The sequence below is a fragment of the Aythya marila genome, assembly GCF_965140915.1.
Source record: "Aythya marila genome assembly, chromosome: 3".
Classification (NCBI taxonomy): domain Eukaryota; kingdom Metazoa; phylum Chordata; class Aves; order Anseriformes; family Anatidae; genus Aythya; species Aythya marila.
The window spans coordinates 24,264,240-24,335,695 of NC_139044.1; the positions used below are offsets into that span (position 1 = coordinate 24,264,240).

Here is a 71,456-nt window from a genome sequence, read left to right on the forward strand (position 1 = left end):
TTCACTGTAACAGAGATGGTGAAGAGAGGAGTCCTCTGCCCTGCAGGAGAGCTGCTGCCTGGGGCAGGGATGGATTGCTATCCTGTACCTGCTCCCACACCCCTATCTCTCTGCACAGCCTCCTCTTACCTCCACCGTATGTTCTATCATGGAGGAGCTTTCTGAAAACCCTCCTGCAAAACAAGCTGTTTCCTCAGCCAAACTTGGCTACCAAGTCCAAATAAAAAATCCCCTGGAGAGGAACTCCTGGCGCTGAGGCAACAAGAGCATGACTAACACAAAGCTCAGAAACCCTGGCAGCGTGTGACAGCACAACTGTAAAGTAATTGCTAATTCTCCTGTTGTTAACAAGAATGCTCCAGTTTCTATCTCACATGATTTGTCCCGTGTCTCCCAATGACTGCTACAAAGCTAACAATCTGCCTCCTTACAGTTTCTCAACTCCACAGACAGCATCCTTAAGTCACCTTTCCCTCCCTCCTCTGCATTAATACAGTCATGAGCAGAAGGCTGGCTCCTATCCTGTGATCACATTTTCATTAAAAAAAAAAAAAATAGATTGCCTTTTTGTCATCTTTGAAGGGAGCAACAAAACATAGCAAACCTATTACCCTAATTAAGTTTTGTTAGTGAAAAAGGGATCCATTATAACATTAGCTCATCTACTGAAAGAATAATCCTAAAATCACAGAATCATTACAGTTGGAAGAGACCTCCAAGGTCATCTGGTCCAACCATCTCCCTACCACCAATGTCACCCACTAAGCCATGTCCCCAAGCACCACATCCAACCTCTCCTTGAACACCTGCAGGGACGGTGACTCCACCACCTCCCTGGGCAACCCGTCCCAGTGCCTGACTGCTCTGAGGAGAAATGTCTCCTCATTGCCAACCTGAATCTCCCCTGGCGCAACTTGAGGCCATTCCCTCTGGTCCTGTCACTGGTTACCTGTGAGAAGAGGTAGATATGCCTTTCTCTTGGTCATCAACTAGGTTTTTTTGAGACAGAAACTGCTGAAAAGTTCTTGTTAAACATCTTAATCCCAGTATATTCTTACTCTTGAGTTTGAATTCCCAGGAGCTAGCTAACGCTTCAGCACTCCTGCATTAGCAGCTGGCATCTGGCAAGCCTTCTGCCTGATGCCAGTCAACTCTCACATTGTGATACAACGCATTTCACGAATAAAAAGAACTCAGAATTAGTTTTCAGTGCTCAGAGATTCTCTTGAAACACAACTAAAGAGGGTTTTTAAGAAACATCACCGCCCTCTTAGAAGTACAGTGCCAAAGCCAAAATGAACAAAATTTTGTTTTAGATTTGTCTTTCCTCAAGAGAATTAATTACTCAACATTGGTGAATTCTTGGAAAAATTTGCAATGCTAAGACTACATGCTGTCAAGGAAGAAAAAAAGGTAAAATATTGTATTTGATAGCATCTTTTCTTATTCTATGTATGTCAATCTTTAATAAGCACTGAATAATTAAAAAAAAGATTTAACCTTTGAATAATTAAAAACAAAAAAGAAACCAGTATGTAGGTACTCCATTTCTAAAACTACGAGTGTCCACAGTAATGAATGAGGCTCGGGGGCTGGCTCACCATCACCAGTTCTATTGGGTTTCAGAAGCCACCTCTCTGAAAGCCACGTTGTCATGAGGAAAATGTGCTATAAGACAAGCTCTTAAGCACCTCATTTAGAGCCAATCCTCTATTCCAGCAAATGAAGCATGGTTATCAGTGAACACGCATCCAGGAGGGGCCAGACTCTGACCTCAGGGCTTGCCCTTTCACGGTAACTCACCGTATTTGGAGCCACTCTGGGATGAACTACTTTGCAGAGCCTTGCTGTGAGCTGCACCACGGAATTATTTTAAATAAAATAAAAAGGGGGCAGAGGAGATGTTTTAAGTAAGACCAAATCCTACACCCAGTTCACCACTGCTCTACTAACAGCTGAGCCATGGGAACATCATGGCAGAAGGGTAGGGAGGAAACTCCTCCACATCATCGCCAAGACAGGAGCCCCCTGTACCACCAGACCTGTCTGATCTGCTGGTGCTGCTTCCCAGGCAGCCCGAGCCTGTAAGACTCCCTGCTAACGCCAGTAGGATTGTCAGCGCAGAAAAATCTCAAGCATGAGCACTCTGAGGACAATCACGTATCTAATCTGTGATTGCATCTAGGGGCACTGAAAGAAGACAGTAAAGAGGCATTTGTATGTTACTTCGGAGATCAGTGAATTGTAATTGGTAATCAACATTTTAAAAAAATGCACAGCTGGACTACACACCTCAATATCAAAGTACACTTGTTTTAGGAATAAAACAGGTAGTCACTAGAAAAAATATGAGTCTCAAACTACAGTTTGGCCCCACGCCCACCAAGGCACTTTGCTATTAGCTTCAGCAAGAACAGAAAAATCCTCGCGTAGGCTCTGGAACAATACTCTTGCTGTTTCTTTAAGCAGTAGGTGCACTGCATCATTTTATCTCCCTAAGTAGCTATCCCACTTTAGCTTTCTCAGAGGTCAGCTATTCATCTGTGCTAAGCACATCCGGTGTAGGAAGAAAATGCCTTAATCCTGTTTTGTGTGCCTGCTTTTATATGCACATCCACAATTCTCCCACATAAAGCCTACGCCATACAAGAAGCATCCTCAGTGCTGCTCTGGCTGTCTCTGCTCCACAGCAGACAGATGTTCCCAGGAGCTCTGCTTTGGCTGGCTCTTAACTCTTGTGTGCTATGGCAGAGGTACTTAAAGTTAACAGAAACCATCACTTCAAATGAAAAGCAAGAAACTGCATGGGTTGGTGTGTCTGCTAAATGATTTCAGGACGTCAATTAACTACTTATGTTCACAGCCTCTGAGAAATACAGGAATAAAAAATACGATAAAAAATTGGCTAAAATAATATGCCTGTGCAGTCACTGACGGAGTTTATTTCACTAGTATACTTATTTAAGCCTCCTTGACGAGAATTCCTTCAAGTCTCATCTCAGCATGGATGTTTTCCTTCTGCGTTTGGGCTTGCACAGGACTCACCTGCCCCTCTACAGAACAGTCTTCCCACAGTCTTAACACAGGCTTACAAAACCCAATCTCTCTACATTTAGCTCCTTTTACATTACACTTAGCTTCCTAGAAGTAGAAGAAAAGCAGCAGCACCGTGACACTTCCATAAGCAACCGTTAAGAGCAGCAGACTAAAAGAAAACAAAAAACAAAACCCACCCACGGTGCGAGATGAGAGAACACAGGTATTTGCAACTGCACCACAGGGTTTTGTACTCCACAAGACTGCTTTGGTGGTCACGGGGCTTAGCTTGGCTTTTCTGCCTGACAAATTCAACTCTGATTTTTCCTTCAGAAAAAATAAAAATAAAAAAATATCTGGTAAAACTGACAGGCCAGGGTGCTGAAGGGAGGGTTGTAAATAGCAGACATAAATATTTAGGTCACTCTGGAAAAAATACAGAACCTCAGCTTGTACCCCAGCAAGTTCAGCTCTCATTCAGTGTCTTTGTGCTGAAGAGGCTTTGCCTGCACCTCTCTTACCCAGGCTTACAAAATAATGACTGCCTTCATACTTGGGCACAGTTTTTTTACCTACATTAAATGAAAAAGTTGCCTTTGATAAAAGAAGGAGTTTGCACCAGAAAATTAAGTGAAACAATCCAATCCAAAGGTATTTATCACACCACCAATTTTTACTGAAGAGTGAGTTTTCCTCTATACAAGAATAGTGATAACTCTGGATTGATTTTTGTTTTTATACAGAAAAAAACCTTGAATGACATTCTTTGTTTCTTGTTGGACAGAGAACTGAAACATAAAATTTCATACTGCATGAACAATTTCAGCAGAACTTAGTAAAAGGGACTAAAAAATTTAAAACATTTCTAAAATGCAACATCAAAAAGTGCATTAGGAGTAAAAACCAGGTCCATTGATTTGTCTTGCCTGCAGTATCACTTAATCATTTTCTCCTGTAACAAAGAGGTGCACATTTTTCTTGGACTGGAGCATTTGAGCTGTGCGATCTATGCCAACCACTGCAGCCAATTTCTGAGCATCATACTTGGAGTACAGCACAGTACAGGTCCACGTAGCATCCACTCCACTGTCTGTGGCCTTCATCATATTGCAAATCTCACTGTAGAAGTGGGAGTAGGTTGGTAACTCATAGAAAATGAGGTTCCTAATACCTTTTATTGTATACCTGTAGGAGAAAAAAAAAAAAAAAGTAAAGTAACTTTGTCAGAATTTTGTACAAAGTGTGCATGTTACCAATCCCATCTCCCTTCCTCCAATTTCCACTATCTTCAATGCACTTCAGCTCAACTCTGCAAACCCTGTATCACAGACTAACGACTAAACTTGCCATGGGTGTGGAATTAAGGGAGGTCTAATGCTGCCAGGCACTGTGACTTCCTCTAAAGTACAGCCCACTACCAATTTTGCAGTATTCAGCCTCTTTGGCTTAGATTCTAACATAGTAAAGTCTGATCGCACTGACACTCATGATTTTTTTTTTTTTTTTTTTTTTTTTAATATATTTGCCAAAACATCTTCTGCTAATAGCAAAATCTGTTCCATCAGGAACTTCCGACCAGCTCCAGTCAGGATGCAGCAGATTTTTCCTTTGGCCTCAGCCTGCTATATTGAATTATTGAACTAATTGCATAACCTTTTCCAGAATTTTTTGTAGTTACAGTGGCTCAGATGAGCACTAATAAAAGGCACAGAGAACCTCATTTTGCACGATGTATCATCCTCTCCCGACATCAGTGGAACTTGGCAGCACGCACCTTACTGAATAAAGTCCTGTGCATACCAAAGCATTAGAAGCTCTGCAAGGGACCATGGCAGCATGCAGAAAATTTTCAAGTAAACTGAGAAGCTCTCATATCACTCAAAGAACTCCTTAGGAAGATCAAACAAGTTCAAAAAGCACTACAGCCCATCTATGACTAAGGTCACTACACTTCCAAAACAGTACACATGCAACCCACAGGAAGACTCAGGCCTCTTTTGTAAAAGTGGAATTCCCAATTCACCTTTTATAAAAGTGGAAGCGCTCAGTGAGCAGTAAGAACTGCTTCTCTCCCTCGAGAAAGAAGCGCCGTGCTCTGCAGATGCCACCCTTTTTAGTGTATTCACAAATGTGAGCAAAATTCAGGTCCTCTTTCTTGAAGTAATTTCGAAGACGCACGTAGTCAAAATACGACGGAACATAAATGAGCGTGTGTGACATGATGGCATCGCGGTACTCGGGCAAAACCTTGTCGATGAAAAACTGAAACCTAAGTTAAGAAAGCATGCGTGTTTTAATCAGAGTTAACACCTGTTTTCCAATGCTGATATAACCTCAGACAGGAATACCATCAGACACAACAGGCTACTGAACATTTTAACTATGTATTTCCTTCTTTAAACTTAGGATATCTACACTTGTAGAAGATAATGGTCTAAAGCTTCATCAGCTCTGTACAGGTACGGTAGAGACCGGTATTGCTTTCCAATGTTTTATTCTCCAGTGCCTTAGACAAGAACTTCCACATTCCCTTAAAGCTGTGCAGAGTCCAGCCCATGTCAGAAGGCCCACGAAGGCACATTTCTATTGAGAAATCCCCCTGGCCCTACGCTCTGCAGGAAGCAATATGCTCAACTAAATCTGAAGTTGTGGTCATGAGGGCACAGCAAAACGGTTTGGAACACAGAGTACCTTGTATCTATCACGGAAGTTAAGTTTTCAGCTTCTATCCTCCGAAAAACATGAGGGAGCTGGACCACAACACGGCTAATGGAGCCAATGAGCGGTACGTTGCGGACAGCCACCTGTGGGAACAAAGCAGGATGCTCAGGGAAGCAGCATCTCAATGCAGCCACACCCCAGCCAGCCTTCTGCTAGCATCTCACATCTGTGAGCAGTGCACAAGGCTGATTTTAAGAAAGCTCCAATACCAAAATACATTCACATATACTTAACCAAGCTGCTAAAGATGCACAACAGCTGCTTATGTCCTGCCTTTCAATAATTTGAGATGGACAACTCAGATTTTTACTTTTTCTTTCAAATAGCTGCTTGTGCTTCAGACATAGCAGGAATCATAAAAACAAAAGATGTTGAACCCTTGGTTTGACAACAGATTCAATAGAACAAGATAATCTGCATCAGATTAAGAAAAAATAAAACCTAATTTCAAACATGAAACAAAAGGATCAAGTACTGCTGCAAGAAGAGTGTATTTTTATGGCTTTGGCACAGCATTAGATATTGTCATGTAGCATCATGCAGACTCAGACTGAAACACTTTGATAATGGAATTACTGGCACACAGACTTTTACAACTAAAATACAGTTTTTCCACACATTGGGTTTTCCTCTTCTACTCCCCCTCCGTTATGCCTAAAGAAGTCTTGAGCTCATCTGTGAACTCACCTGCCCTGTATAATTGAAGCAGTGTTTGTTGAAGATGGAGTTAATCTGGGGATCTTGAAGAGCACTGAACAGCAGCGTCTGACGGTAGTACTTCGACCAGTTGTTGAGACTCAGCATTCGCACTCGGGAGAAGTCTACCCCATGGGATTCCAAAGGCAGCAGGTTAATGTGCTTCATCAGGTGCTACACAGAGACAGAAACACATCATTGCAGACTGATATCACTGCACCCAGACTGCACGAGCCTTAACTGCAGCAAAAAGTGGGCAGGGATGAGCAAGAAAGCACAGAATTTAACAGTAGTGATCTCCCAAGACACAGCTGTTTGGAGTTTATTGACCATATCAAGAGTACTTTAAAAATTTCATTCCACAGAACTTAGAAATGCCATCTCTTAAGTCATCAGTAACAGCAGCCTTTGCTGCTTCTCCCACAGGGCATATCTAATGGATCTGTCTGTTTGTACCAACGTCAATGGGCCCACGGTTTCTGAGCCAGAAGCAGCCCAACTGCAGTCCCTGCTGCATTCAGCACCAGGCTGGGTTCCAGCCACGAAATTCACCCCAATTTGGCCTCACTAAATGATGCTTCGGACCAGTATTGCTGCTGCTGCATGGCAGGCAGCTGCACTCAAAAGCAAAAGAGAGAACAGGCTCCAGCACACATTCTGTGAGCATCGTGTAGGCTCCTGGGCCTCACCAGGAAGCAAGATGCCTTCTGGGCTCATTCCAAACGTACAGTAACATCACGCTGTTGCAATGTCAGGCCAAAAAACCTCTAAGGTGTTTCCGTGTGAAACAAACAAACAAACAAAAACAATCCTCAACCTTTCAATCTTGAAAACTTTTATTAACCTAAAGCCATATCGTATGGGTACTAGCACAAACTAACCACAATCCTACAGCTATATTTTTGCTATCCATACATGAAAAGCTTTAGACTGCTTAACTTAGGACATGACTACTGGTTAATATTTCTGCAGTCAGCGGAGACAAGCACCAGTACCCATTGCTTTCTGGGGGAACCTCAAATAGATTGCACAAATTCCTCACACGGCTGCAGTCTGACAGACACCGGGCAGTCAGACAACTGGCAGACTTTCTCCCAGATGTGATTAAAGGAATCATCATTATTGCATCCTGCAAGACAATTAAAACTCCCCAAAACAACAAGCAAAAAACTTTTGATGACACACACCACTAAAGCACCAAATACTAAGGTTTACTCAGAACAATTACTGAATACTACCAAAAGCTGTAGGAAAATCTTTCATAGCGTAAGAAAAATAAACAGCAGGGTGAAGGAGAGAAAAGGAACAAGCATATGTGTCTAGTTAGAAAAAAAAAAAGTAAAACTGTTCATTGTTAAAAATAAGTTGTAATCAGACTAACAAGACACAGTGCAGCTGAAAAAAATTATGGAAAACGCACCAGAACATGTTCCCAATTTTGCATCAGATAAATATCTGCTTGATCAATTATGAGCATTTCTATCGACGACAGAAAATCGAAATCTCTCTTCTTCTCCCCCTCTGCGCCAATGACAGTCCTCATGCCCAGGGGAGAGGCAATGATGATGTCCGATGAGTAAAATGGTGCATACAATCTCATACTCTTCTGCAGAATCGCAACCCCTGTCCGACAGCAAACAGCATTTTCTTAGTCAAGGTCAATTATCAACCGTTTTCTTCCCGAAGGCTCTGTAACAGTAACTCCTGTGTTCCTTCTCCCTTAGCACATGCTAGTGATTAGAGCTGGGCAAATCAATCTGGCTGAAACTCTTTCCTGAAAATGTGCTTATCCACCCCACCCCCATTCCACAGCCTTCGGCAGATTTTCATGAAGTTCTGCAAACTCTTTTGGAAGTTGTGTTTTTTTTTTCCCCAGATTTTTCTTAGCTTGAACAACATTTTTGAACTGAAACACATTTCTCCTGATTTTCTGTTAAAAAAAAAAAAAAGGGAAGGCTAAAAAGATTCAGGAACACAAAAGCAGAAATGATTAACTGTTCCCTTTACCCTAATCTCTGGGCTTCAGTCTCTGCCATTACGTGCTGTAATGAGTTACCTTAATCTGTCATGCAAGATTCAGTGTGGACCTCTTGACTATAGACTGCTTTCATTCACAGGACCGCTTCAGTTGCTACTAAAATGCCAAGGACAAGGCTTAGCACCTTACAGAGGCTGCAAGCACCAACAGTGCTGCACTACTGCCAGGCACCTGGCTTCTCAAGATGCACGCTGCAGTGTGCAGGACAGATTAGCTCATGCATCACCTCTCGTGCTACAGAGGGGAAAAGGAAGGAATCAAAGGAGTCTATTACTTGTGCCATAGCTACTGGGCGACATACAGTTTTCTGATCTTAAAATCCAGATCTGAACCGTGTTCAAATGGTTCAACCAGAGGCTGCCCAGCAGAGGGGTCTCTTCAGCTTCTCTCCCTATCTGTGTGATGACAGCGACCACAGCTACAGCTGAAGGCTCTTTAAGATGCTTTCAAGAATTCCAGGGACCTCTCCTGCTATCTATTTTAACCTGATGATAAAATGAAATAAAAGGCACAACTGGTTGAATTTCCAGGAAGAAAGCACCACTTTCCCCCAAAACATGTCATCACATACACAGTTTAACAACTGTAAGTCATCTTTGGTTTAAAGATGTGAAAGGGTGGGTTTTAGTAAGGCATAACAAACACAATTTAAATTACATCTTAGCACTGAAGTAACAGGGTGTGAAGCACACTAAGAAAGAATAATTATGCTGCTTCTCTGACTTGCTTCTGCAAGTAACAGCACTGAAAGTTTCTTCAAGCATTTCTTCACACCTAGTAAGTGGATCAAACAGGCTGTAGTACAGGAGAGGGTTGAAAGGAAAATTATTTTGCTACAAAAAGTAAGATGTTCTCAGCAAGATAGATATTCACTGGGGAAGCAAGTAGTTCCCACTCAGTCTTTCTTGCATCTTCCACTGTATCGTTAAATCTCTTGGGATGCCAATTTATCTTTCAAGGGGCAATAATTTCAAGAGCCTCTTATCTGTCAAGCTAAGTTAGAAACACTGCCTACTCACTGTGGCAGCTCCAGGAACTGAGCTAATTCCCTGCACACTGAGTTACTACAACAGCATGACATTACGTTACGAAATAGTCTTAAATTTGCTGCTTGTCCAACAGTCCTACCTGCTGGCCATCCCTTTGCATTCATGAAGGCCATGTGCAATACAGCAGAGAACTGCTTTGCTTAGTACTGAGCTTTAATTTTGTTCCCACTGTTACTGATTTATAGATAAATTGTGAATAACTGCTAACTTGAGATGATTTTTTTTTTAATAAAATGAAAGATTTTGCTGCATAAATCAAGATGGTTGCCCACACCTCTATAATGAGGTGTGGGCAACCCTGCCACAATAAAGCACTCAGTGTATTTTAAGCGACTCTGAACTTTATGTGAAAATCATTACCTCTGCATTTTCTCTTCCTTTTTTGTGGTAAGGCACAGAATATTTTCAGAAATATTCAAGTTGCTGATACAAAAACCAGCATAAATACCTCAGAATCTAAAGTCCCACCAGCCCTGATGGCTCCCAGACATTTAGCAAACACTTGTTAGATTACCTCCCCCTGCTTTACAAGCTAAAGTCATCTGTTCTGTAGGTCATTACCAATTCTGAAATGGTCATCAATGTTGCCAGCGAAGACAGCTTCATAATCTTCAGGTCTTTTCAGATTGGGGGGCCTCTCTTCTGGGTCAGAGCCAAACTCTCCCTTGAAGCGCTTTTTATTACTTACATCTATTTTTCTTTTGTCATTCACTTCAAGAAGACTGATGAGAATGTGCACAATTCTCAAAGCACATTCCCGGAAGGGCACTATCATCAGCACCTGCACAGATCAACAGTTACAACAGAACAACTCATAAAATATGTAATGATTTTGACTTGGATCTGCCCCCACTGGGCTTCCCAACAGTCAAAACAAAACCTCAGCCCCCTTCCCCAGTACAATCACCAACCATCTCTGCCTACGTGACAAAACCTGATCTGACAGATAGGCCTGTGCCCTAAGTCAAGGCACACACATCTACACTGGAGGAGGCCCCTAGCTTGTGACTTCCTTATGGCATGTCACCAGTTAGCTTCTCTGAGGAAAGGCAGGCCCAGATGGGTCCACACGGAAGCAGAACAAGCCAGATTCTGACATGCAGCAAGGAGAGAGGATGTGCTGGGACACAGCGTGCTTGTGGACACGGACTGGCCAGCAGAGCAGTGCGGTCCTCCATCTCACACAGAGGGTATGATTACAGGGCATGGTTAAACACATTTTTCTGTTCTCCCAACCCCTCTTTGGGTTTTGAATCCAGCTCTGTAGACTGCAACGGGCACAGGAACAGGCTGGCTGAAACTTGTGCTCGCTGCTTCTCCCAAGGTATCTGCCCTGCAGATGACTCCCAGGCATGGCCAAGGGCTGCAGAAAGGCACATGCCTAGGATTCCGTCACGTAACAGGGCAGAAGGATGTTTACACAGCCTGACCAAGCACCCAGGGTGGGCAGGGGAATCACGTCTATGAAGCTCTCTTACCTTAGGCCTGGTGAGCCCCTGGTCCCTGTAGTCATCGCTGTCCGTCCCTGGCTTCTGGTCTCTCTTCTTGGCGTTGTTGCTGAGCACCTGGGCATTCGCCTTCAGGACATGGTTCAAGGCGTGCAAGCAGTACGCGTGCCGGATTTCCTCTCCATTCGTTAAAGCATTTCTTTCTGGATAGAACAAGTCCTTGTAGGCACTCATGATAGAGAGGAGCTCTCTTTGTAAGGGGGTAAAAGAGGGATCACTTGGTTTGGTGGTTGGCGACAGGAACTGCTTATTCACTTTTGGCCATGTGGATTCTAAAGGCTTATGAAGATGAAGCTGCTTCACATCAAATTCTTTGTCTGGTTTTAATATTGTATTTTTCTCCGAAGCGGAAGAAAAAGTTAACTGACCCAGCCTCGGCCACTGAAGGAAAAAATATATATATATATATATAACACATTGATACATAAAAGGAAGAGCCAAATATACGAAATTTGGTACAGCTAAAAGCACAAAAGTACACCACCACAACTGATAGTTTAATCAGGTTCATGAAATTTGAGAAACTACCTTTTCCTTAGTATTTACCCCAGAAAATAACAATAAACTTGAACTCACTAGACCTGGATGTATTTTGCAGTGACGTGGCTACAACTGTCCTCATTTTGCCAATGAGAAAACTGAGGAAGAAGAAGGATGTCATTTCTGCCAGCCCTGGAGCTTAACCACGTTTACAGATCAGCCACACTGAGGTGTGCACTGCTTTTGAAAGGTGAAACCTTTCAGTGCATCGGGAAAACTGTAAGCCTCCTGCCACACAAGTTGTCCCATTCTGTTTCCATAATGTTGCTCCACCCAATTAAGTAAAGATGTATCATACATTGCTTTAGGTGGCACTGGTATTTTTGGCCACCATATTTAAAAAAAAAACAAAAACAACTACAAAAAGTCACAGCTTGCTCCCTGACTGACTGTTGGATCTCTTCCAACAAATGTCACCCAGCATATGGCTGACCAGAATGCAGGGCAACCCTCCAAAACGAAATCAGATGTGAAAAAGTTAAGAAGCAAAGGTTCGTCTAAAAATGACTATTTTGAAAACCAGTATTCTGCTTCAAGCACTGAGGTGTTTTTCTGGTACTGTAATTCACACATTACTTCCAGTATTAACAAATGGGTTAAAACCCACCTTTACCTGCTTGTGAACGTGTACGGAGATACAAGTGTCTTGAACAAAAACATGAGGGGGCATCACAACTACTTGTAAGACTGCAAAGGGTCACCTGACAAATTCAGTTGCAGAGCGTGTCTCTGGCATCCTCCTGTTACTACGCAGAGACCAGTCCTGTTCCCACCCAGCGCCACGAGCACACACCTCTTATCTCAGGATTATAAACTAAACTCTAAAACTTTTTTTCAGGCATGTCACCATGCACTGATGTAACAGCAGACTTTACATTTCAACTCTTGCTCAGCATTAAGCTAAGAAGAAAACACTTCAGCAACAATGCAGTGACAAAACCTTGACAATTCCGGAGCCAACAATAATACGAACCTACTGCACTTGTATACAATACGTTATTTTTATCTCAGCATCTTTTGGAGCTTTGAATTGCTACAGGACAACGTTACCTTGATTTGACTTGAAGTTTTAGAAAGCGTAGACATTTTTTCTACTTCTTTTTCTTCAAGTTCTTTGTCCATGTGCTGTTTAAATGGATCTATGTGTAACAACAACAACAAAGAGTCCTGAGAACTGTTGTAGCTAATACCAGAATCAAGTTTCAGAACGGATTTGCAAATGACACGAACAGTTTCTGTGCTGGCCAACACCACAGCTAAAACTAGTTATTTCAAAGCACCAGAGATGCGAAAAAGGATGTCAAATTCTCTCTACAAAAACACAGAGAACAGATTTGACAGATTGCCTAAAAAAAAAAAAAAAAAAAAAAAAGGGAGGGAAGCAGAGAAAGAAAACGAAGCACTTATGGAAGCGCTAGGACTTTCAGTCACAAAACAAATGTTGGACAGGAAAGCAATATGTAGTAGAAAAGACTGGCAGTTTTCTGCTTGAAGCTCTGACACTGATAAACATCAGTTAGCATTTCTGCTCCTTGCAGGTGAAATAGGCTGTCAACAGCAAAGACCCAAGTGAGCTTACTGCCGAGGGCTCTGCATCATGGACGTCACTAGTGGCGTCCCCCAGGGCTCGGTGCTGGGGCCGGTCCTCTTTAATACCTTCATCGATGATCTGGACGAGGGCATCGAGTGCACCCTCAGTAAGTTCGCAGATGACACCAAGTTAGGTGCGTGTGTCGATCTGCTTGAGGGTAGGAAAGCTCTGCAGGAGGATCTGGATAGGCTGCACCGATGGGCTGAGGTCAACTGCATGAAGTTCAACAAGGCCAAGTGCCGGGTCCTGCAGCTGGGGCGCAATAACCCCAAGCAGAGCTACAGGCTGGGAGAGGAATGGTTGGAGAGCTGCCAGGCAGAGAAGGACCTGGGAGTAATGGTGGATAGTCGGCTGAATATGAGCCAGCAGTGTGCTCAGGTGGCCAAGAAGGCCAACGGCATCCTGGCTTGTATCAGGAACAGTGTGACCAGCAGGGCTAGGGAGGTGATCGTCCCCCTGTACTCAGCTCTGGTGAGGCCGCACCTCGAGTACTGTGTTCAGTTTTGGGCCCCTCGCTACAAGAAGGACATCGAGGTGCTTGAGCGGGTGCAGAGAAGGGCGACGAAGCTGGTGAGGGGCCTGGAGAACAAGTCCTACGAGGAGCGGCTGAGGGAGCTGGGCTTGTTCAGCCTGGAGAAGAGGAGGCTCAGGGGCGACCTTATCGCTCTCTATAGGTACCTCAAGGGAGGCTGTAGCGAGGTGGGGGTTGGTCTGTTCTCCCACGTGCCTGGTGACAGGATGAGGGGGAATGGGCTTAAGTTGAGCCAGGGGAGTTTTAGGTTAGATGTTAGGAAGAACTTCTTCACTGAAAGGGTTGTGAGGCACTGGAACAGGCTGCCCAGGGAAGTGGTGGAGTCACCATCCCTGGAGGTCTTTAAAAGACGTTTAGATGTAGAGCTTAGGGAAATGGTTTAGTGGGGACTGTTAGCGTTAGGTCAGAGGTTGGACTCGATGACCTTGAGGTCTCTTCCAACCTAGAAGTTCTGTGATTCTGTGATCTCCGGGCACTGATAGGAACACACTGATAAAGCAGATAAAGAGAAGGAGATCTGGGTGAAGGAAGGCAAAAATTGCCAAAAGTGAACAAAAGTACAATTTATCTAATCAGCATTTCTTTTCAGAAAACAGAGGGAGGCAGGAAACTGTAACATCGTATTATATGCAAAGACTCAGGGATGCACAATTAGCAATTAATATGCAAAGCTTATTTTGAAAACCAAACCCCACATACTGCTTGCAGCACAGTAGCACTCACTGCATGAGGAAGAGCAATTAGAGGACACTAGTGCTTGCCAGAGGATATCTAGCCCAAGTTATCCAGCAAAAGTCAAGGCATTTGCTAATCAGGACACACTGCCATCTAATCTATGTTCCCAGCAATGCAATCGAAGGGCTATAATTTAATTGTAGCAGGTGCTCTCTCTTCAGTAAGTCCTACCAATTCCCCAAGTTGTCAAATTAAGAGGAGGAAAGACAACAAAGCATTTTCAGAAATTCTAGTCATCCCAGGACCCGAGGAGAGATTCATTCACTTTCTGGTATCTTAGGCATATAAGATCTTCTGTAACAGATTACAAAGCCACTCCCGAGCTACAGCAACCCACTGAAAAGTAGTGCATCATTTATAGGTTGAATAAAGCTGTTAGGATACTTGGCATGCAGTTGGAGAGCTGTGGTTCTCATTAAAACGCAACGCCAACAGCCTAAGTAATATTCTCATGGTAACAAGAAGGAGCTCTTTCTTCTATCACATGGCCCTTTGATGCTTCCCCACATTTCATGTATCAGCTAGGCTGCCTCCCAGATCTAATGTCAGCTGCTGCTCTAAGATGACAAGCCAGCATCACTAGGGATGCTACAAACATATTCCCCTCTCGCAAACTACGCCATCTGATATTAAAACCACAGAGCATGAAATATGAATAGGAGCTCTGCGAGTGCCAGCGTGTGGCATATCACTGAAAGATCACAAACCTGTGCACACGGCTATTGGTATTACACGTGGTGGGATGACTCCAGCACCAGGGCGCAGCCTTCACCCATGGGCGCACTGCGGCACCGAGACGCTGGGCGGCTCCCTCAGCAGACACCGCACAGACTGCTCTGCACAACCTTCAAAATCCAAGAGCCCTGAGCAGTTTTCTAGATTACTGTACCTGCCTCGGCTCCTCTCCTCTAACTCCACCCAGCTGTGAAGGATCCTCTCACTGGTCAGTTGTGTGACCACCTCCAGCACCGTCCGTGCCAAGAATACGTTCCAAGTGCAGGCCTGCAGGACCCCTTACATTGCACCATATTTTTTTTTTTTTTAACTACCACTAACACATTAGAAGAAGACAACCCCCTCCACGCACATTTCTAGTTCCTGGTATTTTAGGCTTTACAAGTCACAGCAGAAACAAATCCCTGTCCACAGGCGCTGCAGGAAACAAGTGGTTCATCTACACGCCCGCATTAGCTTTAAGTGTCCCTTATGCAATGGGCTCACACGTGGGCAATGCAATGAATCACGCAGCCAGAGAACTCAGAAGCTATACAGCATCTCATTAAGGAATTTGGTAATTTACATGGTACAGATGCTCCTCAAGAGGCAGCTCACTAAGCAAAGTACACTACGTTTTACCTTGTGAAAAGGCTCGTGAGGAATTGCTCTCTTTCTTGTCCGCATCGCAACCTCCACTCTCCTCTTCCATGAAATTGGTTTCCAAGCTAAATTCAGATTCATGTTTCACATCAGTGAACTCCTCGATTGCTCCATGGCTTAGGTCACAAGAGGCATCCGCACCATCATCCTGCTCCTGGCCGAGTGCCTCTTCTGCTGTGTCTTCAGCTGTGACTTGTTAGAGAGAGGAAGAGGTTATCATCTTCTGGGAAAGTTATTATTGATTGCTACCTCTGGCTGCCTACGTTGTTCACTTGGAGAAAAAGTTTTTCTCCAAATACTGTATGCAAAAAGATAAAAATGGGCTTTGTATTTTACATTTTGGAAAAAAAGAAATAACCTTTGGCTGGCTAGCATGCCAAACATTAAATAATACAAAACATGTTTCCCCAGGGAAAATATAAGGAATAACCTATTCAGAAAACACAACTTTTAGTTTCTGATAACCTAAAACAACTTAAAATAATGAAAAATTGACTCCTCTCAGAATTTCTTTGCAGACTTCATGAATGAGGTTGTCTTGTCATAAGGGAGGAGGTTTCCTTGTATTTTAAATATACTTTCCTCCACTGTGAGGCAAACCTTTCTCTCCTCTCAGTGGCAGCAGCCAAACCAGATGCTGTGTGAGAGAACAGCTTGCGTCTCCCAGTGAGTGGGTGAGAACCCCTGGTATGCTGCTCCATGTGGATTTCCCCTGTGCTGCCGCACAAACAACATCTGAGGGAGAAGCAGCGGGCTGCCTGCCGGAAAACGAGCAGAGCTACCCCCCGCCCTGCAAAACCCCCCGGCAGCTGCTGCTCCCACCCACCAAGAGGCAATGGAGCAACCAGCAGAGCACCCAGCCAGCAAGCAGGATCCTGGCTAAGAGCAGGCATTGCTCAAACCTTCTTACTGAAGCAACGTTTACCAGAGTAAGGGAAAAGGCAACCTACCTTCCTCCTGGGCTGGTACTTCATCCTCGTCTGCTTCAACGCCATCTGCTTCTTTGGGCTCCTGGGAGCCTTCGCTGCCCAACTCTGCCTCGCTCTCGCCAGCCTCTTCCGATTCACTTTCCTCTTCCTCGCTTTCAGACTCAGGAGAGGTCTTCAGGGTAGCCAGTAGCTTGTGGTACACAGGGACAGGTTCCACCTCAATCTCCGAATCACTTTCTGCACTCGATTTATCAGAGTTGTCAGACTAAAAGTGAAAACAGTAACACTATTATGCAGCACATGAACACCCTCACCTCTAGATCCCATGCTACACTTTCCTCTTCCCATTCTATCCCTGTGCAGATGCAGTGGGACTTCTCAAAAACCTCCATATACCAACATAACAACCAACATAAATAGTTATTCTGGACACCTCCGTTTAGATTTTGAAAGCATCTTGGTAGACCTAGGCCCTAGTACCTCATTCTGCACTGATTTGAGTCTGAGCATCTCAAAATTTGGTTCTTTTAGGCCCAGCTGAGTCAGTACATTTGTTCTCCACAGACAAACCGGCCCTGGATTTTCCGAGCAAAACCATGCACACAACAAAAATTGTAGAAGGGCATGCATACAAGCAGAAAATGCTTCCAGGTTTCAAGGAAATAAGGGAAATAACCTTCAGCTGACAGAAATCCACCGAGGAGTTGGTCAGGTTTGGCTCAGCTCTAAGCTTCAAACAAGCTAGACTCTAAGAGCCAGTTCTGTCCCAGGCCTGAACAAACCAACCACAACGTGCCTGGTTATAGTCACAATTACAGTGAAACCAGGAGTACAAGCAAAGCACCATTTGCTTCTTTTTTAGGTTCTTTCAGTCCAAGGTGAGCACTCAGTATATACAACATTAATGCAGTAAGTGCTAAAGGAAACAAGTGGACAGTGTAACTCATTGTTTTTCCAGACTGAAACTCTGAAGTGTTTAATTTATCTGACAATAAAGGAGGTTAACTGAAAGAAAACTAAAGCATTGGCAATTTGAAGAAGGGGAACGAGCATGAACATTTGCTCGAATGAACATGAAATTTCTTCATTCAGCAGAGAACAAAACATCTCATCCCCTAACTCACGCACCCCCAACTTTATTAGTATTATAATAACAACTTACAACATCGTTTACTTTTCACCATGATTAAGTAATGTGAAAAAAAACAGAACCAGCCAAGAACAGCAATATTATATCCTGCTTCTTCTGATGTCTCATGGTTTTCACAGTCTGACACTACAGAGAACAATTCAGAGATACACAAAAATCATTCATTTTTTCCTCCTAAGAAGCAGGTTTTCTAAAACAGAACTGAATCAGCCTGAACAATGCAAAATGCTCAGTGCTTCACTCCACTGAAGTGCACAAAGATGAAAGTGAGGAAGAAACAAAAATATATTACCAGTTCACAGATCTGAGTTGCTTCTAGTGTTCCAGAAACCCTAGAAAAAAAAAAAAAAAAAAAGATTGAAATATTTTACTCTGTCAATGTTACTATGTACAGTATAAAAACAGATGAGGGGGAGAAGAAATTATTGAATCACAGGAGTCTTAGAGAAGAGCAAGCTTAAAACCATCACACGTCACGCCATTGTCCCTAAGAAAACAGACTCAGTGCTCACCCTGAGAGGTTTCTCTCTCAGCTGATACGGCCTATAAATGAAGCCTGAGTACAAATGATCAAAAAGAGAAGTATTTTAAAGCAGAATCCGTCTTTAAACAGAAGGCTGTTTATATACATACCCACAAGAGTATAAACACTGTAAAAGCTACGTGTAAAGTGAAGAACACCCTGCAAGACAAAACTGTACCTGGCGAGGCTCAGAAGGAAATTTGCTCCTCTCTTCTCAGAGGAGAAAGGCCAGGCCAGAGCTACCTGAAAGGAAGGGCTGTAGGACAACTTTTAAAGGATCATAAAAGTTAGGCAAGAGCGTGAGGGATCCCTAGAGCTGGCAAGGCTGACGTTTGGCTCAGGATAATAAGTTCACAGCGATGAGAGCGACCGCTCAGCCGGAGGAGAAGATTCAGCAGGCAGCAGCCGCGGTTGGGCCGTACCAGGCGCATCCTCTGGCTGCTGCCTCCCCCAGACCCGGGTACCAAACCTGCTCGGCGTTTTTTTTTAAAGGCCCTTGGTGCAGCACAGCTACCCAGGGCAGGAGCCCGCCTGCTGCGCTAAACATCGATCTGCCAAGCAGGGCAGCCTACCGCAGGGCTTCCCCTCGCCTCTCGGGGCCCCCACTCACTTGTCGTGGAAGGGGTGCTCCTCCCCGAAGTCCTTCAGGTGCTTTTTCTGCCTCTTGCTCAGGCCCAGAGCCGCCGCCGCCGCCCGCCCGCCGCCGCCGCGCTTCCCCATGCCGCCCGCCCGCCTTTACGGCCCGGCCGTCAGGCGCCGCCGTCGCGCTGCCGGCCGCGCCCCCTCCCGCGGCAGCCCTCAGCCCGCGGGGAGCCCTGGAAGCGCCCCGGTGCCCGCTGAGCGGGGACACCGAGAGCACAGGAGGGCAGCCGGGAGGGTTTTGGATAACTCTAAAGGAGACCTCACAGCCTGTCCGGGCAGCCTGTCCCGGCGCTCTGTCCCCGCACAGTACAGAGGCGCCCCCTCACGTTGAGCAGGAAGCCCCGGGGCTTCAGTTTGTGCCCGGAGCCGTGGCAAAGAGAGCGGCGCCGTCCCCTCGGCACCCTCCCCTCGGGTATTTACACACACTGATGAGGCCTCCCCTCAGCCTTCTCTTTTCCAGACCCTGCTCTCTCAGCCTGTCCTCGCACAGATGCTCCTGTCCTCTAGCCCCAGCCTTCCCCTCAATCTGCTTCTCAGTATTTCAAATGAGAATCTTAATTCACACTCGATTCTTTGTTTCAAAATACTTCACATTCTTTCATATCTCCTGATTTCTGTTTGGCCTAGCAGAAGCTGCTCTACCTAGGGCAGGAGAGGCCACAAATATCATTATAACACAGGACACTGCCCCACACTGCCAGTCTCTCCTGTAAAGCACGCGCAACAGATTTCAGTTCATCTCCTGGAGAAAAGGGTACCAAAGGGAAGTGGAGGCAAGGTAAGCCCAACAATGATGGGGGCGTGAAGAATTTCAGGTAAAAATATAGCAGCTAGGTAGTCTGTCTTGATTTGAGAGCATCCATGGATTTGACTGAGACTAGGAAGTACGAACTGCATTCCAGTTAAAGAGAAGCCCCCAGGAGTTAGACGATACATTTCATGACACTTTACTTTCCTTAACTAGGAAGGACACTTTAGATATTTGTCAACTCCTGTGTGTTATTAATACCACTTTCTTCTGATTATATATAACCCAGAAAGTTGTCTGAGTTGAAAGATAATCAATACTGGTGCGGAAAAGTTGTCCTAACCCAGGCCATTCCATTATAGTCTGGTCTGCTACTCAATGGGTAGCCCCACAGCATGTAAAATGACATACTTGAGAGCTCCAGTGGTGGTAAATGTCTTCAGTAGGCTTCACCACATCATGTAACAACATTGAGTAGCATAACCGATTTTTGATCAGTAGTTTTTCTGTAGATATGGAAGACACAATCTTTAAGAGGAAAAATATTGCCAATCAATCCTCTCTGTCAGAAATGTAGGGGAAAAAAAAAAGTTTCATCCCCACCTAGCAGGGTTATTTGCATGTTGTAGTACTTGCTGCTTATTGATTTCTACAGCATGGCAGCTGAGAGAGCAGAAGGAAAAAGTCTTCATTCACAGCTGAACCATGAGGGCTTAGTAGATTTTGGAGACTGAACAGAGCACAACTACTGAGACAGTGAACAGCTGCAAGCCTATGCATGCAGATGTGTGTTAAATCAACAAACGGGCAATTACCACTACTACCAACAAGCTCCTGTGAGGATACAGCTTTGATTTGAGTGTTGTTTGTACACTCCCAAATTCAGGATCTGATAATGTTTCACACTACCAACTTGAGTTTCATTCTGTTTTTTTTTTGTTTTTTTTTTTTTTTTTAAACATTACATTATGAATTAAAAATGTATTTACCTTGTCCTTTTTTTTTGATGCTTTGAATGTTTCTGATCACAGAATGCTTCTGTAATCACTTACACTTCTTTTGAGAATAATTAAGTTTTTATATTGGCTTGCAGGTTTGGGCCTGTGGCACAGGCTCAACTGTCCCCTACTTTTCTTCATCCTGACTTTAATTTCATCCTTGAAAACAGTTATACTCTTGGGACCACTGATGTCTTTCTGCTCTGACTCCTTTCTCCTATGTCCTCCCCATACCTTGTGTGAGGAAGGATCCTGCTTGAGTAGGGTTTGGCACTTAGGATTAAATTGTTTGCAAACTACGTAAAACATTAAGACCCATTTGTGAATGGCAGCACAGATTTGTTCCCCTGCAGAATAACAAACACGTCACCTTCTCCTGGATGAGGAACAGACAACAAAACAGCACAGACCTTAACATCCCCTGGGACTGCAGAGCATGCAGGCACTAGGTGCAGTATGATAATGCTCTTCCTAAACTAGATCACCTTTCCTCAGAGCACATGTAGCAATGTCAAATATACATATATATATTTAACATCGCCAACTTACATGCTGGATGCAATAGATTTTTCCCAAGCCAAGCAAGAGGAGGAGGATGTAACGAAAGCCCTTTCTGTTTGTTATCAGGGGCCCTGCAAATAACAGCTACACATCACCCTCTGCACTCTTTGCTGAAGCACGTTTTCTGTCAGGCCATTGCAGGCACGCCAACATGAGGGCTGAGCTTGGCAGGAGTGGTCAGCCCTGAGTGTGGTGGCACTCCTGCCATGACAGCAGCTCGTGGAAGCGCCCACCTCTTGGCGTACCTGTGCTGTTTCCCCGGCAGCACGAGCAGAGCTGGAAGGCCACGGCCCATGTCCTGCTAGCGGTGAGATCTCCCCGCCAGGGCTGGCTGCCGCCCTCCCTCCCTCTCCACAGGGTAATGACGCGGCGCCATCTTGAGGGCGGCAGGGCGGGTGGCAGGGATCCTCCCGCTCCTATCCACTGGAGAGACTCGCAGCAAAGCGGGATTTGGTTCATGCGGTAGTGCTGGGAGAGAAAACTGAGGGGAAAAAGGCTTGAATTTTGTAGTCTGTTCTGCTGACCTAATTCTGTCAGCAGCTGCATGACTAGACCCAGCAGTATTCTGCAGCTGCTACCTGTGCATCGTCATCCTTTTGATCCCTGTGACATGCGCTTAATATAAGCTGCTTCCTTCAGAGTGCTCTGCTAAGCTAAATACAACTGATTCCTCTTTGCTAGCCTACTGCCAGCATTTGTTTGCCTCATTCCATTAGTAAAGTGCAGCACTCGCTTTCATCCCTGGTTTGCCACTTTTACTTTTCCCTTCATGAAATGCTTCCCCCCCCCCCCCCATTTTAGCATATATATATATTCTTTTATCACGATAAATGTATTGATCATTCTCTTTTCCTATCCAAATGTAACTAAAATTTAAATAGCTCTGCTGTAAGTTACTTAGGCAACGTAAGTTAAACCGCAGTTGGTAAAACAGAAGTTCCTGTTCTTTTCCTTATGCAAAGGCAGGTACCTTGATGTTGTCTTGATGTGCTATTTGCATAAAAGGAGAGAACAAGAAGAAAATACAATACTTGTGAAAATCCAAAAGCACAGCCATGACAAGAGAAATTCCTGCTTTCTGGGTTATTGGTGACCAATACATCAAAAGCAAACATCCAAACTTTCTACTTATTCACAGGCAAGTTATCCTATGATTCTAACGAAGCTGAAAGTTCTTTTCACAAGCAAGGTTCAAATACCTGTAGAGTTGGACATTTCAGCAGGTCTGTTCAGTTACAGGTATTTTAGGATGAGGCATTAACTTGACTCAACTGATGTAATGGGTTTTGAGTTATACCCACAACATTTTAAAAACTGAAATTAATTTTACACTTCAAATAATCAATCATGGGTGTTAGTGCTGTTATAAATGATGTCTCAACTCAATCTGAATTTTGTAATATTTATAAAACAAATATTTCTAAAAGGTATAAAAGGCAAGTAAACAGCGCTGGGTGTGGGGGGAGTCTACGCTCCACCAACACGCACACACAAACATCAAACATCCTAAGTATACAGAACATCGCTTTTACATACTCAACCCAAGTATGCCTATACATATGTACAATCAGAAAAGGTAACAAACAATCCTCTAAGTTCCATGACTTAACAGTCTCCATTTTCCATTCCTTTTCTTGATTACAAACAAGTCTCCATTTTCCATTCCCTTTGAACAATAAGTCTTGCTTTAAGTTGTCAAGCAACTCAGCCTTCGGGCCTTATGTTTCCCGTTCTTCCCGGATCAAAGAAAAGCATATCCATCTCCTTTTCAAGGCCAATAGGCCTGGGTCAAAAGGCACGTCCAGGTCACCAGGGGGCGTAACAGCAAAAACCTTCAATGGCTGTAGCAGCAGAGGGGCCCATGGCATATCAGTCAGATCAGTAAAGGAGCCCGCAGCTCCCTCACTATCTGGCAAACGACACATTTCTGACTGTGGTCCCACATGGCTCTTTAAGACCTCAGAGATAGCTCTCCGGGTGCCGAGCAATCCCACTGCAACCTTGTAGTTTTTAGTTGCAGAGTCCCACACCTTGACCTCAGTTTGGCCCCATATTTCAGGATCATGAACTGTCCAATTGTTAATAAGAAGAATAAGCTGTAAGGTTACCAGGACAGTCTTTGTTCCTAAGGACATATGATTCCCCATAATGCGCAACTGCTTACCAGCGAGAGGCAGTTGTGTGCACGGGTCCGCTTCTCTCAGCTCGAGCTTCTCTCCAGCTCCAGTGCGCCTATTTCCAGCGACTTTCTGTACGAGCTTCTCTGAGCTGTTTGCTGAGTTTGGCCGAACCTGTCTTCATGAGGCAATCAATGTGCCTGCTCTTGTCCTGGTCTCCATTCTGCCAGCCTGTTCCTCTTCACTTCTTTTTTTCTGCTTCTTTATTGATGTAACATTCTCTTTGTCTTGAGGGCAGGCTCCCCTCTTATACCCTTCTCTCCACAGCTGTTCTTTTCAAAACAACTTTTCATTGGTCAAACAACTTTGAATGTAACAACAGCAGCAAACACCCAGAAACATCCATGCCTTAATGGCTGGAGAACAAGAAACCATTTGGAGAAGAAGAAACCAGAGACTGCATGGAGTCTCCTGAATCACCCTTCTTTGTTCCCTCTAAAGTCTTTTATATTCCTGCTGACCTCATTGTTAAGAGTCTAATGTTACCTCAACCACAGGGCTTTCCAACCCCTAAAGCCACATTCCTAAATCTCCCCCTTCTTTATTAAGATCAACCATCTTCTCAACACAAATTACCACTCCATATATAACATTGGGGTCCAAGGGGCTCCTGTTATCTGGAGGTCTAAGCGCAGTACAGGCACAGTACATTGCAAATGTAGCACGTACTCATTCTTAATCAATGGCTCTCTAATTTCTAATTCCATGTTTCAGCTGCAGCATACTTGCTCTCTTCCAGATCCACGGGTATTCTACTATTAATATTAATGTTCAAAGCCTGACAGACCCAGTCCTCCATGGACCCAAATATCGGCCAGAATACAAGGGGTCTTAAGGGTTCTTTTGGTCATTCTATCGTATAATACTGGACCATTTTTAATTTACTCTTTTGTTTTCTGGGGCCCCTATCATTCCAGTTTCTAATCGTTATTCCTAATGGACTTTCTGATGGTATGTCTGGTATTTTGTTCCCTTCCTTCTGGTCCTTGGTCTTCAATTTTGTCTGACCCATCTAGGAATTTTACTTATGGCAATTCCCCACAGCCCTTGGTTACCTTAGTAAGAGTGTCTTGCAGGGGGTTTAGGACCTATCACCCACCCACGAATCCTATAGGAATCGCTTCGGTCCTTCACCGGCCAAGTCCCTCGAGGCAGATTGGAACCACGGTTAGAAGACCTCCACTCACTTCAGAGCTAAGTTCTGTCTCAGTTACACTCTTACACACACAGGCAACCAGATCCCACCAAACCAAACAGTATACTCCTTAAACACTTACGACTCCGTCGTCTTCATTCGGATCTTCGCGCGCAGACTTACGGGCAAAATACAGTGCTGCAGCTGGCAAGGGAGCTCATAAAAAAATGAAGATCTTTGCTTACCTTTATTCAGGTTCAAGATGGCATCAGTCCTGACCTGACTTGAACAGGAGCCACCAAATGGTGGGGCACCTCTCATAGATCAAACCAGAATTCAGGAACCAAAGCCATCCCAGACAAGCCTGTAGTTGTTATAAACGGCTCAGTCTTCAAAATAGGACTATAATCAAAGTTTACAATTTATTAAAGGAATAGAGGCAAGCAAACAGCGCTGGGTACGCTGGGAGTCTCTGCTCCACCCAGACTCACACCAGTTACATCAAGCAGCTGATTTTTATGCTCCTAGGCTAATACATATTCATTACTGCTTCTAAAACAACCAGGGTTATTATAATTAGTTTCTGGAATCCAAACCCTCCTACTGGCACATACGTATCAGTCTCCGGTGGTCCCTCTGGGGGTCTCTCATGCTGAAGGCTCATAGTCTTCCTCCTTCTTGTCCTTCTCCTTTGTCCAACTTGGCTGTATGTCAGAGACTCGTGCAGCGCCCCCTGCAAGCTTTGTCTTTTAGTCGTTCTTCAGCTTCCCCCGTCTCCTTAGTCTCCTGGCCAGGTACCAGAGACTTGCGTAGTGTCCCATGCAATAGTCATAATAGTTAGCAGCTATTCTGACCCCCCCCCCCCCGACCCCCCAGATATCAGAGACTTCAAGGAAAAGCCTACAAATACATTTCCCTTCAAGCTCTCTATTGACAGGAATTGCTAAAACATCCCTCTGCAAGGTACAAGAACTATATACATAAACCCCTCTGTTTTTCTTAGACTTGTGGTTATACAAGGGTCTGTAGGACAGAAGGTCACATTCATCACACCTTGCGGCCCTAGCATTGTTCTGTATTGACACAAATCAGATGAACACGTTTCACACTACTGCCACTGTTGAAGACAGGGAAAAACTTCTGAGCTCTTCCATAGGATTGTCTGAGGGCTCCTCAGAGAACGTAGTGTTCCCAATTGCCCGTCCAGTATCTTCTTCTTGCAGCCCCCGGGATAACTGTACCTGCTGCTTCCCTAAAGTGCCTGTACAGCAGTGCACAGAGCATGGGAAATAAACAGGATGAGCTCAAGATCTGTGTTCAGTCGCAGGGCCACAGTCTCGTTGGGATCACTGAGACGTGGTGGGACAGCTCGCATGACTAGAACGCAATCATGGAGGGCTACGTCCTCTTTAGGAGAGACAGGCTGGGGAAGGGAGGGGGTGGGGTTGCCCTTTATGTGAGGGAGCAATTAGTGTACCCAGCTCCAGCTGAGAAAGGGTGATGGACAAGTGGAGAACTTGTCAATACGAATCAAGGGGTGGGCTGGTATGGGAGACACAGCAGTGTGGGCCTACTACAGGTCTCCAGACCAGGAGGAGAAAGACGATCAGACTGGATGATAGCCAATATGACCCCCGTCATCAAAAAGAATAGGAAGAAAGATCTGGGAAACAACAGGTAGTGTCTCACCTCGGTCCCTGGAAAAGTATTGGAGCAGCTTCTTCAGGATGCCATCTCGAAGCAAAAGGGCTGGGGACCAGAAAGACGCTTACCCGTGATAGCTGAGACTCGGGTTCATAGAGCTTGGGACGAAGTGCAATTCTCTTTAAGGTGCTGGACCTGTTCAGGAAGCAGTCCCCAGCTGAGACCCAGGCCTGAAGGGAAGATGACAGACTTTCCTCATGCTGCTTTTGGCCTGCATCTTGTGAAAACAGTGTTTCTTTTATGAACAACAGCACATTCTCACGATTTCCACTTAGTCAAAGTAGCAATCTTTCCACCAGTATCCATCCCAACCTCTTTCTACTTACCACAAGGCCAAATCTGCATTCACATTAAGGCACCTTGTTCACACAGCCCGTTTGTCAATCTTCCAAATACTTAAGAACCTTCTTCAACGTCAGGCTGACCTGTGTGCACTTGGGCTTGTGAGGCCTTTTTTTTTTTGTTTGTTTGTTTTCTTCCAGTGCTTGGAAGGGAGCTTAGAATCCACCTAAGTAATTTCACAGAAAACAGACAAGGTGAAGGAAGTACTCAAACTCCTCAGCAGTAACAACCACAGAACCCAGGAACACTTACCTGCTGTCTCCTGAACTCCAGTCACTTCCAAAGTTGCTTCGCAGTGAAAGAGTGCCACCAGGGTTTTTCTGAAGAAGGCACCACCAACGTAACTAGCTCATAGAGTCTCTAAAACTATTTCACAGAGAGGGCAGAAAACATGAAGGAAAAGCAGCCTAGTAGGGAACACGGAGACCAATTCACCACGAGAGAAAAACACCCCAGGCTACCCAAGCCTCAGTCTCCCCTGGGGAGGCAATTCCCCCCACAAGTCCTCAGGCTTCCTATATAGCAAAGGTCAAATGACCCACACCTGGCAGGTTTCACTTAACAAGGGTGGAGCCAAGAGACCTTGTGGAATAAGCTCGTCTACCTGGCTTCAAAGTTTTAAGGTCTATTGCTCCTTATTGCTAGTAGAAATAACCTGACAAGGGGCTTAGTGGTTACAGCTGACCTAATGAATTAACTACAAAAGGTGCACAAGGGTCATATTTCTGTTAGTCATTCTGTGAGCAAAATTAGTACAGAGCCTGTTAAAAAAAAATCAATACAAATAAATAAAAGAAATGAATAAAAAAGAAAATGACCTTAAAGGCAAACTTGCCATTGTAGATTTTCATCTGTCTAGTCATGACAGATAAAGAATTTAGCAATCAGAATTCCTTTTCTTGATATTAATGTTATTTACATTTTCTTCTCTGAGATCCCTTCTTTATGCAGGACTTTTCTAAATCTAGCCCCGTGACCTCTGACTACACTATTTATAGAATCATAGAATATCCTGAGCTGGAAGGGACCCATAAGGATCATCACGTCCAACTCCTGGCACCGCACAGGTCTACCCAAAAGTTTAGACCACGTGACTAAGTGCACGGTCCAATTGCTTCTTAAATTCAGACAGGCTTGGTGCAGTGACTAGTTCCCTGGGGAGCCTGTTCCGGTGTGCGACCACCCTCCTCTCGGTGAAGAACCTCTTGCTGACGTCCAGCCTAAACCTTCCCTGCCTCAGCTTAACACCGTTCCCGTGGGTCCTATCACTGGTGATTACGGAGAATAGGTCAGCACCTGCCTCTGCACTCCCCCACGCGAGGAAGCTGTACGCTGCAATGAGGTCCCCCCTCAGCCTCCCCTTCCCCAGGCTGAAGAGGCCCAGTGACCTCAGCCGCTCCTCATCCGGCTTCCCCTCTAGGCCCTTCACCATCTTCGTCGCCCTCCTCTCGACACTCTCCAGCAGTTTAATGTCCTTCTTGTACTGTGCTGCCCAGAACTTCATGCAGTACTCGAAGTGAGGCCGCACCAGCGCAGAGTAGAGCGGGACAATCACTTCCCTCGATCGACCAGCAATGCCGTGCTTGATGCACCCCAGGATATGGTTGGCCCCCCTGGCTGCCAGGGCACACTGCTGGCTCATGTTCAACTTGCTGTCAACCACCGCCCCCGGATCCCTCTCTGCGGGGCTGCTCTCCAGCTTCTCGTCACCCAGTCGGTATGAATAGCCAGGGTTGCCCTGTCCCAGGTGCAGGACCCGGCACATGCTCTTGTTAATCTTCATGCGGTTGGTGATCACCCAGCTCTCCAATCTGCCCAGATCTCTCTGCGAGGCCTTTCCACCCTCATCTGAGTCTACAACGCCTCCAAGTTTGGTGCCATCAGCAAATTTGCTCAAAACACCTTCTAGTCCTACATCTAAATTGTTTATAAAATCCGTGAAGAGGACCGGCCCGAAAGTGGAGCCTTGAGGGACCTCACTAGTGACCATGCGCCAGCCTGATGTGGCCCCGTTTACCACAAGCCCTTGAGCCCTGCCTGTCAGCCAATTGCTCACCCACCGTATGACGTGTTTGTTGAGTTGTATGCTGGACATTTTGTCCAGTAGGATCGCACGGGAAACCGTGTCAAAAGCTTTGCTCAAGTCCAAAAAGATCACGTCAGCTGGTTTCCCTTGATCAACTAGATGGGTGATCTTATCATAAAAGGAATTCAGATTTGTTAGGCAGGACCTACCCCTCATGAACCCATGTTGGCTGGGACCAATGACTGCGTTGTCCCCCAGGTGCGCTTCAAGAACTTCAAGGATCATCTTCTCCAGAATTTTACCAGGCGCTGATGTGAGCCTGACAGGCCTGTAGTTGCCACGGTCTACTTTCTTGCCCTTCTTGAAAATTGGTACGACATTTGCCAGCTTCCAGTCCACTGGGACCTCTCCAGATTCACAAGATCATTGAAAAATAATTGAGAGAGGTCCCGCGATGGCGTCAGCCAGCTCCTTAAGCACCCTGGGATGAATCCCACCCGGTCCCACGGACTTGTATAGGTCCAGGTGGAGCAGCAAATCGCGCACACGTTCAGGGTCGGTTGGGAGTTGATCGTTCCCACCATCGTGGTCCTCCAGCTCAGGGCACCCGGGGTGTATTTACTTCGGCTGCGTAGAAGCTATCACGCATAAATGCCAGGCTCCGGATCCTCACTCACTATTCAGGTCAAGGACTGGGCTGCAAGTTTTGGCTTTAATTTGGTTACGTGCCTACATTGCTGTTTCCTGGCAGGTCATGGGAAGAAGGTCGGCTGGCTTGCGGCAGCTTACGTGCACGTGGCTTTTAGGCTGCAGCCAAAGCGTTCCTCTAGATCTGGAAGTTTGAAGATGGTTGGAAAAGCCATCTGAGTGGTTAGAAAGCTGCCTGGCAGAGAAGGACCTGGGAGTGATGGTGGATAGTCGACTGAATATGAGCCAGCAGCGTGCTCAGGTGGCCAAGAAGGCCAACAGCATCCTGGCTCGTACAAGAAACGGCGTGGCCAGCAGGACTAAGGAAGCCATTGTGCCCCTGTACTTGGCTCTGGTGAGGCCGCACCCCAAGTACTATGTTCAGTTTTGGGCCCCTCGCTACAAGAAGGATATTGAGAGGCTCCAGTGAGTCCAGGGAAGGGCAACAAAGCTGGTGAGGGATCTGGAGAACAAGTCTTATGAGGAGCGGCTGAGGGAGCTGGGCTTGTTCGCTCTGGAGAAGGGGAGGCTCAGGGGCGACCTTATCGCACTCTACAGATACCTTAAAGGAGGCTGTAGCGAGGTGGAGGTTGGTCTGTTCTCACATGTGCCTGGTGATCGGACGAGGGGGAACGGGCTAAAGTTGCACCAGGGGAGGTGTAGGCTGGATGTTAGGAAAAACTTCTTCACCAAACGGGTCGTTAGGCATTGGACCGGGCTGCCCAGGGGAGTGGTCGAGTCACCATCCCTGGAGGTCTTTAAAAGATGTTTAGGTGTGGAGCTTAGGGATACGGCTTAGTGGAGGACTGGTTAGTGTTATGTCAGAGCTTGGACTACATGATCTTGGAGGTCTCTTCCAACCTAGGTGATTCTGTGTTGCAGTCTCCAAGCTGGGATACAACCACCTGTTAGTTCGGCATAACTGAATTTTGTGTTCCTTGCACTAGCTGTTCCTTCACCTCCTCTTCAGAGACAAGGACATGCATCTCTTTCACGCTCCTTCATTAGTAAACAAACCAGGATAGATTGAAGCCCCTTTCTTCACGTCAGTAAGATACCTGCCTTTGGTTTCAGTGAAGATTCAGGCCCTAGCACCTGAAGTTTCTTCTGGATGGTGTTTCTTCTCTGTAGGGTAATTTCATTTCCCTGTTGAAGACTTACAAGGGCGTAGTAACAAAAGCAAAGGCATAAAACGGTCCAGGAGGCATAGGCTGCTTTTGAGCCTGCAGCAGACTATAGGTATGATATTATCATTTCAGACAAATACAGTCTGCGTAACGTGAACGGTTTCAGCAGGCTTGCACTCTGCCAAAAGCCAGAAAATGGGACCTTCATTTTATGACCAGATGGAAAAGAAAAACAACGACGACAAAAATTAAGAGAAGGAACTTTTCCTTCACCTAAATTTTATTATTTTGCAACTCCTTCAGGTGGCCACAAGGAATTATCAACACCCTCCTCTCCCCTCCCTACCCCCCCCCCACCCCCCCAAAAAAAAAAATTAAAAAAAAAAAAAAGAGAGGGACATTGTGGCATAGAGGTATAATTTCAGTTCACACCAGAAGACATTCTTCTCACTGAAGTACAGCTAAGCCCCACAAAGCATCAAAACAAAACAAAACGAGCCAAAAAGAGATGTATTTACGAGTTCGTTTCACGTGCCGGCATTATTTCCTTGTCTGGTCACGCATTCAGGGCAAGATCTATCTGGGGGGGAACGTGCAATGCCGTGCAAGGTTGTTTGGTGGTATGAGCGACAACATGACTTTAAAATTTTGAGCTGTTTGTATAGAAGCAAAGTACAAAAGAGTACACTATCCCCGAGGGCAACGTAGAAACTACCTGTTGCTTCTCAGGTTTAAAAGCTAAAAGGTGTAAGCAGCTGTCTGAGTACCATACTGACGTATACATGAACATTTTCCTCTCCAATGTCCAAGTTGGAGTGCAACATTTTTCATCGTGCTCTCAGATCAGGATTCTGATTCTAACAATGGTTCCTAGTGCAAATTTCCAGAGAAGGGGGAAGCAAACCAGTCCTGACTGCTTTGAATGAGATGGAGAGAGCAAACAAACGTAGACGAAGAAGATAAACCTGTAGCAATGTTTTCAGATAATTGCCACTGTCCAAAAGCTTTAGAGTGGTTGAATCCTTCAAAGTTCATTACTGAAAACTCCGGCAGCATCACTGAATTTGAAGGAGTAAGATAGACTTGCACCATCGCAGAGCCTCAGCCACAGTTTAAATGGGCACTGCCTCTAACTTCACAAGAATGAAAGAGAAGAGGTCATCTTTCTACCTTGTCAGCTACTGGCAGACCTAGAGAAAGGAAAAACAAGTTGTTGTTAACATTAGGACGTAATGCTTTTTTTTTTTTTTTTTAGGACACCTCACCAAATGGGTAATATTGTGTAGTAACCGGACAACAAATGAAAGGGAAGAAGAAGGGGTAGAAGGTACTTGCACGGCCTTAATTTCCGTGGCAATTGACAACAACCACAATCCGCAATGATTTCTAAGTGCCTTACACCATTGACCCTTGAGGCACAAAGACGGGATTCCCACATTAGGTAAGGGGAGTACGATCCCTCTCAAAACACGAGAGTCTGGGGACCGCGACTGAGTACTGAAAATCTTAAGGCTAGGATGTTCACGTACCAGAAAGGAAACTCACATTTTAGCACTAAGCGTAAGCCTTTCGAGGCAGGCTGGGAACCGGTTCTTTTTAACCCAGGGTCCATTTCAGCACCTTCAAAGCTAAAGAACTGGTTGACTGCTCTGTTGAATTGTGCTCCAGGCAGAAAGACTCACGTTCCTATTAACAGAAAGAGCTTAATAAAGAGCTTGCTTCTACCCTAAAGATGAGTTTTGGATTCAAACGTACCCTGTCCAAGATGAACAACTACCTTAACTTTGTGGGGTTTATGATCTGCATAAGAGATTTGTGACGTTAATCTTCACAGCTCCTCCTCTGGATGCAGGAAGGATGTAGAAAAGGGCAAGACAACTTCCAAAACTCAATTGCATTGCCACAAAACTAAAGTAACGTACCCCTGCAAGCACAGAAACTCCTTTGCAAACCTCCGCAGAAGACATCTTGCTGGGAAGCGCCTCGCACTCTGCGCCTCGCACTCTGCGCCTCGCACTCTGCGCCTCGCACTCTGCGCCTCGCACTCTGCGCCTCGCACTCTGCGCCTCGCACTCTGCGCCTCGCACTCTGCGCCTCGCACTCTGCGCCTCGCACTCTGCGCCTCGCACTCTGCGCCTCGCACTCTGCGCCTCGCACTCTGCGCCTCGCACTCTGCGCCTCGCACTCTGCGCCTCGCACTCTGCGCCTCGCACTCTGCGCCTCGCACTCTGCGCCTCGCACTCTGCGCCTCGCACTCTGCGCCTCGCACTCTGCGCCTCGCACTCTGCGCCTCGCACTCTGCGCCTCGCACTCTGCGCCTCGCACTCTGCGCCTCGCACTCTGCGCCTCGCACTCTGCGCCTCGCACTCTGCGCCTCGCACTCTGCGCCTCGCACTCTGCGCCTCGCACTCTGCGCCTCGCACTCTGCGCCTCGCACTCTGCGCCTCGCACTCTGCGCCTCGCACTCTGCGCCTCGCACTCTGCGCCTCGCACTCTGCGCCTCGCACTCTGCGCCTCGCACTCTGCGCCTCGCACTCTGCGCCTCGCACTCTGCGCCTCGCACTCTGCGCCTCGCACTCTGCGCCTCGCACTCTGCGCCTCGCACTCTGCGCCTCGCACTCTGCGCCTCGCACTCTGCGCCTCGCACTCTGCGCCTCGCACTCTGCGCCTCGCACTCTGCGCCTCGCACTCTGCGCCTCGCACTCTGCGCCTCGCACTCTGCGCCTCGCACTCTGCGCCTCGCACTCTGCGCCTCGCACTCTGCGCCTCGCACTCTGCGCCTCGCACTCTGCGCCTCGCACTCTGCGCCTCGCACTCTGCGCCTCGCACTCTGCGCCTCGCACTCTGCGCCTCGCACTCTGCGCCTCGCACTCTGCGCCTCGCACTCTGCGCCTCGCACTCTGCGCCTCGCACTCTGCGCCTCGCACTCTGCGCCTCGCACTCTGCGCCTCGCACTCTGCGCCTCGCACTCTGCGCCTCGCACTCTGCGCCTCGCACTCTGCGCCTCGCACTCTGCGCCTCGCACTCTGCGCCTCGCACTCTGCGCCTCGCACTCTGCGCCTCGCACTCTGCGCCTCGCACTCTGCGCCTCGCACTCTGCGCCTCGCACTCTGCGCCTCGCACTCTGCGCCTCGCACTCTGCGCCTCGCACTCTGCGCCTCGCACTCTGCGCCTCGCACTCTGCGCCTCGCACTCTGCGCCTCGCACTCTGCGCCTCGCACTCTGCGCCTCGCACTCTGCGCCTCGCACTCTGCGCCTCGCACTCTGCGCCTCGCACTCTGCGCCTCGCACTCTGCGCCTCGCACTCTGCGCCTCGCACTCTGCGCCTCGCACTCTGCGCCTCGCACTCTGCGCCTCGCACTCTGCGCCTCGCACTCTGCGCCTCGCACTCTGCGCCTCGCACTCTGCGCCTCGCACTCTGCGCCTCGCACTCTGCGCCTCGCACTCTGCGCCTCGCACTCTGCGCCTCGCACTCTGCGCCTCGCACTCTGCGCCTCGCACTCTGCGCCTCGCACTCTGCGCCTCGCACTCTGCGCCTCGCACTCTGCGCCTCGCACTCTGCGCCTCGCACTCTGCGCCTCGCACTCTGCGCCTCGCACTCTGCGCCTCGCACTCTGCGCCTCGCACTCTGCGCCTCGCACTCTGCGCCTCGCACTCTGCGCCTCGCACTCTGCGCCTCGCACTCTGCGCCTCGCACTCTGCGCCTCGCACTCTGCGCCTCGCACTCTGCGCCTCGCACTCTGCGCCTCGCACTCTGCGCCTCGCACTCTGCGCCTCGCACTCTGCGCCTCGCACTCTGCGCCTCGCACTCTGCGCCTCGCACTCTGCGCCTCGCACTCTGCGCCTCGCACTCTGCGCCTCGCACTCTGCGCCTCGCACTCTGCGCCTCGCACTCTGCGCCTCGCACTCTGCGCCTCGCACTCTGCGCCTCGCACTCTGCGCCTCGCACTCTGCGCCTCGCACTCTGCGCCTCGCACTCTGCGCCTCGCACTCTGCGCCTCGCACTCTGCGCCTCGCACTCTGCGCCTCGCACTCTGCGCCTCGCACTCTGCGCCTCGCACTCTGCGCCTCGCACTCTGCGCCTCGCACTCTGCGCCTCGCACTCTGCGCCTCGCACTCTGCGCCTCGCACTCTGCGCCTCGCACTCTGCGCCTCGCACTCTGCGCCTCGCACTCTGCGCCTCGCACTCTGCGCCTCGCACTCTGCGCCTCGCACTCTGCGCCTCGCACTCTGCGCCTCGCACTCTGCGCCTCGCACTCTGCGCCTCGCACTCTGCGCCTCGCACTCTGCGCCTCGCACTCTGCGCCTCGCACTCTGCGCCTCGCACTCTGCGCCTCGCACTCTGCGCCTCGCACTCTGCGCCTCGCACTCTGCGCCTCGCACTCTGCGCCTCGCACTCTGCGCCTCGCACTCTGCGCCTCGCACTCTGCGCCTCGCACTCTGCGCCTCGCACTCTGCGCCTCGCACTCTGCGCCTCGCACTCTGCGCCTCGCACTCTGCGCCTCGCACTCTGCGCCTCGCACTCTGCGCCTCGCACTCTGCGCCTCGCACTCTGCGCCTCGCACTCTGCGCCTCGCACTCTGCGCCTCGCACTCTGCGCCTCGCACTCTGCGCCTCGCACTCTGCGCCTCGCACTCTGCGCCTCGCACTCTGCGCCTCGCACTCTGCGCCTCGCACTCTGCGCCTCGCACTCTGCGCCTCGCACTCTGCGCCTCGCACTCTGCGCCTCGCACTCTGCGCCTCGCACTCTGCGCCTCGCACTCTGCGCCTCGCACTCTGCGCCTCGCACTCTGCGCCTCGCACTCTGCGCCTCGCACTCTGCGCCTCGCACTCTGCGCCTCGCACTCTGCGCCTCGCACTCTGCGCCTCGCACTCTGCGCCTCGCACTCTGCGCCTCGCACTCTGCGCCTCGCACTCTGCGCCTCGCACTCTGCGCCTCGCACTCTGCGCCTCGCACTCTGCGCCTCGCACTCTGCGCCTCGCACTCTGCGCCTCGCACTCTGCGCCTCGCACTCTGCGCCTCGCACTCTGCGCCTCGCACTCTGCGCCTCGCACTCTGCGCCTCGCACTCTGCGCCTCGCACTCTGCGCCTCGCACTCTGCGCCTCGCACTCTGCGCCTCGCACTCTGCGCCTCGCACTCTGCGCCTCGCACTCTGCGCCTCGCACTCTGCGCCTCGCACTCTGCGCCTCGCACTCTGCGCCTCGCACTCTGCGCCTCGCACTCTGCGCCTCGCACTCTGCGCCTCGCACTCTGCGCCTCGCACTCTGCGCCTCGCACTCTGCGCCTCGCACTCTGCGCCTCGCACTCTGCGCCTCGCACTCTGCGCCTCGCACTCTGCGCCTCGCACTCTGCGCCTCGCACTCTGCGCCTCGCACTCTGCGCCTCGCACTCTGCGCCTCGCACTCTGCGCCTCGCACTCTGCGCCTCGCACTCTGCGCCTCGCACTCTGCGCCTCGCACTCTGCGCCTCGCACTCTGCGCCTCGCACTCTGCGCCTCGCACTCTGCGCCTCGCACTCTGCGCCTCGCACTCTGCGCCTCGCACTCTGCGCCTCGCACTCTGCGCCTCGCACTCTGCGCCTCGCACTCTGCGCCTCGCACTCTGCGCCTCGCACTCTGCGCCTCGCACTCTGCGCCTCGCACTCTGCGCCTCGCACTCTGCGCCTCGCACTCTGCGCCTCGCACTCTGCGCCTCGCACTCTGCGCCTCGCACTCTGCGCCTCGCACTCTGCGCCTCGCACTCTGCGCCTCGCACTCTGCGCCTCGCACTCTGCGCCTCGCACTCTGCGCCTCGCACTCTGCGCCTCGCACTCTGCGCCTCGCACTCTGCGCCTCGCACTCTGCGCCTCGCACTCTGCGCCTCGCACTCTGCGCCTCGCACTCTGCGCCTCGCACTCTGCGCCTCGCACTCTGCGCCTCGCACTCTGCGCCTCGCACTCTGCGCCTCGCACTCTGCGCCTCGCACTCTGCGCCTCGCACTCTGCGCCTCGCACTCTGCGCCTCGCACTCTGCGCCTCGCACTCTGCGCCTCGCACTCTGCGCCTCGCACTCTGCGCCTCGCACTCTGCGCCTCGCACTCTGCGCCTCGCACTCTGCGCCTCGCACTCTGCGCCTCGCACTCTGCGCCTCGCACTCTGCGCCTCGCACTCTGCGCCTCGCACTCTGCGCCTCGCACTCTGCGCCTCGCACTCTGCGCCTCGCACTCTGCGCCTCGCACTCTGCGCCTCGCACTCTGCGCCTCGCACTCTGCGCCTCGCACTCTGCGCCTCGCACTCTGCGCCTCGCACTCTGCGCCTCGCACTCTGCGCCTCGCACTCTGCGCCTCGCACTCTGCGCCTCGCACTCTGCGCCTCGCACTCTGCGCCTCGCACTCTGCGCCTCGCACTCTGCGCCTCGCACTCTGCGCCTCGCACTCTGCGCCTCGCACTCTGCGCCTCGCACTCTGCGCCTCGCACTCTGCGCCTCGCACTCTGCGCCTCGCACTCTGCGCCTCGCACTCTGCGCCTCGCACTCTGCGCCTCGCACTCTGCGCCTCGCACTCTGCGCCTCGCACTCTGCGCCTCGCACTCTGCGCCTCGCACTCTGCGCCTCGCACTCTGCGCCTCGCACTCTGCGCCTCGCACTCTGCGCCTCGCACTCTGCGCCTCGCACTCTGCGCCTCGCACTCTGCGCCTCGCACTCTGCGCCTCGCACTCTGCGCCTCGCACTCTGCGCCTCGCACTCTGCGCCTCGCACTCTGCGCCTCGCACTCTGCGCCTCGCACTCTGCGCCTCGCACTCTGCGCCTCGCACTCTGCGCCTCGCACTCTGCGCCTCGCACTCTGCGCCTCGCACTCTGCGCCTCGCACTCTGCGCCTCGCACTCTGCGCCTCGCACTCTGCGCCTCGCACTCTGCGCCTCGCACTCTGCGCCTCGCACTCTGCGCCTCGCACTCTGCGCCTCGCACTCTGCGCCTCGCACTCTGCGCCTCGCACTCTGCGCCTCGCACTCTGCGCCTCGCACTCTGCGCCTCGCACTCTGCGCCTCGCACTCTGCGCCTCGCACTCTGCGCCTCGCACTCTGCGCCTCGCACTCTGCGCCTCGCACTCTGCGCCTCGCACTCTGCGCCTCGCACTCTGCGCCTCGCACTCTGCGCCTCGCACTCTGCGCCTCGCACTCTGCGCCTCGCACTCTGCGCCTCGCACTCTGCGCCTCGCACTCTGCGCCTCGCACTCTGCGCCTCGCACTCTGCGCCTCGCACTCTGCGCCTCGCACTCTGCGCCTCGCACTCTGCGCCTCGCACTCTGCGCCTCGCACTCTGCGCCTCGCACTCTGCGCCTCGCACTCTGCGCCTCGCACTCTGCGCCTCGCACTCTGCGCCTCGCACTCTGCGCCTCGCACTCTGCGCCTCGCACTCTGCGCCTCGCACTCTGCGCCTCGCACTCTGCGCCTCGCACTCTGCGCCTCGCACTCTGCGCCTCGCACTCTGCGCCTCGCACTCTGCGCCTCGCACTCTGCGCCTCGCACTCTGCGCCTCGCACTCTGCGCCTCGCACTCTGCGCCTCGCACTCTGCGCCTCGCACTCTGCGCCTCGCACTCTGCGCCTCGCACTCTGCGCCTCGCACTCTGCGCCTCGCACTCTGCGCCTCGCACTCTGCGCCTCGCACTCTGCGCCTCGCACTCTGCGCCTCGCACTCTGCGCCTCGCACTCTGCGCCTCGCACTCTGCGCCTCGCACTCTGCGCCTCGCACTCTGCGCCTCGCACTCTGCGCCTCGCACTCTGCGCCTCGCACTCTGCGCCTCGCACTCTGCGCCTCGCACTCTGCGCCTCGCACTCTGCGCCTCGCACTCTGCGCCTCGCACTCTGCGCCTCGCACTCTGCGCCTCGCACTCTGCGCCTCGCACTCTGCGCCTCGCACTCTGCGCCTCGCACTCTGCGCCTCGCACTCTGCGCCTCGCACTCTGCGCCTCGCACTCTGCGCCTCGCACTCTGCGCCTCGCACTCTGCGCCTCGCACTCTGCGCCTCGCACTCTGCGCCTCGCACTCTGCGCCTCGCACTCTGCGCCTCGCACTCTGCGCCTCGCACTCTGCGCCTCGCACTCTGCGCCTCGCACTCTGCGCCTCGCACTCTGCGCCTCGCACTCTGCGCCTCGCACTCTGCGCCTCGCACTCTGCGCCTCGCACTCTGCGCCTCGCACTCTGCGCCTCGCACTCTGCGCCTCGCACTCTGCGCCTCGCACTCTGCGCCTCGCACTCTGCGCCTCGCACTCTGCGCCTCGCACTCTGCGCCTCGCACTCTGCGCCTCGCACTCTGCGCCTCGCACTCTGCGCCTCGCACTCTGCGCCTCGCACTCTGCGCCTCGCACTCTGCGCCTCGCACTCTGCGCCTCGCACTCTGCGCCTCGCACTCTGCGCCTCGCACTCTGCGCCTCGCACTCTGCGCCTCGCACTCTGCGCCTCGCACTCTGCGCCTCGCACTCTGCGCCTCGCACTCTGCGCCTCGCACTCTGCGCCTCGCACTCTGCGCCTCGCACTCTGCGCCTCGCACTCTGCGCCTCGCACTCTGCGCCTCGCACTCTGCGCCTCGCACTCTGCGCCTCGCACTCTGCGCCTCGCACTCTGCGCCTCGCACTCTGCGCCTCGCACTCTGCGCCTCGCACTCTGCGCCTCGCACTCTGCGCCTCGCACTCTGCGCCTCGCACTCTGCGCCTCGCACTCTGCGCCTCGCACTCTGCGCCTCGCACTCTGCGCCTCGCACTCTGCGCCTCGCACTCTGCGCCTCGCACTCTGCGCCTCGCACTCTGCGCCTCGCACTCTGCGCCTCGCACTCTGCGCCTCGCACTCTGCGCCTCGCACTCTGCGCCTCGCACTCTGCGCCTCGCACTCTGCGCCTCGCACTCTGCGCCTCGCACTCTGCGCCTCGCACTCTGCGCCTCGCACTCTGCGCCTCGCACTCTGCGCCTCGCACTCTGCGCCTCGCACTCTGCGCCTCGCACTCTGCGCCTCGCACTCTGCGCCTCGCACTCTGCGCCTCGCACTCTGCGCCTCGCACTCTGCGCCTCGCACTCTGCGCCTCGCACTCTGCGCCTCGCACTCTGCGCCTCGCACTCTGCGCCTCGCACTCTGCGCCTCGCACTCTGCGCCTCGCACTCTGCGCCTCGCACTCTGCGCCTCGCACTCTGCGCCTCGCACTCTGCGCCTCGCACTCTGCGCCTCGCACTCTGCGCCTCGCACTCTGCGCCTCGCACTCTGCGCCTCGCACTCTGCGCCTCGCACTCTGCGCCTCGCACTCTGCGCCTCGCACTCTGCGCCTCGCACTCTGCGCCTCGCACTCTGCGCCTCGCACTCTGCGCCTCGCACTCTGCGCCTCGCACTCTGCGCCTCGCACTCTGCGCCTCGCACTCTGCGCCTCGCACTCTGCGCCTCGCACTCTGCGCCTCGCACTCTGCGCCTCGCACTCTGCGCCTCGCACTCTGCGCCTCGCACTCTGCGCCTCGCACTCTGCGCCTCGCACTCTGCGCCTCGCACTCTGCGCCTCGCACTCTGCGCCTCGCACTCTGCGCCTCGCACTCTGCGCCTCGCACTCTGCGCCTCGCACTCTGCGCCTCGCACTCTGCGCCTCGCACTCCGCGAAGACACTTACCTGTGATATCTGAGACTCGGGTTCATAGAGCTTGGGACGAAGTGCAATTCTCTTTAAGGTGCTGGAGCTGTTCAGGAAGCAGTCCCCAGCTTAGACCCAGGCCTGAAGGGAAGATGACAGACTTTCCTCATGCTGCTTTTGGCCTGCATCTTGTGAAAACAGTGTTTCTTTTATGAACAACAGCACATTCTCACGATTTCCACTTAGTCAAAGTAGCAATCTTTCCACCAGTATCCATCCCAACCTCTTTCTACTTACCACAAGGCCAAATCTGCATTCACATTAAGGCACCTTGTTCACACAGCCCGTTTGTCAATCTTCCAAATACTTAAGAACCTTCTTCAACGTCAGGCTGACCTGTGTGCACTTGGGCTTGTGAGGCCTTTTTTTTTTTGTTTGTTTGTTTTCTTCCAGTGCTTGGAAGGGAGCTTAGAATCCACCTAAGTAATTTCACAGAAAACAGACAAGGTGAAGGAAGTACTCAAACTCCTCAGCAGTAACAACCACAGAACCCAGGAACACTTACCTGCTGTCTCCTGAACTCCAGTCACTTCCAAAGTTGCTTCGCAGTGAAAGAGTGCCACCAGGGTTTTTCTGAAGAAGGCACCACCAACGTAACTAGCTCATAGAGTCTCTAAAACTATTTCACAGAGAGGGCAGAAAACATGAAGGAAAAGCAGCCTAGTAGGGAACACGGAGACCAATTCACCACGAGAGAAAAACACCCCAGGCTACCCAAGCCTCAGTCTCCCCTGGGGAGGCAATTCCCCCCACAAGTCCTCAGGCTTCCTATATAGCAAAGGTCAAATGACCCACACCTGGCAGGTTTCACTTAACAAGGGTGGAGCCAAGAGACCTTGTGGAATAAGCTCGTCTACCTGGCTTCAAAGTTTTAAGGTCTATTGCTCCTTATTGCTAGTAGAAATAACCTGACAAGGGGCTTAGTGGTTACAGCTGACCTAATGAATTAACTACAAAAGGTGCACAAGGGTCATATTTCTGTTAGTCATTCTGTGAGCAAAATTAGTACAGAGCCTGTTAAAAAAAAATCAATACAAATAAATAAAAGAAATGAATAAAAAAGAAAATGACCTTAAAGGCAAACTTGCCATCGTAGATTTTCATCTGTCTAGTCATGACAGATAAAGAATTTAGCAATCAGAATTCCTTTTCTTGATATTAATGTTATTTACATTTTCTTCTCTGAGATCCCTTCTTTATGCAGGACTTTTCTAAATCTAGCCCCGTGACCTCTGACTACACTATTTATAGAATCATAGAATATCCTGAGCTGGAAGGGACCCATAAGGATCATCACGTCCAACTCCTGGCACCGCACAGGTCTACCCAAAAGTTTAGACCACGTGACTAAGTGCACGGTCCAATTGCTTCTTAAATTCAGACAGGCTTGGTGCAGTGACTAGTTCCCTGGGGAGCCTGTTCCGGTGTGCGACCACCCTCCTCTCGGTGAAGAACCTCTTGCTGACGTCCAGCCTAAACCTTCCCTGCCTCAGCTTAACACCGTTCCCGTGGGTCCTATCACTGGTGATTACGGAGAATAGGTCAGCACCTGCCTCTGCACTCCCCCACGCGAGGAAGCTGTACGCTGCAATGAGGTCCCCCCTCAGCCTCCCCTTCCCCAGGCTGAAGAGGCCCAGTGACCTCAGCCGCTCCTCATCCGGCTTCCCCTCTAGGCCCTTCACCATCTTCGTCGCCCTCCTCTCGACACTCTCCAGCAGTTTAATGTCCTTCTTGTACTGTGCTGCCCAGAACTTCATGCAGTACTCGAAGTGAGGCCGCACCAGCGCAGAGTAGAGCGGGACAATCACTTCCCTCGATCGACCAGCAATGCCGTGCTTGATGCACCCCAGGATATGGTTGGCCCCCCTGGCTGCCAGGGCACACTGCTGGCTCATGTTCAACTTGCTGTCAACCACCGCCCCCGGATCCCTCTCTGCGGGGCTGCTCTCCAGCTTCTCGTCACCCAGTCGGTACGAATAGCCAGGGTTGCCCTGTCCCAGGTGCAGGACCCGGCACTTGCTCTTGTTAATCTTCATGCGGTTGGTGATCACCCAGCTCTCCAATCTGCCCAGATCTCTCTGCGAGGCCTTTCCACCCTCATCTGAGTCTACAACTCCTCCAAGTTTGGTGCCATCAGCAAATTTGCTCAAAACACCTTCTAGTCCTACATCTAATATTGAGGGAAAGGCTGTGGATGTGGCCTACCTTGACTTCAGCAAGGCTTTTGACACCGTTTCCCACAGCATTCTCCTCAAGAAACTGGCTGCTCTTGGCTTGGACTGGCACATGCTTTGTTGGGTTAAAAACTGGCTGGATAGCCAGGCCCAAAGAGTCGTGGTAAACGGAGTCAAATCCAGCTGGAGGCCGATCACTAGTGGTGTTCCCCAGGGCTTGGTGCTGGGGCTGGTCCTCTTTAATACCTTTATCGATGATCTGGATGAGGGCATTGAGCGCACCCTCAGTAAGTTTGCAGATGACACCAAGTTAGGTGTGTGTGTCGATCTGCTCGAGGGTAGGACGGCTCTGCAGGAGGATCTGGATAGGCTGGACCAATGGGCTGAGGTCAACTGCATGAAGTTCAACAAGGCCAAGTGCCGGGTCCTGCACCTGGGGCGCAATAACCCCAAGCAGAGCTACAGACTGAGAGAGGAATGGTTGGAAAGCTGCCAGGTGGAAAAGGACCTGGGAGTGATGGTGGATAGTCGGCTGAATATGAGCCAGCAGTGTGCTCAGGTGGCCAAGAAGGCCAACAGCATCCTGGCTTGTATAAGAAGCAGTGTGGCCAGCAGGGCTAGGGAGGTGATCGTCCCCCTGTACTCGGCTCTGGTGAGGCCGCACCTCGAGTACTGTGTTCAGTTTTGGGCCCCTCGCTACAAGAAGGACATCGAGGTGCTTGAGTGAGTCCAGAGAAGGGCAATGAAGCTGGTGAGGGGTCTGGAGAACAAGTCCTACGAGGAGCGGCCGAGGGAGCTGGGCTTGTTCAGCCTGGAAAAGAGAAGGCTCAGGGGCAACCTTATCGCTCTCTACAGGTACCTTAAAGGAGGCTGTGGCGAGGTGGGGGTTGGTCTATTTTTCCACGTGCCAGGTGACAGGATGAGGAGAAATGGCCTAAAGTTGTGCCAGGGGAGGTTTAGGTTGGATAATATGAAGAACTTCTTTACTGAAAGGGTTGTTAGGCATTGGAATGGGCTGCCCAGGGAAGTGGTGGAGTCACCATCCCTGGAGGTCTTTAAAAGACGTTTAGATGTAGAGCTTAGGGATATGGTTTAGTGGGGACTGTTAGTGTTAGGCCAGAGGTTGGACTCGGTGATCTTGGAGGTCTCTTCCAACCTAGATAATTCTGTGTTTCTGTTGCAGTCTCCCAGCTCAGAGACAACCACCTATTAGTCTGGCGCAACGGATTTGTGTGTTCCTTGCACTAGCTGTTCCTTCACCTCCTCTTCACGTACAAGGACACGCGTCTCTTTCACGCTCCTTCAGGAGTAAACAAGCCAGGAGAGATTTAAGCCTCTTTCTCCAGGTCAGTAAGATCCCTGCCTTTGGTTTCATTGAGAATTCAGGCCCTAACAACTCAAGTATCTTCTGGACGGTGTTTCTTCTGGGTAGGATAATTTCATTTCCCTTTTGAAGACTTACAGAGATGTAGTAACAAAAGCAAAAGCAGAAAACGGTACCTGAGGCACAGGCTACTTTTCAGCCTGCAGCAGACTATAGGTATGATATCAAAGGATGATATCATACCTATATCATACATCTTGTTATCATATCAGGAAACGTAGAAAACTGCCTGTTGCTTCTCAGGTTTTAAGTTTTCCCTTAAAAGGTGTGTGCAAAGGTGTAATCAGCTGTTTGAGTACAATTCTCACGTGTACATGAACATTTTCCTCTCCCCTTCCCAGCTTGGAATGCAACAGTTTTCATCATACTGTTATAAATTCTGAGTCAACTCAGTTTTATGAGATTTATTTATGGGGTTAATAAAAGGCAAGTAAAGAGCGCTGGGTGCGCGGGGGGGTCTGGGCTCCTCCAACACGCACACACGTTACATCAGGCGGCAGCTTTTTCTGCTCCTAGGCTAATACATGTGCATTACTACTTCTGGAAAAGGCAGGGTTATTATAATTAGTTCCCGGACTCCAAACCCTCCCACTGGCGCATGCGTATCAGTCCCCAGTGGTCCCTCTGGGGGTCTCTCGTGCTGAAGGCTCATAGTCTTCCTCCCAGGCTTTGTCCTTGTCCCCAAAATCTGGGGACCAGGACTGGGCAAGTAGGGTGCAAGTGTGTTGGGGAGCAAGCTCTCTGGCTGATTACCAGGGCTTTAAACTAGGTTTGATGGGGGAAGGGAAAGGAGCTAAAGGTGACAGAGAAGGGCTGGGGGAAGTCCTCACTGCTGTTATGAATGGCTCAGTCTTCAAAATAGGACTATAATCAAAGTTCACAATTTATTAAAGGAATAGAGGTAAGCAAACAGCGCTGGGTGCGCCAGGAGACTCTGCTCCACCCAGACGCACACCAGTTACATCAAGCAGCTGATTATTATGCTCCTAGGCTAATACATATTCATTACTGCTTCTAAAACAACCAGGGTTATTATAATTAGTTTCTGGAATCCAAACCCTCCTACTGGAGCTTGCGTATCAGTCCCCAGTGGTCCCTCTGGGGGGGGTCTCTCGTGCTGAAGGCTCATAGTCTTCCTCCCTCTTGTCCTTCTCTTTTGTCCAACTTGGCTGTATGTCAGAGACTCGTGCAGCGCCCCCTGCAAGCTTTGTCTTTTAGTCGTTCTTCAGCTTCCCCCGTCTCCTTAGTCTCCTGGCCAGGTACCAGAGACTTGCGTAGTGTCCCATGCAATAGTCATAATAGTTAGCAGCTATTCTGACCCACCCCCCCCGCCCCCCCCAGATATCAGAGACTTCAAGGAAAAGCCTACAAACTACATTTCCCTTCAAGCTCTCTATTGACAGGAATTGCTAAAACATTCCTTCGCAAGGTACAAGAACTATATACATAAACCACTCTGTTTTTCTTAGACACATGGTTATACAAGGGTCTGTAGGACAGAAGGCCACATTCATCATACCTTGCGGCCCTAGCATTGTTCCGTATTGACACAAATCAGATGAACGCATTTCACAACCCCCCATCTCCTTTTTCATGGCATTGATTCGTGTTTTCCTTTCCAATCAAGTCAATGCTTGCCCAATTGATACCAATTGATACCAATTTTGGATCTTTGTTTTTATTATCATCAGGCAATGGGTTTTCTCTTTCCCTGGTTCTGGGTCAACAGGTACCACAAATGTTTGCATTCTTTTTATAACCGAGTGCATTAGTCTGGTAATACAAGGTGTTAAACATGGAATTATTAACAATCCTCCACATATCCCCAGTACAACCATCCTTATTTTAGCAAGCCAATCACCACCCATAAAGCCCCCTCCCATCATCCTCTTAGATCAATTCCATTCCAAATTTGAGCTGGGACATGCAATTTTCTTCATTTCTTTTACAAGTTTATTTACAACTTTTCTTTCTGTTGTGGTTTAACCCAGCGGGCAGCTAATCAACACACGCCTGTTCGCTCACCTCCCCCCCTCCTTCTCTGGGATGGGAGAGAGAAACGGGAAAGTGAAGCCTGTGAGTTGAGATAAAGACAAGAAAATAATAATAATGACAATAATGAAGATAATAGTACTACTAGTAATAACGTGTACGAAACAAGTGATGCACAGTGCAATTGCTCACCACCCGCTGTCCGATGCCCAGCCTAACCCCGAGCAGTCCAGCCCTCCTCCCAGTTCTTGCATCCCCAGCTTGCCTGCTGGCAGGAGAGAGTGAGAAGCTGAAACGTTCTTGGCTTGGTGTAAGCACTGCTCTGCAACAATTAAAACATCAGCATATTATTAGCACTCTTCTCATCCTAAGCCAGAACATAGCATTCTACCAGCTACTAGGAAGAAGCACCCTCACCAGCAATCTCTAAACAGCAATTACTAAAGTTAAGTTTTCCACAGACTTCTCCTTCTTGTGCTAGCAAATAATCCAAAGCTACGCTATTTTGATACAAAGCAGTTCTCATCTTAGTATTTTGCTTTGCAATTAATCCAAGTGCATCTCCGGTTTTATTTACAACTATTTCTATTACAGCTTGTAACCTAATTATTCTATTAAGTATATATATTGGGGTCCTATAGCCCCAGCATCCATCTTCTGCCCACATAGCTGGATCATGATAAGCAAACATCTTCAATCAAGGGGTTGGGCCCATTTTCAGGGTCGATTTGGGCTTGTGTTCCTGTTCAGCCTGTCAGGGTGATCCAGCTCCTGGAAAACGAATCACAATTTTATATGCTTTTTTTTTTATAAAAAAAAAAAAAAACCAAAAAAAAAGTTCTTATGTTATTTTCTTGGGACAACACGACCTTAGTGTGGGAGAAATCTGGTCGAGGCCCTCTCACTCAGCAGTCAATACCCATAGGGGTTGCCTCCCTCGGTAGACCATACACACCACAGTGGAGGGTCCTGCCCCGGTCTTGCCTTCTCCCTTTTCTCCCCTTACGCTTGTGCCCTTTATTTGGCATCCTTAATTCATGCAGAGCCTCATTGCCAGAATATTAGTTCTTCTGTAGCTTGAGTTTCAGTGCCCCAGGAGCAGACACAACCCTCCAAGTTTCAGTAGTTACTGGTCCTTTTATTCTGGATGCGTGGGTCCAACCCCTTTCTGCTGTGAGGTAGTAAGGAAAACAAGGTACGATCCCTCCCGTCGGGGGTTCAGTGATTCTTCCCTCCAGGTGTTTATTAAGACCTTGTCTCCTGGTTGTATTTTACAAACGGCAAATCCTCAAGGTGGTGTTTGAGCCATCATTCCAATTTCTCTTAGCTCTTGTAGTCTCCTTCCAATAGTAATTATACATTTCTGGATGCTACGATCCTCAACTACATTGTTCCCTAGAGTCATCCCTTGAGAATAAGGCATACCATATAACATTTCATATGGTGATAATTCAGCCTCACTGTGTGGTTTAGTTCTTATGTTTAAAAGTGCCAATGGTAAGCATCTCATCCAGGGCATTTGTGTCTCGATGGTTAATTTAGCCAATTGTTGTTTTATTGTTTGATTCAGTCTTTCTACTTTCCCTGAACTTTGTGGGTGCTACAGAGTACAGTATTCCCACTGAATACCTAATGATTGACATAATAGTTTTATTATTGTAGAAGTAAGGTGTGTGCCCTGATCAGAATCAATGTACTGGATTATCCCATATCTAGGTATCAGGTGTTCTAATAGAATTTTTACCACCATTTGTGCTGTAGCTCGTGCTACGGGATAAGCTTCTACCCATTGTGTTAAATGATCTACTATCACCAATGGATCTTTTATCCTCCCTACCTTAGGCAGTTCAGTTAAATCAACTTGTACTTTCTCAAAAGGCCTATAAGCTGTTTTTTCTCCCTCCCGTGGCTGCTTGTCAAAACACTTTCTTATTTATCTTCTGACAAGTTAAGCAACTTTGTACAATTTACTTTGCTATTTCAAAATCCCAATGCAACCAAATTGTTTAAGTAAATGATCACTTAACGCCTTTGTACCCCAATGTGTTTGTGCATGTAAACGTCCCAATATTTGCTTCGCATAAGCTTTTGGCAATATCTCTTGCCTGTCTGGCAGTGTCCATTTTCCCTGTTCTAACTTAGCCCCTACTTTTCTCCAGTTTTGTTTGCTTTGTTTTGTTTTCCATTGCATTTCAGAGTCGGTCCAAAAATTCCACAGGGGTTTCTTTTGGATCTTGTTGAAACAGATTCTCAATTCCCAATTTAACCAGATTTTGGTACTTACCGTTCGTTATTTCCGGGGTGACTATAGTCTCAGTGTGGGGTCGGTCAGGGGAATGGAATTGTCAACAGTTCTCTGAGCGGTCCCATTGGCAATCTGAGCTCGCTCAAACTCAGGTTGTTTTAAGAGTTCGTTGCTTTTCTGTGTCCATGACAACTCTCTCGCACCCATCATGGTCCCTCTGCCCCAAAGGGCTCAACACCAGTGATTTTGAGATCACAGCCTCCTGTGGAGGCAGAACTATTAACACTCCTACATCCTCTTTCCCTGCTCATTCGACTTCAAACAGCTCTGTTAAATACTACATGCCACACCTTTAACACCTTCAACAACTCTTTAAACCCTTCCTTTATCTTTCTCCAGCCTGTACTTTTCTCATGCCAACACCAAAGGCTCAGTCAGGGGCCAACTTAGTTCCACTCCTTTTCCCTCTAAGATGCTGGAACAACATATCAGTATAACACATTTCATCCTATTTTCCTTCTCTCCTCAAAAACAACATTAATTGCAAGATAGTGTTATAGTTGATTGATCCATGAAGTGGCCATTTAGTTTATACATTGGCCACCATTGATTGCAATACTTAGTGAAAGTCCTCTTGCTTTCTGTGCCCCCAGTTCTAACAATATCCTTCCAATGTACCAACATGCACCCAAGGAGGTTTTCTTTAAGACATCTTTGTTTTGGATATTACTCATTTCCCTGATTTCCCATTCCCTTTTATTTATTTATTACTATTCCTTACTAGTTACTGTCCTTCGTTTCAGTTTCCATGCAAACCTTTTTACTACGGGTTTTTACTATCTTTTCCTAATCTTCTTCCCAAACGTCCCAGTTCTCTGGGATTAAACGCTTCTTCCCACATACAAACTTTACTATTTCAGATTATTAATGAGCACTGTTCAAATCAAAAATCCACGGAACTTCAGGAAAACAGCTGAAGCACTCAGCCTTCCATCTTCCGCACAGACATTACCACCTTTTCCACAAAAATCCCCCCAGATATCAGAGACTTCAAGGAAAAGCCTACAAATACATTTCCCTTCAAGCTCTCTATTGACACGAATTGCTAAAACATCCCTCTGCAAGGTACAAGAACTATATACATAAACCACTCTGTTTTTCTTAGACTTGTGGTTATACAAGGGTCTGTAGGACAGAAGGTCACATTCATCATACCTTGCGGCCCTAGCATTGTTCTGTATTGACACAAATCAGATGAACACGTTTCACACTACTGCCACTGTTGAAGACAGGGAAAAACTTCTGAGCTCTTCCATAGGATTGTCTGAGGGCTCCTCAGAGAACGTAGTGTTCCCAATTGCCCGTCCAGTATCTTCTTCTTGCAGCCCCCGGGATAACTGTACCTGCTGCTTCCCTAAAGTGCCTGTACAGCAGTGCACAGAGCATGGGAAATAAACAGGATGAGCTCAAGATCTGTGTTCAGTCGCAGGGCCACAGTCTCGTTGGGATCACTGAGACGTGGTGGGACAGCTCGCATGACTAGAACGCAATCATGGAGGGCTACGTCCTCTTTAGGAGAGACAGGCTGGGGAAGGGAGGGGGTGGGGTTGCCCTTTATGTGAGGGAGCAATTAGTGTACCCAGCTCCAGCTGAGAAAGGGTGATGGACAAGTGGAGAACTTGTCAATACGAATCAAGGGGTGGGCTGGTATGGGAGACACAGCAGTGTGGGCCTACTACAGGTCTCCAGACCAGGAGGAGAAAGACGATCAGACTGGATGATAGCCAATATGACCCCCGTCATCAAAAAGAATAGGAAGAAAGATCTGGGAAACAACAGGTAGTGTCTCACCTCGGTCCCTGGAAAAGTATTGGAGCAGCTTCTTCAGGATGCCATCTCGAAGCAAAAGGGCTGGGGACCAGAAAGACGCTTACCCGTGATAGCTGAGACTCGGGTTCATAGAGCTTGGGACGAAGTGCAATTCTCTTTAAGGTGCTGGACCTGTTCAGGAAGCAGTCCCCAGCTGAGACCCAGGCCTGAAGGGAAGATGACAGACTTTCCTCATGCTGCTTTTGGCCTGCATCTTGTGAAAACAGTGTTTCTTTTATGAACAACAGCACATTCTCACGATTTCCACTTAGTCAAAGTAGCAATCTTTCCACCAGTATCCATCCCAACCTCTTTCTACTTACCACAAGGCCAAATCTGCATTCACATTAAGGCACCTTGTTCACACAGCCCGTTTGTCAATCTTCCAAATACTTAAGAACCTTCTTCAACGTCAGGCTGACCTGTGTGCACTTGGGCTTGTGAGGCCTTTTTTTTTTTGTTTGTTTGTTTTCTTCCAGTGCTTGGAAGGGAGCTTAGAATCCACCTAAGTAATTTCACAGAAAACAGACAAGGTGAAGGAAGTACTCAAACTCCTCAGCAGTAACAACCACAGAACCCAGGAACACTTACCTGCTGTCTCCTGAACTCCAGTCACTTCCAAAGTTGCTTCGCAGTGAAAGAGTGCCACCAGGGTTTTTCTGAAGAAGGCACCACCAACGTAACTAGCTCATAGAGTCTCTAAAACTATTTCACAGAGAGGGCAGAAAACATGAAGGAAAAGCAGCCTAGTAGGGAACACGGAGACCAATTCACCACGAGAGAAAAACACCCCAGGCTACCCAAGCCTCAGTCTCCCCTGGGGAGGCAATTCCCCCCACAAGTCCTCAGGCTTCCTATATAGCAAAGGTCAAATGACCCACACCTGGCAGGTTTCACTTAACAAGGGTGGAGCCAAGAGACCTTGTGGAATAAGCTCGTCTACCTGGCTTCAAAGTTTTAAGGTCTATTGCTCCTTATTGCTAGTAGAAATAACCTGACAAGGGGCTTAGTGGTTACAGCTGACCTAATGAATTAACTACAAAAGGTGCACAAGGGTCATATTTCTGTTAGTCATTCTGTGAGCAAAATTAGTACAGAGCCTGTTAAAAAAAAATCAATACAAATAAATAAAAGAAATGAATAAAAAAGAAAATGACCTTAAAGGCAAACTTGCCATCGTAGATTTTCATCTGTCTAGTCATGACAGATAAAGAATTTAGCAATCAGAATTCCTTTTCTTGATATTAATGTTATTTACATTTTCTTCTCTGAGATCCCTTCTTTATGCAGGACTTTTCTAAATCTAGCCCCGTGACCTCTGACTACACTATTTATAGAATCATAGAATATCCTGAGCTGGAAGGGACCCATAAGGATCATCACGTCCAACTCCTGGCACCGCACAGGTCTACCCAAAAGTTTAGACCACGTGACTAAGTGCACGGTCCAATTGCTTCTTAAATTCAGACAGGCTTGGTGCAGTGACTAGTTCCCTGGGGAGCCTGTTCCGGTGTGCGACCACCCTCCTCTCGGTGAAGAACCTCTTGCTGACGTCCAGCCTAAACCTTCCCTGCCTCAGCTTAACACCGTTCCCGTGGGTCCTATCACTGGTGATTACGGAGAATAGGTCAGCACCTGCCTCTGCACTCCCCCACGCGAGGAAGCTGTACGCTGCAATGAGGTCCCCCCTCAGCCTCCCCTTCCCCAGGCTGAAGAGGCCCAGTGACCTCAGCCGCTCCTCATCCGGCTTCCCCTCTAGGCCCTTCACCATCTTCGTCGCCCTCCTCTCGACACTCTCCAGCAGTTTAATGTCCTTCTTGTACTGTGCTGCCCAGAACTTCATGCAGTACTCGAAGTGAGGCCGCACCAGCGCAGAGTAGAGTGGGACAATCACTTCCCTCGATCGACCAGCAATGCCGTGCTTGATGCACCCCAGGATATGGTTGGCCCCCCTGGCTGCCAGGGCACACTGCTGGCTCATGTTCAACTTGCTGTCAACCACCGCCCCCGGATCCCTCTCTGCGGGGCTGCTCTCCAGCTTCTCGTCACCCAGTCGGTACGAATAGCCAGGGTTGCCCTGTCCCAGGTGCAGGACCCGGCACTTGCTCTTGTTAATCTTCATGCGGTTGGTGATCACCCAGCTCTCCAATCTGCCCAGATCTCTCTGCGAGGCCTTTCCACCCTCATCTGAGTCTACAACTCCTCCAAGTTTGGTGCCATCAGCAAATTTGCTCAAAACACCTTCTAGTCCTACATCTAATATTGAGGGAAAGGCTGTGGATGTGGCCTACCTTGACTTCAGCAAGGCTTTTGACACCGTTTCCCACAGCATTCTCCTCAAGAAACTGGCTGCTCTTGGCTTGGACTGGCACATGCTTTGTTGGGTTAAAAACTGGCTGGATAGCCAGGCCCAAAGAGTCGTGGTAAACGGAGTCAAATCCAGCTGGAGGCCGATCACTAGTGGTGTTCCCCAGGGCTTGGTGCTGGGGCTGGTCCTCTTTAATACCTTTATCGATGATCTGGATGAGGGCATTGAGCGCACCCTCAGTAAGTTTGCAGATGACACCAAGTTAGGTGTGTGTGTCGATCTGCTCGAGGGTAGGACGGCTCTGCAGGAGGATCTGGATAGGCTGGACCAATGGGCTGAGGTCAACTGCATGAAGTTCAACAAGGCCAAGTGCCGGGTCCTGCACCTGGGGCGCAATAACCCCAAGCAGAGCTACAGACTGAGAGAGGAATGGTTGGAAAGCTGCCAGGTGGAAAAGGACCTGGGAGTGATGGTGGATAGTCGGCTGAATATGAGCCAGCAGTGTGCTCAGGTGGCCAAGAAGGCCAACAGCATCCTGGCTTGTATAAGAAGCAGTGTGGCCAGCAGGGCTAGGGAGGTGATCGTCCCCCTGTACTCGGCTCTGGTGAGGCCGCACCTCGAGTACTGTGTTCAGTTTTGGGCCCCTCGCTACAAGAAGGACATCGAGGTGCTTGAGTGAGTCCAGAGAAGGGCAATGAAGCTGGTGAGGGGTCTGGAGAACAAGTCCTACGAGGAGCGGCCGAGGGAGCTGGGCTTGTTCAGCCTGGAAAAGAGAAGGCTCAGGGGCAACCTTATCGCTCTCTACAGGTACCTTAAAGGAGGCTGTGGCGAGGTGGGGGTTGGTCTATTTTTCCACGTGCCAGGTGACAGGATGAGGAGAAATGGCCTAAAGTTGTGCCAGGGGAGGTTTAGGTTGGATAATATGAAGAACTTCTTTACTGAAAGGGTTGTTAGGCATTGGAATGGGCTGCCCAGGGAAGTGGTGGAGTCACCATCCCTGGAGGTCTTTAAAAGACGTTTAGATGTAGAGCTTAGGGATATGGTTTAGTGGGGACTGTTAGTGTTAGGCCAGAGGTTGGACTCGGTGATCTTGGAGGTCTCTTCCAACCTAGATAATTCTGTGTTTCTGTTGCAGTCTCCCAGCTCAGAGACAACCACCTATTAGTCTGGCGCAACGGATTTGTGTGTTCCTTGCACTAGCTGTTCCTTCACCTCCTCTTCACGTACAAGGACACGCGTCTCTTTCACGCTCCTTCAGGAGTAAACAAGCCAGGAGAGATTTAAGCCTCTTTCTCCAGGTCAGTAAGATCCCTGCCTTTGGTTTCATTGAGAATTCAGGCCCTAACAACTCAAGTATCTTCTGGACGGTGTTTCTTCTGGGTAGGATAATTTCATTTCCCTTTTGAAGACTTACAGAGATGTAGTAACAAAAGCAAAAGCAGAAAACGGTACCTGAGGCACAGGCTACTTTTCAGCCTGCAGCAGACTATAGGTATGATATCAAAGGATGATATCATACCTATATCATACATCTTGTTATCATATCAGGAAACGTAGAAAACTGCCTGTTGCTTCTCAGGTTTTAAGTTTTCCCTTAAAAGGTGTGTGCAAAGGTGTAATCAGCTGTTTGAGTACAATTCTCACGTGTACATGAACATTTTCCTCTCCCCTTCCCAGCTTGGAATGCAACAGTTTTCATCATACTGTTATAAATTCTGAGTCAACTCAGTTTTATGAGATTTATTTATGGGGTTAATAAAAGGCAAGTAAAGAGCGCTGGGTGCGCGGGGGGGTCTGGGCTCCTCCAACACGCACACACGTTACATCAGGCGGCAGCTTTTTCTGCTCCTAGGCTAATACATGTGCATTACTACTTCTGGAAAAGGCAGGGTTATTATAATTAGTTCCCGGACTCCAAACCCTCCCACTGGCGCATGCGTATCAGTCCCCAGTGGTCCCTCTGGGGGTCTCTCGTGCTGAAGGCTCATAGTCTTCCTCCCAGGCTTTGTCCTTGTCCCCAAAATCTGGGGACCAGGACTGGGCAAGTAGGGTGCAAGTGTGTTGGGGAGCAAGCTCTCTGGCTGATTACCAGGGCTTTAAACTAGGTTTGATGGGGGAAGGGAAAGGAGCTAAAGGTGACAGAGAAGGGCTGGGGGAAGTCCTCACTGCTGTTATGAATGGCTCAGTCTTCAAAATAGGACTATAATCAAAGTTCACAATTTATTAAAGGAATAGAGGTAAGCAAACAGCGCTGGGTGCGCCAGGAGACTCTGCTCCACCCAGACGCACACCAGTTACATCAAGCAGCTGATTATTATGCTCCTAGGCTAATACATATTCATTACTGCTTCTAAAACAACCAGGGTTATTATAATTAGTTTCTGGAATCCAAACCCTCCTACTGGAGCTTGCGTATCAGTCCCCAGTGGTCCCTCTGGGGGGGTCTCTCGTGCTGAAGGCTCATAGTCTTCCTCCCTCTTGTCCTTCTCTTTTGTCCAACTTGGCTGTATGTCAGAGACTCGTGCAGCGCCCCCTGCAAGCTTTGTCTTTTAGTCATTCTTCAGCTTCCCCCGTCTCCTTAGTCTCCTGGCCAGGTACCAGAGACTTGCGTAGTGTCCCATGCAATAGTCATAATAGTTAGCAGCTATTCTGACCCGCCCCCCCCAGATATCAGAGACTTCAAGGAAAAGCCTACAAACTACATTTCCCTTCAAGCTCTCTATTGACACGAATTGCTAAAACATTCCTTCGCAAGGTACAAGAACTATATACATAAACCACTCTGTTTTTCTTAGACACATGGTTATACAAGGGTCTGTAGGACAGAAGGCCACATTCATCATACCTTGCGGCCCTAGCATTGTTCTGTATTGACACAAATCAGATGAACGCATTTCACAACCCCCCATCTCCTTTTTCATGGCATTGATTCGTGTTTTCCTTTCCAATCAAGTCAATGCTTGCCCAATTGATACCAATTGATACCAATTTTGGATCTTTGTTTTTATTGTCATCAGGCAATGGGTTTTCTCTTTCCCTGGTTCTGGGTCAACAGGTACCACAAATGTTTGCATTCTTTTTATAACCGAGTGCATTAGTCTGGTAATACAAGGTGTTAAACATGGAATTATTAACAATCCTCCACATATCCCCAGTACAACCATCCTTATTTTAGCAAGCCAATCACCACCCATAAAGCCCCCTCCCATCATCCTCTTAGATCAATTCCATTCCAAATTTGAGCTGGGACATGCAATTTTCTTCATTTCTTTTACAAGTTTATTTACAACTTTTCTTTCTGTTGTGGTTTAACCCAGCGGGCAGCTAATCAACACACGCCTGTTCGCTCACCTCCCCCCCTCCTTCTCTGGGATGGGAGAGAGAAACGGGAAAGTGAAGCCTGTGAGTTGAGATAAAGACAAGAAAATAATAATAATGACAATAATGAAGATAATAGTACTACTAGTAATAACGTGTACGAAACAAGTGATGCACAGTGCAATTGCTCACCACCCGCTGTCCGATGCCCAGCCTAACCCCGAGCAGTCCAGCCCTCCTCCCAGTTCTTGCATCCCCAGCTTGCCTGCTGGCAGGAGAGAGTGAGAAGCTGAAACGTTCTTGGCTTGGTGTAAGCACTGCTCTGCAACAATTAAAACATCAGCATATTATTAGCACTCTTCTCATCCTAAGCCAGAACATAGCATTCTACCAGCTACTAGGAAGAAGCACCCTCACCAGCAATCTCTAAACAGCAATTACTAAAGTTAAGTTTTCCACAGACTTCTCCTTCTTGTGCTAGCAAATAATCCAAAGCTACGCTATTTTGATACAAAGCAGTTCTCATCTTAGTATTTTGCTTTGCAATTAATCCAAGTGCATCTCCGGTTTTATTTACAACTATTTCTATTACAGCTTGTAACCTAATTATTCTATTAAGTATATATATTGGGGTCCTATAGCCCCAGCATCCATCTTCTGCCCACATAGCTGGATCATGATAAGCAAACATCTTCAATCAAGGGGTTGGGCCCATTTTCAGGGTCGATTTGGGCTTGTGTTCCTGTTCAGCCTGTCAGGGTGATCCAGCTCCTGGAAAACGAATCACAATTTTATATGCTTTTTTTTTTTATAAAAAAAAAAAAAACAAAAACAAAAGTTCTTATGTTATTTTCTTGGGACAACACGACCTTAGTGTGGGAGAAATCTGGTCGAGGCCCTCTCACTCAGCAGTCAATACCCATAGGGGTTGCCTCCCTCGGTAGACCATACACACCACAGTGGAGGGTCCTGCCCCGGTCTTGCCTTCTCCCTTTTCTCCCCTTACGCTTGTGCCCTTTATTTGGCATCCTTAATTCATGCAGAGCCTCATTGCCAGAATATTAGTTCTTCTGTAGCTTGAGTTTCAGTGCCCCAGGAGCAGACACAACCCTCCAAGTTTCAGTAGTTACTGGTCCTTTTATTCTGGATGCGTGGGTCCAACCCCTTTCTGCTGTGAGGTAGTAAGGAAAACAAGGTACGATCCCTCCCGTCGGGGGTTCAGTGATTCTTCCCTCCAGGTGTTTATTAAGACCTTGTCTCCTGGTTGTATTTTACAAACGGCAAATCCTCAAGGTGGTGTTTGAGCCATCATTCCAATTTCTCTTAGCTCTTGTAGTCTCCTTCCAATAGTAATTATACATTTCTGGATGCTACGATCCTCAACTACATTGTTCCCTAGAGTCATCCCTTGAGAATAAGGCATACCATATAACATTTCATATGGTGATAATTCAGCCTCACTGTGTGGTTTAGTTCTTATGTTTAAAAGTGCCAATGGTAAGCATCTCATCCAGGGCATTTGTGTCTCGATGGTTAATTTAGCCAATTGTTGTTTTATTGTTTGATTCAGTCTTTCTACTTTCCCTGAACTTTGTGGGTGCTACAGAGTACAGTATTCCCACTGAATACCTAATGATTGACATAATAGTTTTATTATTGTAGAAGTAAGGTGTGTGCCCTGATCAGAATCAATGTACTGGATTATCCCATATCTAGGTATCAGGTGTTCTAATAGAATTTTTACCACCATTTGTGCTGTAGCTCGTGCTACGGGATAAGCTTCTACCCATTGTGTTAAATGATCTACTATCACCAATGGATCTTTTATCCTCCCTACCTTAGGCAGTTCAGTTAAATCAACTTGTACTTTCTCAAAAGGCCTATAAGCTGTTTTTTCTCCCTCCCGTGGCTGCTTGTCAAAACACTTTCTTATTTATCTTCTGACAAGTTAAGCAACTTTGTACAATTTACTTTGCTATTTCAAAATCCCAATGCAACCAAATTGTTTAAGTAAATGATCACTTAACGCCTTTGTACCCCAATGTGTTTGTGCATGTAAACGTCCCAATATTTGCTTCGCATAAGCTTTTGGCAATATCTCTTGCCTGTCTGGCAGTGTCCATTTTCCCTGTTCTAACTTAGCCCCTACTTTTCTCCAGTTTTGTTTGCTTTGTTTTGTTTTCCATTGCATTTCAGAGTCGGTCCAAAAATTCCACAGGGGTTTCTTTTGGATCTTGTTGAAACAGATTCTCAATTCCCAATTTAACCAGATTTTGGTACTTACCGTTCGTTATTTCCGGGGTGACTATAGTCTCAGTGTGGGGTCGGTCAGGGGAATGGAATTGTCAACAGTTCTCTGAGCGGTCCCATTGGCAATCTGAGCTCGCTCAAACTCAGGTTGTTTTAAGAGTTCGTTGCTTTTCTGTGTCCATGACAACTCTCTCGCACCCATCATGGTCCCTCTGCCCCAAAGGGCTCAACACCAGTGATTTTGAGATCACAGCCTCCTGTGGAGGCAGAACTATTAACACTCCTACATCCTCTTTCCCTGCTCATTCGACTTCAAACAGCTCTGTTAAATACTACATGCCACACCTTTAACACCTTCAACAACTCTTTAAACCCTTCCTTTATCTTTCTCCAGCCTGTACTTTTCTCATGCCAACACCAAAGGCTCAGTCAGGGGCCAACTTAGTTCCACTCCTTTTCCCTCTAAGATGCTGGAACAACATATCAGTATAACACATTTCATCCTATTTTCCTTCTCTCCTCAAAAACAACATTAATTGCAAGATAGTGTTATAGTTGATTGATCCATGAAGTGGCCATTTAGTTTATACATTGGCCACCATTGATTGCAATACTTAGTGAAAGTCCTCTTGCTTTCTGTGCCCCCAGTTCTAACAATATCCTTCCAATGTACCAACATGCACCCAAGGAGGTTTTCTTTAAGACATCTTTGTTTTGGATATTACTCATTTCCCTGATTTCCCATTCCCTTTTATTTATTTATTACTATTCCTTACTAGTTACTGTCCTTCGTTTCAGTTTCCATGCAAACCTTTTTACTACGGGTTTTTACTATCTTTTCCTAATCTTCTTCCCAAACGTCCCAGTTCTCTGGGATTAAACGCTTCTTCCCACATACAAACTTTACTATTTCAGATTATTAATGAGCACTGTTCAAATCAAAAATCCACGGAACTTCAGGAAAACAGCTGAAGCACTCAGCCTTCCATCTTCCGCACAGACATTACCACCTTTTCCACAAAAATCCCCCCAGATATCAGAGACTTCAAGGAAAAGCCTACAAATACATTTCCCTTCAAGCTCTCTATTGACACGAATTGCTAAAACATCCCTCTGCAAGGTACAAGAACTATATACATAAACCACTCTGTTTTTCTTAGACTTGTGGTTATACAAGGGTCTGTAGGACAGAAGGTCACATTCATCATACCTTGCGGCCCTAGCATTGTTCTGTATTGACACAAATCAGATGAACACGTTTCACACTACTGCCACTGTTGAAGACAGGGAAAAACTTCTGAGCTCTTCCATAGGATTGTCTGAGGGCTCCTCAGAGAACGTAGTGTTCCCAATTGCCCGTCCAGTATCTTCTTCTTGCAGCCCCCGGGATAACTGTACCTGCTGCTTCCCTAAAGTGCCTGTACAGCAGTGCACAGAGCATGGGAAATAAACAGGATGAGCTCAAGATCTGTGTTCAGTCGCAGGGCCACAGTCTCGTTGGGATCACTGAGACGTGGTGGGACAGCTCGCATGACTAGAACGCAATCATGGAGGGCTACGTCCTCTTTAGGAGAGACAGGCTGGGGAAGGGAGGGGGTGGGGTTGCCCTTTATGTGAGGGAGCAATTAGTGTACCCAGCTCCAGCTGAGAAAGGGTGATGGACAAGTGGAGAACTTGTCAATACGAATCAAGGGGTGGGCTGGTATGGGAGACACAGCAGTGTGGGCCTACTACAGGTCTCCAGACCAGGAGGAGAAAGACGATCAGACTGGATGATAGCCAATATGACCCCCGTCATCAAAAAGAATAGGAAGAAAGATCTGGGAAACAACAGGTAGTGTCTCACCTCGGTCCCTGGAAAAGTATTGGAGCAGCTTCTTCAGGATGCCATCTCGAAGCAAAAGGGCTGGGGACCAGAAAGACGCTTACCCGTGATAGCTGAGACTCGGGTTCATAGAGCTTGGGACGAAGTGCAATTCTCTTTAAGGTGCTGGACCTGTTCAGGAAGCAGTCCCCAGCTGAGACCCAGGCCTGAAGGGAAGATGACAGACTTTCCTCATGCTGCTTTTGGCCTGCATCTTGTGAAAACAGTGTTTCTTTTATGAACAACAGCACATTCTCACGATTTCCACTTAGTCAAAGTAGCAATCTTTCCACCAGTATCCATCCCAACCTCTTTCTACTTACCACAAGGCCAAATCTGCATTCACATTAAGGCACCTTGTTCACACAGCCCGTTTGTCAATCTTCCAAATACTTAAGAACCTTCTTCAACGTCAGGCTGACCTGTGTGCACTTGGGCTTGTGAGGCCTTTTTTTTTTTGTTTGTTTGTTTTCTTCCAGTGCTTGGAAGGGAGCTTAGAATCCACCTAAGTAATTTCACAGAAAACAGACAAGGTGAAGGAAGTACTCAAACTCCTCAGCAGTAACAACCACAGAACCCAGGAACACTTACCTGCTGTCTCCTGAACTCCAGTCACTTCCAAAGTTGCTTCGCAGTGAAAGAGTGCCACCAGGGTTTTTCTGAAGAAGGCACCACCAACGTAACTAGCTCATAGAGTCTCTAAAACTATTTCACAGAGAGGGCAGAAAACATGAAGGAAAAGCAGCCTAGTAGGGAACACGGAGACCAATTCACCACGAGAGAAAAACACCCCAGGCTACCCAAGCCTCAGTCTCCCCTGGGGAGGCAATTCCCCCCACAAGTCCTCAGGCTTCCTATATAGCAAAGGTCAAATGACCCACACCTGGCAGGTTTCACTTAACAAGGGTGGAGCCAAGAGACCTTGTGGAATAAGCTCGTCTACCTGGCTTCAAAGTTTTAAGGTCTATTGCTCCTTATTGCTAGTAGAAATAACCTGACAAGGGGCTTAGTGGTTACAGCTGACCTAATGAATTAACTACAAAAGGTGCACAAGGGTCATATTTCTGTTAGTCATTCTGTGAGCAAAATTAGTACAGAGCCTGTTAAAAAAAAATCAATACAAATAAATAAAAGAAATGAATAAAAAAGAAAATGACCTTAAAGGCAAACTTGCCATCGTAGATTTTCATCTGTCTAGTCATGACAGATAAAGAATTTAGCAATCAGAATTCCTTTTCTTGATATTAATGTTATTTACATTTTCTTCTCTGAGATCCCTTCTTTATGCAGGACTTTTCTAAATCTAGCCCCGTGACCTCTGACTACACTATTTATAGAATCATAGAATATCCTGAGCTGGAAGGGACCCATAAGGATCATCACGTCCAACTCCTGGCACCGCACAGGTCTACCCAAAAGTTTAGACCACGTGACTAAGTGCACGGTCCAATTGCTTCTTAAATTCAGACAGGCTTGGTGCAGTGACTAGTTCCCTGGGGAGCCTGTTCCGGTGTGCGACCACCCTCCTCTCGGTGAAGAACCTCTTGCTGACGTCCAGCCTAAACCTTCCCTGCCTCAGCTTAACACCGTTCCCGTGGGTCCTATCACTGGTGATTACGGAGAATAGGTCAGCACCTGCCTCTGCACTCCCCCACGCGAGGAAGCTGTACGCTGCAATGAGGTCCCCCCTCAGCCTCCCCTTCCCCAGGCTGAAGAGGCCCAGTGACCTCAGCCGCTCCTCATCCGGCTTCCCCTCTAGGCCCTTCACCATCTTCGTCGCCCTCCTCTCGACACTCTCCAGCAGTTTAATGTCCTTCTTGTACTGTGCTGCCCAGAACTTCATGCAGTACTCGAAGTGAGGCCGCACCAGCGCAGAGTAGAGCGGGACAATCACTTCCCTCGATCGACCAGCAATGCCGTGCTTGATGCACCCCAGGATATGGTTGGCCCCCCTGGCTGCCAGGGCACACTGCTGGCTCATGTTCAACTTGCTGTCAACCACCGCCCCCGGATCCCTCTCTGCGGGGCTGCTCTCCAGCTTCTCGTCACCCAGTCGGTACGTATAGCCAGGGTTGCCCTGTCCCAGGTGCAGGACCCGGCACATGCTCTTGTTAATCTTCATGCGGTTGGTGATCACCCAGCTCTCCAATCTGCCCAGATCTCTCTGCGAGGCCTTTCCACCCTCATCTGAGTCTACAACGCCTCCAAGTTTGGTGCCATCAGCAAATTTGCTCAAAACACCTTCTAGTCCTACATCTAAATTGTTTATAAAATCCGTGAAGAGGACCGGCCCGAAAGTGGAGCCTTGAGGGACCTCACTAGTGACCATGCGCCAGCCTGATGTGGCCCCGTTTACCACAAGCCCTTGAGCCCTGCCTGTCAGCCAATTGCTCACCCACCGTATGACGTGTTTGTTGAGTTGTATGCTGGACATTTTGTCCAGTAGGATCGCACGGGAAACCGTGTCAAAAGCTTTGCTCAAGTCCAAAAAGATCACGTCAGCTGGTTTCCCTTGATCAACTAGATGGGTGATCTTATCATAAAAGGAATTCAGATTTGTTAGGCAGGACCTACCCCTCATGAACCCATGTTGGCTGGGACCAATGACTGCGTTGTCCCCCAGGTGCGCTTCAAGAACTTCAAGGATCATCTTCTCCAGAATTTTACCAGGCGCTGATGTGAGCCTGACAGGCCTGTAGTTGCCACGGTCTACTTTCTTGCCCTTCTTGAAAATTGGTACGACATTTGCCAGCTTCCAGTCCACTGGGACCTCTCCAGATTCACAAGATCATTGAAAAATAATTGAGAGAGGTCCCGCGATGGCGTCAGCCAGCTCCTTAAGCACCCTGGGATGAATCCCACCCGGTCCCACGGACTTGTATAGGTCCAGGTGGAGCAGCAAATCGCGCACACGTTCAGGGTCGGTTGGGAGTTGATCGTTCCCACCATCGTGGTCCTCCAGCTCAGGGCACCCGGGGTGTATTTACTTCGGCTGCGTAGAAGCTATCACGCATAAATGCCAGGCTCCGGATCCTCACTCACTATTCAGGTCAAGGACTGGGCTGCAAGTTTTGGCTTTAATTTGGTTACGTGCCTACATTGCTGTTTCCTGGCAGGTCATGGGAAGAAGGTCGGCTGGCTTGCGGCAGCTTACGTGCACGTGGCTTTTAGGCTGCAGCCAAAGCGTTCCTCTAGATCTGGAAGTTTGAAGATGGTTGGAAAAGCCATCTGAGTGGTTAGAAAGCTGCCTGGCAGAGAAGGACCTGGGAGTGATGGTGGATAGTCGACTGAATATGAGCCAGCAGCGTGCTCAGGTGGCCAAGAAGGCCAACAGCATCCTGGCTCGTACAAGAAACGGCGTGGCCAGCAGGACTAAGGAAGCCATTGTGCCCCTGTACTTGGCTCTGGTGAGGCCGCACCCCAAGTACTATGTTCAGTTTTGGGCCCCTCGCTACAAGAAGGATATTGAGAGGCTCCAGTGAGTCCAGGGAAGGGCAACAAAGCTGGTGAGGGATCTGGAGAACAAGTCTTATGAGGAGCGGCTGAGGGAGCTGGGCTTGTTCGCTCTGGAGAAGGGGAGGCTCAGGGGCGACCTTATCGCACTCTACAGATACCTTAAAGGAGGCTGTAGCGAGGTGGAGGTTGGTCTGTTCTCACATGTGCCTGGTGATCGGACGAGGGGGAACGGGCTAAAGTTGCACCAGGGGAGGTGTAGGCTGGATGTTAGGAAAAACTTCTTCACCAAACGGGTCGTTAGGCATTGGACCGGGCTGCCCAGGGGAGTGGTCGAGTCACCATCCCTGGAGGTCTTTAAAAGATGTTTAGGTGTGGAGCTTAGGGATACGGCTTAGTGGAGGACTGGTTAGTGTTATGTCAGAGCTTGGACTACATGATCTTGGAGGTCTCTTCCAACCTAGGTGATTCTGTGTTGCAGTCTCCAAGCTGGGATACAACCACCTGTTAGTTCGGCATAACTGAATTTTGTGTTCCTTGCACTAGCTGTTCCTTCACCTCCTCTTCAGAGACAAGGACATGCATCTCTTTCACGCTCCTTCATTAGTAAACAAACCAGGATAGATTGAAGCCCCTTTCTTCACGTCAGTAAGATACCTGCCTTTGGTTTCAGTGAAGATTCAGGCCCTAGCACCTGAAGTTTCTTCTGGATGGTGTTTCTTCTCTGTAGGGTAATTTCATTTCCCTGTTGAAGACTTACAAGGGCGTAGTAACAAAAGCAAAGGCATAAAACGGTCCAGGAGGCATAGGCTGCTTTTGAGCCTGCAGCAGACTATAGGTATGATATTATCATTTCAGACAAATACAGTCTGCGTAACGTGAACGGTTTCAGCAGGCTTGCACTCTGCCAAAAGCCAGAAAATGGGACCTTCATTTTATGACCAGATGGAAAAGAAAAACAACGACGACAAAAATTAAGAGAAGGAACTTTTCCTTCACCTAAATTTTATTATTTTGCAACTCCTTCAGGTGGCCACAAGGAATTATCAACACCCTCCTCTCCCCTCCCTACCCCCCCCCCACCCCCCCAAAAAAAAAAATTAAAAAAAAAAAAAAGAGAGGGACATTGTGGCATAGAGGTATAATTTCAGTTCACACCAGAAGACATTCTTCTCACTGAAGTACAGCTAAGCCCCACAAAGCATCAAAACAAAACAAAACGAGCCAAAAAGAGATGTATTTACGAGTTCGTTTCACGTGCCGGCATTATTTCCTTGTCTGGTCACGCATTCAGGGCAAGATCTATCTGGGGGGGAACGTGCAATGCCGTGCAAGGTTGTTTGGTGGTATGAGCGACAACATGACTTTAAAATTTTGAGCTGTTTGTATAGAAGCAAAGTACAAAAGAGTACACTATCCCCGAGGGCAACGTAGAAACTACCTGTTGCTTCTCAGGTTTAAAAGCTAAAAGGTGTAAGCAGCTGTCTGAGTACCATACTGACGTATACATGAACATTTTCCTCTCCAATGTCCAAGTTGGAGTGCAACATTTTTCATCGTGCTCTCAGATCAGGATTCTGATTCTAACAATGGTTCCTAGTGCAAATTTCCAGAGAAGGGGGAAGCAAACCAGTCCTGACTGCTTTGAATGAGATGGAGAGAGCAAACAAACGTAGACGAAGAAGATAAACCTGTAGCAATGTTTTCAGATAATTGCCACTGTCCAAAAGCTTTAGAGTGGTTGAATCCTTCAAAGTTCATTACTGAAAACTCCGGCAGCATCACTGAATTTGAAGGAGTAAGATAGACTTGCACCATCGCAGAGCCTCAGCCACAGTTTAAATGGGCACTGCCTCTAACTTCACAAGAATGAAAGAGAAGAGGTCATCTTTCTACCTTGTCAGCTACTGGCAGACCTAGAGAAAGGAAAAACAAGTTGTTGTTAACATTAGGACGTAATGCTTTTTTTTTTTTTTTTTAGGACACCTCACCAAATGGGTAATATTGTGTAGTAACCGGACAACAAATGAAAGGGAAGAAGAAGGGGTAGAAGGTACTTGCACGGCCTTAATTTCCGTGGCAATTGACAACAACCACAATCCGCAATGATTTCTAAGTGCCTTACACCATTGACCCTTGAGGCACAAAGACGGGATTCCCACATTAGGTAAGGGGAGTACGATCCCTCTCAAAACACGAGAGTCTGGGGACCGCGACTGAGTACTGAAAATCTTAAGGCTAGGATGTTCACGTACCAGAAAGGAAACTCACATTTTAGCACTAAGCGTAAGCCTTTCGAGGCAGGCTGGGAACCGGTTCTTTTTAACCCAGGGTCCATTTCAGCACCTTCAAAGCTAAAGAACTGGTTGACTGCTCTGTTGAATTGTGCTCCAGGCAGAAAGACTCACGTTCCTATTAACAGAAAGAGCTTAATAAAGAGCTTGCTTCTACCCTAAAGATGAGTTTTGGATTCAAACGTACCCTGTCCAAGATGAACAACTACCTTAACTTTGTGGGGTTTATGATCTGCATAAGAGATTTGTGACGTTAATCTTCACAGCTCCTCCTCTGGATGCAGGAAGGATGTAGAAAAGGGCAAGACAACTTCCAAAACTCAATTGCATTGCCACAAAACTAAAGTAACGTACCCCTGCAAGCACAGAAACTCCTTTGCAAACCTCCGCAGAAGACATCTTGCTGGGAAGCGCCTCGCACTCTGCGCCTCGCACTCTGCGCCTCGCACTCTGCGCCTCGCACTCTGCGCCTCGCACTCTGCGCCTCGCACTCTGCGCCTCGCACTCTGCGCCTCGCACTCTGCGCCTCGCACTCTGCGCCTCGCACTCTGCGCCTCGCACTCTGCGCCTCGCACTCTGCGCCTCGCACTCTGCGCCTCGCACTCTGCGCCTCGCACTCTGCGCCTCGCACTCTGCGCCTCGCACTCTGCGCCTCGCACTCTGCGCCTCGCACTCTGCGCCTCGCACTCTGCGCCTCGCACTCTGCGCCTCGCACTCTGCGCCTCGCACTCTGCGCCTCGCACTCTGCGCCTCGCACTCTGCGCCTCGCACTCTGCGCCTCGCACTCTGCGCCTCGCACTCTGCGCCTCGCACTCTGCGCCTCGCACTCTGCGCCTCGCACTCTGCGCCTCGCACTCTGCGCCTCGCACTCTGCGCCTCGCACTCTGCGCCTCGCACTCTGCGCCTCGCACTCTGCGCCTCGCACTCTGCGCCTCGCACTCTGCGCCTCGCACTCTGCGCCTCGCACTCTGCGCCTCGCACTCTGCGCCTCGCACTCTGCGCCTCGCACTCTGCGCCTCGCACTCTGCGCCTCGCACTCTGCGCCTCGCACTCTGCGCCTCGCACTCTGCGCCTCGCACTCTGCGCCTCGCACTCTGCGCCTCGCACTCTGCGCCTCGCACTCTGCGCCTCGCACTCTGCGCCTCGCACTCTGCGCCTCGCACTCTGCGCCTCGCACTCTGCGCCTCGCACTCTGCGCCTCGCACTCTGCGCCTCGCACTCTGCGCCTCGCACTCTGCGCCTCGCACTCTGCGCCTCGCACTCTGCGCCTCGCACTCTGCGCCTCGCACTCTGCGCCTCGCACTCTGCGCCTCGCACTCTGCGCCTCGCACTCTGCGCCTCGCACTCTGCGCCTCGCACTCTGCGCCTCGCACTCTGCGCCTCGCACTCTGCGCCTCGCACTCTGCGCCTCGCACTCTGCGCCTCGCACTCTGCGCCTCGCACTCTGCGCCTCGCACTCTGCGCCTCGCACTCTGCGCCTCGCACTCTGCGCCTCGCACTCTGCGCCTCGCACTCTGCGCCTCGCACTCTGCGCCTCGCACTCTGCGCCTCGCACTCTGCGCCTCGCACTCTGCGCCTCGCACTCTGCGCCTCGCACTCTGCGCCTCGCACTCTGCGCCTCGCACTCTGCGCCTCGCACTCTGCGCCTCGCACTCTGCGCCTCGCACTCTGCGCCTCGCACTCTGCGCCTCGCACTCTGCGCCTCGCACTCTGCGCCTCGCACTCTGCGCCTCGCACTCTGCGCCTCGCACTCTGCGCCTCGCACTCTGCGCCTCGCACTCTGCGCCTCGCACTCTGCGCCTCGCACTCTGCGCCTCGCACTCTGCGCCTCGCACTCTGCGCCTCGCACTCTGCGCCTCGCACTCTGCGCCTCGCACTCTGCGCCTCGCACTCTGCGCCTCGCACTCTGCGCCTCGCACTCTGCGCCTCGCACTCTGCGCCTCGCACTCTGCGCCTCGCACTCTGCGCCTCGCACTCTGCGCCTCGCACTCTGCGCCTCGCACTCTGCGCCTCGCACTCTGCGCCTCGCACTCTGCGCCTCGCACTCTGCGCCTCGCACTCTGCGCCTCGCACTCTGCGCCTCGCACTCTGCGCCTCGCACTCTGCGCCTCGCACTCTGCGCCTCGCACTCTGCGCCTCGCACTCTGCGCCTCGCACTCTGCGCCTCGCACTCTGCGCCTCGCACTCTGCGCCTCGCACTCTGCGCCTCGCACTCTGCGCCTCGCACTCTGCGCCTCGCACTCTGCGCCTCGCACTCTGCGCCTCGCACTCTGCGCCTCGCACTCTGCGCCTCGCACTCTGCGCCTCGCACTCTGCGCCTCGCACTCTGCGCCTCGCACTCTGCGCCTCGCACTCTGCGCCTCGCACTCTGCGCCTCGCACTCTGCGCCTCGCACTCTGCGCCTCGCACTCTGCGCCTCGCACTCTGCGCCTCGCACTCTGCGCCTCGCACTCTGCGCCTCGCACTCTGCGCCTCGCACTCTGCGCCTCGCACTCTGCGCCTCGCACTCTGCGCCTCGCACTCTGCGCCTCGCACTCTGCGCCTCGCACTCTGCGCCTCGCACTCTGCGCCTCGCACTCTGCGCCTCGCACTCTGCGCCTCGCACTCTGCGCCTCGCACTCTGCGCCTCGCACTCTGCGCCTCGCACTCTGCGCCTCGCACTCTGCGCCTCGCACTCTGCGCCTCGCACTCTGCGCCTCGCACTCTGCGCCTCGCACTCTGCGCCTCGCACTCTGCGCCTCGCACTCTGCGCCTCGCACTCTGCGCCTCGCACTCTGCGCCTCGCACTCTGCGCCTCGCACTCTGCGCCTCGCACTCTGCGCCTCGCACTCTGCGCCTCGCACTCTGCGCCTCGCACTCTGCGCCTCGCACTCTGCGCCTCGCACTCTGCGCCTCGCACTCTGCGCCTCGCACTCTGCGCCTCGCACTCTGCGCCTCGCACTCTGCGCCTCGCACTCTGCGCCTCGCACTCTGCGCCTCGCACTCTGCGCCTCGCACTCTGCGCCTCGCACTCTGCGCCTCGCACTCTGCGCCTCGCACTCTGCGCCTCGCACTCTGCGCCTCGCACTCTGCGCCTCGCACTCTGCGCCTCGCACTCTGCGCCTCGCACTCTGCGCCTCGCACTCTGCGCCTCGCACTCTGCGCCTCGCACTCTGCGCCTCGCACTCTGCGCCTCGCACTCTGCGCCTCGCACTCTGCGCCTCGCACTCTGCGCCTCGCACTCTGCGCCTCGCACTCTGCGCCTCGCACTCTGCGCCTCGCACTCTGCGCCTCGCACTCTGCGCCTCGCACTCTGCGCCTCGCACTCTGCGCCTCGCACTCTGCGCCTCGCACTCTGCGCCTCGCACTCTGCGCCTCGCACTCTGCGCCTCGCACTCTGCGCCTCGCACTCTGCGCCTCGCACTCTGCGCCTCGCACTCTGCGCCTCGCACTCTGCGCCTCGCACTCTGCGCCTCGCACTCTGCGCCTCGCACTCTGCGCCTCGCACTCTGCGCCTCGCACTCTGCGCCTCGCACTCTGCGCCTCGCACTCTGCGCCTCGCACTCTGCGCCTCGCACTCTGCGCCTCGCACTCTGCGCCTCGCACTCTGCGCCTCGCACTCTGCGCCTCGCACTCTGCGCCTCGCACTCTGCGCCTCGCACTCTGCGCCTCGCACTCTGCGCCTCGCACTCTGCGCCTCGCACTCTGCGCCTCGCACTCTGCGCCTCGCACTCTGCGCCTCGCACTCTGCGCCTCGCACTCTGCGCCTCGCACTCTGCGCCTCGCACTCTGCGCCTCGCACTCTGCGCCTCGCACTCTGCGCCTCGCACTCTGCGCCTCGCACTCTGCGCCTCGCACTCTGCGCCTCGCACTCTGCGCCTCGCACTCTGCGCCTCGCACTCTGCGCCTCGCACTCTGCGCCTCGCACTCTGCGCCTCGCACTCTGCGCCTCGCACTCTGCGCCTCGCACTCTGCGCCTCGCACTCTGCGCCTCGCACTCTGCGCCTCGCACTCTGCGCCTCGCACTCTGCGCCTCGCACTCTGCGCCTCGCACTCTGCGCCTCGCACTCTGCGCCTCGCACTCTGCGCCTCGCACTCTGCGCCTCGCACTCTGCGCCTCGCACTCTGCGCCTCGCACTCTGCGCCTCGCACTCTGCGCCTCGCACTCTGCGCCTCGCACTCTGCGCCTCGCACTCTGCGCCTCGCACTCTGCGCCTCGCACTCTGCGCCTCGCACTCTGCGCCTCGCACTCTGCGCCTCGCACTCTGCGCCTCGCACTCTGCGCCTCGCACTCTGCGCCTCGCACTCTGCGCCTCGCACTCTGCGCCTCGCACTCTGCGCCTCGCACTCTGCGCCTCGCACTCTGCGCCTCGCACTCTGCGCCTCGCACTCTGCGCCTCGCACTCTGCGCCTCGCACTCTGCGCCTCGCACTCTGCGCCTCGCACTCTGCGCCTCGCACTCTGCGCCTCGCACTCTGCGCCTCGCACTCTGCGCCTCGCACTCTGCGCCTCGCACTCTGCGCCTCGCACTCTGCGCCTCGCACTCTGCGCCTCGCACTCTGCGCCTCGCACTCTGCGCCTCGCACTCTGCGCCTCGCACTCTGCGCCTCGCACTCTGCGCCTCGCACTCTGCGCCTCGCACTCTGCGCCTCGCACTCTGCGCCTCGCACTCTGCGCCTCGCACTCTGCGCCTCGCACTCTGCGCCTCGCACTCTGCGCCTCGCACTCTGCGCCTCGCACTCTGCGCCTCGCACTCTGCGCCTCGCACTCTGCGCCTCGCACTCTGCGCCTCGCACTCTGCGCCTCGCACTCTGCGCCTCGCACTCTGCGCCTCGCACTCTGCGCCTCGCACTCTGCGCCTCGCACTCTGCGCCTCGCACTCTGCGCCTCGCACTCTGCGCCTCGCACTCTGCGCCTCGCACTCTGCGCCTCGCACTCTGCGCCTCGCACTCTGCGCCTCGCACTCTGCGCCTCGCACTCTGCGCCTCGCACTCTGCGCCTCGCACTCTGCGCCTCGCACTCTGCGCCTCGCACTCTGCGCCTCGCACTCTGCGCCTCGCACTCTGCGCCTCGCACTCTGCGCCTCGCACTCTGCGCCTCGCACTCTGCGCCTCGCACTCTGCGCCTCGCACTCTGCGCCTCGCACTCTGCGCCTCGCACTCTGCGCCTCGCACTCTGCGCCTCGCACTCTGCGCCTCGCACTCTGCGCCTCGCACTCTGCGCCTCGCACTCTGCGCCTCGCACTCTGCGCCTCGCACTCTGCGCCTCGCACTCTGCGCCTCGCACTCTGCGCCTCGCACTCTGCGCCTCGCACTCTGCGCCTCGCACTCTGCGCCTCGCACTCTGCGCCTCGCACTCTGCGCCTCGCACTCTGCGCCTCGCACTCTGCGCCTCGCACTCTGCGCCTCGCACTCTGCGCCTCGCACTCTGCGCCTCGCACTCTGCGCCTCGCACTCTGCGCCTCGCACTCTGCGCCTCGCACTCTGCGCCTCGCACTCTGCGCCTCGCACTCTGCGCCTCGCACTCTGCGCCTCGCACTCTGCGCCTCGCACTCTGCGCCTCGCACTCTGCGCCTCGCACTCTGCGCCTCGCACTCTGCGCCTCGCACTCTGCGCCTCGCACTCTGCGCCTCGCACTCTGCGCCTCGCACTCTGCGCCTCGCACTCTGCGCCTCGCACTCTGCGCCTCGCACTCTGCGCCTCGCACTCTGCGCCTCGCACTCTGCGCCTCGCACTCTGCGCCTCGCACTCTGCGCCTCGCACTCTGCGCCTCGCACTCTGCGCCTCGCACTCTGCGCCTCGCACTCTGCGCCTCGCACTCTGCGCCTCGCACTCTGCGCCTCGCACTCTGCGCCTCGCACTCTGCGCCTCGCACTCTGCGCCTCGCACTCTGCGCCTCGCACTCTGCGCCTCGCACTCTGCGCCTCGCACTCTGCGCCTCGCACTCTGCGCCTCGCACTCTGCGCCTCGCACTCTGCGCCTCGCACTCTGCGCCTCGCACTCTGCGCCTCGCACTCTGCGCCTCGCACTCTGCGCCTCGCACTCTGCGCCTCGCACTCTGCGCCTCGCACTCTGCGCCTCGCACTCTGCGCCTCGCACTCTGCGCCTCGCA

The 71,456-nt window shown here is 50.5% G+C and overlaps 1 protein-coding gene across 1 annotated transcript; it reads right to left on the minus strand.

The window, feature by feature from the left end:
* Nucleotides 1-2,776: 2,776 nt before the first annotated feature.
* On the minus strand, nucleotides 2,777-19,327 carry UTP25 (UTP25 small subunit processome component). Its single transcript, XM_082755630.1, has 12 exons — nucleotides 19,036-19,327; nucleotides 18,195-18,234; nucleotides 16,774-17,017; nucleotides 15,803-16,015; nucleotides 12,639-12,727; nucleotides 11,019-11,429; nucleotides 10,102-10,321; nucleotides 7,874-8,076; nucleotides 6,445-6,627; nucleotides 5,728-5,840; nucleotides 5,060-5,305; nucleotides 2,777-4,221 (listed from the first exon to the last, which is right to left on the minus strand). The coding sequence occupies exons 1-12, from the start codon at nucleotides 19,143-19,145 to the stop codon at nucleotides 3,975-3,977; spliced, it is 2,319 nt and encodes a 772-aa protein (XP_082611756.1). The 5' UTR covers nucleotides 19,146-19,327; the 3' UTR covers nucleotides 2,777-3,974.
* Between the last annotated feature and the right edge of the window lie 52,129 nt (nucleotides 19,328-71,456).

Coding starts and splice junctions, on each gene's coding strand:
- UTP25 (XM_082755630.1), bottom strand. CDS start 19,145: ATGGGGAAGCGCGGCGGCGGCGGGCGGGCGGCGGCGGCGGCTCTGGGC. Junction 12,728..15,802: donor CTCACGAGCCTTTTCACAAG/GTAAAACGTAGT, acceptor TGTTACACATAG/ATCCATTTAAACAGCACATG. Junction 5,841..6,444: donor GCTTCAATTATACAGGGCAG/GTGAGTTCACAG, acceptor TTGTTCCCACAG/GTGGCTGTCCGCAACGTACC.